Source organism: Hevea brasiliensis, chromosome 3 (assembly GCF_030052815.1).
Source record: "Hevea brasiliensis isolate MT/VB/25A 57/8 chromosome 3, ASM3005281v1, whole genome shotgun sequence".
NCBI classification, from domain to species: Eukaryota; Viridiplantae; Streptophyta; class Magnoliopsida; order Malpighiales; family Euphorbiaceae; genus Hevea; species Hevea brasiliensis.
In genome coordinates, this window is record NC_079495.1 from 51,444,972 (window position 1) to 51,517,060 (window position 72,089).

At 34.6% G+C, this 72,089-nt stretch overlaps 1 protein-coding gene across 1 annotated transcript; it reads right to left on the minus strand.

Annotated features, from left to right (window-relative positions):
• Positions 1–35,545: 35,545 nt before the first annotated feature.
• Positions 35,546–49,638, minus strand: LOC110666121 (heat shock 70 kDa protein 17). The gene is made up of 14 exons (XM_021826500.2): positions 48,485–49,638; positions 47,293–47,525; positions 46,412–46,571; positions 45,154–45,399; positions 44,840–44,976; positions 44,336–44,675; positions 44,048–44,209; positions 43,611–43,685; positions 43,182–43,282; positions 42,973–43,042; positions 39,817–39,873; positions 39,600–39,661; positions 36,308–36,380; positions 35,546–36,173 (listed from the first exon to the last, which is right to left on the minus strand). The coding sequence occupies exons 1-14, from the start codon at positions 49,244–49,246 to the stop codon at positions 35,949–35,951; spliced, it is 2,703 nt and encodes a 900-aa protein (XP_021682192.1). The 5' UTR covers positions 49,247–49,638; the 3' UTR covers positions 35,546–35,948.
• Positions 49,639–72,089: the final 22,451 nt, after the last annotated feature.

A 72,089-nucleotide genomic window follows, 5' to 3' on the forward strand; every position in this document is an offset into this window, starting at 1 on the left:
TGAGTGAGTTATGGTCATCCTAATGACTACTATTTATATGGTCAAAAATCTGGGTTTGCAAGGTTGCCATTCCGGATTTTGTCATTTTTAAGGTTAGTTTCTAGGCAGAATTTTGTAACATTTCTACATGAAAGTTGGCCTATTTGGTGTCTAGTTTCACCTCCCATTGGCCTCATACCAATTGGGTTCACAGTTTTGCACTTATGACCTAATTTAGGTGCTGCCAACATACACAACCTGCATTTGAACATCACACTTCTAATTTTAACAATCCTCCTCCTCTCAATACTTCAACATTTAATCATGGCACTTCTATATATATCTATTGTACACAATTCCAGCAAGGTATTTTGAACAGAACACTCAAGTGTTCAATGCACACAATACACCATTCAAGTTCAACATTTACTTCCACCAAAATTCAACATACCTCAATATCAATCCTACACATACACTTCCATGGCAATTACACAAACTGCCCACCATTCAATACCATCATATTTCATTAATAAATTTCATAAACTCACACACAAATTCATGATATTTAAGGTTTCCCAACATGGCAGTTTACTAAAGCATCAAAGTCCCACTATTAAACCCTTAATTCAAGCACTAACATGCACATACTTGGATATTAACTTACTACAACTTCCATTTGAGTTAATCAACCTTAATTCCCATCCATATAAATATAAGAATAAGTCACTAACTATGCATTTTCATGGCTTCCAAAACTAAGATTCACCAATACTCAATCATTTCCTCAATTTTTCTTAGCAATTCAACTTACCCAAAGCTCAACACAAGGATTAGTGAAGGAAAATGGGAAGATTAAGCACTAACCTTTATTTGGAGCTTGCTAAACCTCACCAAAACTTCTTCTTTTTGCTTCCTACATGTTGCCCATGATGTGTAGATCAACTTTAGTGAAGGAAGTTTGAAGAATCATGGCTTGAAGATGGGTGGATGAAGCTTGCTTGTGGGACGCCCATGGAAGAAACTTGAAAGCTCCAATTCGGCCATGGGAGAGGAGCTTGATGAAAGTGATGAAGTGAGTGGGAAAATTATGCTCCTTAGGTGTCTTTACATAGTGCCACTTAGTGCCCACTAAGTAAAGTTTACTAATATAATAATTAAACTATGTAATATTTAAATTAAACCCCATAATTTCTTTAATTGCATTTCAATTTCATTTCATTTTTTTTTTCATGGGAATTTCTAAATTTAATACCACTTATTTTTCATGGACATTTAAGTGAAAAGTCTACTCTAGGTGTCAAATGACCAAAATGCCCTTCTTCGGGTTAATTTCGGACTTTTTCGATAATACCGATTTAATCCTAGACCCGCCGATTTCTTTAATTTTCGTTTTTCGTTTATACTGACTTACTAATTTTTCTTTAACATTTCCAATGTCAATTATACCTTAGTAAATCTTTAATTATGTCCCAAAAATATTTTTCCTAGTTCCCCGCTGTCCAGGGCTAGTCAACGGTCATCACCGTAACTTTCCGGTGCGGTCACCCATCGCTACGGGTTTGGCTCGTTTAACTTAGTCACCTTTTATCTCTTTTATTTTTTCTTAATTTTTCTCATCACATATTTCATTATTTTATAGTTTCTCACTATCATTACAGTGTAGTTCTAGACATTCTGACTTTCTGAGACAAACGTTAGCTGTCGAAATAGTAGTACGTACGGACTACGAAAATGAGGATGTTACATTGAATCAGGGCATTTCTAGGTGTATTTTATTCATTCATTTTACAAGAGTTGCTGAAGGAGTACATAATCAACCCTTGATCTTGATTTCCTCCCACTAGTCCCACTAATGCTCTTGACCTCTTTGTTCTTCTTGCAATCCAATTACATTGTAATCCTTGGTATACCAAGGCTAGTTTACGAGAATATGGACTTTGAAGTCCTCAAATAAATGAAATTACACAACATTTATAATATATGCCACTAAAATAAAATTAATTATTTTACATCCCAAAGAAAAATAAAAGAAATAAATCCAATCACATTGGTCTTCTATTGTCCATGATCATCCATCATGCATATTAAAATTTAACAATTAAATAAAATATACGTACTAAAAAATTAAATTGAATATCACATATTCAACCAAAATTAAATTTGAATCTCATTCAAATAATTTTAAATTTAGAAACCTTTTTTCAAATTTAATACCTTGAAAACAATTTTCAAAAAATTAATTGTGTGATTAAATTCCTAATTAAACAATTTAATTAGGTATGGGCTTAATTATAGGCCTTAAGATATACAACAATTGCATAAAGGGCCCAAAAATCAAGCCCACAAACCAAACACACCCTTAGGGCGTGTATCTTGCCCAAGCCGGCCCTCTTGAGCACCCAAACAGCTTCAAATCAATCCAAATTTGATCCAATCACACAATTAAGCCTCATAAACAATCTTAATGGTAAATATAGTGGCTCTAATACCAATTGAAAGAGTGGAAGCGTGGATTAATGGGCATTAGAACCTTAAATTTCAAAAATTATTTATAAGGTTACATGCACCATACCAAGTGTCTTATGATCCTAATCAATTTCCAATGCCCAATTGCATACCAAAACATAATTTAGCATGCATTAAAAATTTTATTTGCCATTAAAGATTGTGAATTAACATTTAATTCAATTAAACCCTAACTAAAAGAGGAGTTTTTAGGTACTAACCTCTTGATGCACAATTGAAGCAAATCCATGATGTTCTTAGGACCCCCAATATTGTCCCTCTAGTTTGTCCACCACAAGTACACACCAAAGTTGCAATGGCAGCGCCTAGATTGGCTTCTCAAGTCTTGTAAACCAATTTTGAGATGGGGTTTATGCTTTGTGAAGGTTGTATAAATGTATTGAGAGTTCGAAACACTTTCTAATAATTTTAATTCAAAAGGAAATCAAAGTTTTTCCCTTGAATCAATTGAGAAATTAAAGAGGAGAGGAAGAGAGCATGTTGTCATCCAATATAAGAGAAAAGAGAGAGGTGGCTGATTTTTCTTTTTAACTTTTCTTTATATACTTAGGTTAAACCCTAACTCCCTTGCCACATGTCATCACAAGATTCCATCTTGTTTTTATTTGATTTAATCCTATGAAGCCAAGTGTCAAGCTTCATTTAAATAATGACATGTGGTCTTCCATCATAGGAAGACAAGTGGCAAGATCATATGGTGCCATGTGTCACCATCTCATGGTGCCACATGTCACCATGTGAAAACACCAATTTACCCTTACTTTCTAATTTGAGTTTTAAACCCAAAATTATAATTTCTTCTCTTTAAATCAATTTATACCAAATATAAATTAATTAATTAATCTTCATTAATTAATTTCTCATAATTAAATTCATATTTAATCAAATTAAATATAAATTTAATTTATACTATACATCCAATAACCTAGATTTGGTTTCAAGACATGCTAGGGATTTTGCAATCTTATTGCAAACCAAACCTTTTTAATTAATTAATTAATTAAACTCTTTAATTAAATAATTAAATCACATTTTAAATGGTGATTAGCTTGTGTAGATGTGTGACTTACTAGGCTCATTACTTATTGGCAATGAGAAATGATATTAACTCTTAATATCATTAGAACTCTTTCTTACCGTAAATGATTTCTCTAAATCATTTCAGGCATCTCATATACCATGGTTGACACCTAGCATAGTATGCCATGGCCACCCAATTAGTAATAAGAAATACCTTAAATGAACCTTTAATCATATGTTACCATGCACTAGAATCTCTCTGTTATAAAATCTCAATTCGAGCTGGAGTCATAGTTAATGTCAAACCTCATTTGCTATGAACATTATGTTCTCTTTTAATTCCAATTCTTGATTAATTAGATTTTCTTGTCGAAAACTCTCTTCTGACTAAATCTGTCTATCCTAGCCAGGAACTTGAAACATCAAGAACAATTAAATGAACATAGGATTTTATCCCTATTTACTTAGGGTAACGAATTCCATCTTGATCAACACCTATCTCCATATGTAACTAGTATGAGCCAACACATGCCCATATGCCCATACACAGTACAAGTATGAAAGCAGTATCAAACTCAAACTACCTATATACAAGATAACTATGTTATCTCAGGTCTAAAGATTATATGCACTAATATGATATATGACAATGCATTAACAAGAGTAAACTCCATGTGTTTGTCATATGCGTCACTGGTTCGGCCTACTTATCATGTATAACTACCTATCATATATATTATGTGGCATGAGACTCACCACTCCACCTTATTTATATCTCATATAAATACCTTGGAAACAAACATGATTACAATCTTTCTGGATAAGTCATGTCCTTTGTGAAGTATCCTCGATTGTGAACCGGTTTATGATACTTTATGCTAGAAATACTGTCACTCATATTCTTAACAACTTAAGAATAGGATTTCTAACAAAATATCAATGGACCTTTTCAATTACATATAAATAGTTTATGTAAACCAAAAAGTGAAAATGCCTTTTTATTAATAAAATATGTACAAGATAGATACAAAATGATATGCTCTAGGGCATACTACCAACAACACATTTCTCTACAATCGTAACATCCCCCCCCCCCCCCTCTACTTCCATTGACGACTTTAAGTGTAACACTCGTCACTCGGTCCACAGTGTAGCTGAGCAAGGGTTGTCACATTCTATGCCGGAGCATCTTATCTTATCTTGTCTTGTTCATTATTTGTTTTAATATCATTATATTTTAAATCACCATATTTTTATGCAGAAACTAACAGATTTTCCCCTGTTTTATTAACATTTGACCTGTTAATCAATTAACTGTTTATAAATCTCTTCATAATTTCAATCATTTCAATTCATATCTCATCATATCCAATAACATCGTGTCTTCATCCACTTATAAAATTTCTCATAATCATTCATATAAATTCATCTCATTTCATTTATAAAGTTCATGTACATAATTTACATAATTTACAAAACTTATACAATCCCAAAATTTAATTACAACTTTTCCCATTTACAATTATCAAAATGAATATAAATCTGGTATCCATGGGCCCTACCAATATGAAGGCTGAGGTGACCACTCTCCTACTGCAGATCTGATCACTACTGGGGCTCCGTCTCAGGTACTTATACGTGGACAAATCAACACGCTAAGCATATTGCTTAGTGGTGCAATAATATATAATGAAAATAAACTAAATAAATAGAAGTACATATTTCATATGTATAATACCACAATATAAATGCATTTCATGATTTATTAGTGTTTTACAGTTTATTGGTCTTTTCCACTTATTTATATGATATTCAATCACATTAATTCATTTCATTGCCCAAGCAACCTATAACAGACTGTTTAAATTGGATACACGGAAGTATACTAGTTAGACACTCATGTGCCTATCATGTATACATCTGTCAGGCATAAAGCCAGCAGGCAGGCATGAAGCCAATAAAATCATATAGGGCATAAAGCCAACAGGTAAGCATAAAGCTAGAAAAATAATCATATCAGACATACATTGTCTATCAATGATTATCCATAAAGTAGGCTTAAAAGCCATGGGCAGTATTGCATCTGTGGTCCCTAATTGACATGTCAATCAATCCAACTCATACACATGTGTCTAGGCATACAAGGGCAATTTTAACATCTTTATACTTATTATTTCATTTCACTTGTTATTCATGCTCATACAATTAGTACATTATTCATGGTGGGAACATAAGTTCCAATTTCATGTTCATGCCTTACATGTAGTCATCAAACCATTTATGTTAAGCACTTATCACATTTCAAGTCATTTGTGAAAGTTCATGAATTTTCAGAATTGATATTTTAGCTTTTCCTAACAATTTGGCCATGATGTAAATTTAGTTTAACCTCACTTTCTTCATGAAAGTTGTTCTCCTATGTTTAAACTTTAATTCCCTTTCTGAATCATTCAATTTGAAGTTTTATAGCTTTAGTTATAGTCAAATTATCAAATACTATTTTAGGGTACTAAACCCTGCACTTTCCATGTTTCCAGGAATTTTACCAAGTATTGTAACTAGTATCCGAGCACCTTAGGCTTAGAACTGGTTTCCAGTCCCCAAAACAAGGTTTTAGGCCTTTGTCTTAGGTTTCCAAATCTTTTTGAATCACTTTATTTGGAATTTTCTAGGGAAAGTTATGACCTGATAACCAATTGGAGGTCATAAGGCAAATTTGCTAGATTGCAGGAATTCCAGCATTTTCATTTCTAAATTGTTCTAATAATTTCCCTAAGTTACCTTAAGCTTTGAGTTCTAGTCAAAACATAAAAGTTGTAGTTCTATGTGTTATGAGCATTTTGGCTTTGGAATCACTACATTTACAGTTTTGTAGCTCAAGTTATGACATTTTTTCCATAACTAGTTGGATAGCTCAATGTCCAAGATTTCAGGTTTTGGTCCAGAATCAGGATAAGTTTTATATACTAAATTTGTCTAGCAATTTGATTGAGTTAAGGTCATAATTTGGCTCTAAGTTCTTCATACGAAGTATTCTCCTATGTATCAGGTTTCTATAAGTTCAAGAATCATGTCAATTAGAGTTTTCTACAGTAAGTTATGCCCAATTTACTAAAAACTATTCATATGGTCATTTCTACAGGTCTAGAATGTGTCATTCCGGATTCAAGCCTAATTTAGGGTAACTTGTGGTCATTTTTTAGGCAACCTTCCCCAATAACATTTGTAGCATTATGTCTTAGGTTTCATCTCCAATTAGCCTCACACTAATTGGAGCTATGTAACTCTACTTATAGCCATGTAAAACTATAGGACTCAAGGGTCCAGAATTCCTGCACATCAAATCACACTTCCAAATCATAACTCATCTCACCAACCAACTTCAAATCACATTCATTTCTCATCAATTGGTCAATAATTGACCTCAAACACATCAATTATACATCATATCACAAAACCCTAATTTGGTTCAAAACCCTAATTCTCCAATCTCTTCAATCATGCAACACATGAAATTCAATTTACCAATCATGTATATCACCATGCCTAAGCTAGATTTCAAGTGTAAGTTCATTTAAAACAAATCAAACACCACATGTACATAGGCTGGCTGAAAATTGATCTCATCAATCCATGCATTATTTCTTCATTTCATAATCAATGCACATTAATTTGTCAATATTTGACCTCAAACACATGAATTATACATCATACCATCAAAACCTCTAATTTCTCCAAACTCTAATTGGTCATCTTTCCTAATTCATGCAAATCATTTGCCATTCAACATACTAATCATATAATTCATCTTATCTAAGCTAGGATTCAAGTTTAAATTCAATTAATCACATCAAATCCTCCTCCTACCATGGCTGTCAAAATTTCTATCCCTCCATTCATACATGATTTCTTTAATTTCTCATGCAATCCTTTCATACTTAAACTAAATTTAAGGGAAAGAAGAAATAAGGTTAGAATTAGCACTAACCTCTAGTAGCACAATTCCAAGCTAGCCAAAACTTCAATTTCTTCACTCCTTTTAGCCACTAATCACTTCTCCAAGGTCAATTAACAAGTTTTAGTGTTTTGGGGTTTAGGAAAATATGGAAGAAATCTAAGGGAGATGGAGCTTTGGAAGAGAAGAAATGGAGGAAAACAAAGGGGGAGAGTGGGCCGGCACATGTGAAGAGGAAGAAGAAGAAGTTGCTTTTTATTTTAGGGTTTTGTCTCTTACTTATATGCTTATCCTCTTTTTAAATTTTATTTTTAATTTGATCATGCTTATGTCATAATTTTAATTAAGTTTTTATTTCTTTTTTTTCTTCTTTTAATTACACATTTCTATTTAAATTTTCATCAAAATTTCTTCATATTTTATTACATTAATTTCACTTAATTTAATTGACATTTTGGTCAAAAATCAACTCTAGGGGTGAATTGACCAAAATACCTTTCATCGGGTTATAGTCCATTTCTTTCATTAATACTGATATTTTCCATAACCTAAAGGTTACTTGATTTTTATTCTACTTATTTCCAATTATTTGCTATCTTATTTTTAGTCTTCAAACTGACTTTGAATTGTACTATTCACTGACTGAAAATGGTACTATTCAGAGTTCAAGAATTTCGAGGTGTTACATTAAGGACTTGTAGATCTATTAGAGTTTGATCTTTACTCACATTCTTATTTCGATTGTTTTGGGTAAAAGGCTATTACCTTATATTGTGTACTTGATCTTTGGAATTGGAAACATTTAGGTTCATATTGTTATTGTTAAATCACTACTTTCGATTGCTCCTTACCTTTGTGAGATTTTTTGTTTGATTTCCCTAAAATCCTTTTATTTGTTAAACGATGGTTTTAGGCTCACCCTCCCCGCTTCAATACCAAATCTTATGCTTTTGTTTAAATTGGCTTGTGATGATGGGGTAAAATCTAAGTGAGTTCTCATTAACCTTCGGCTGTGTTGCTATGACATATACGAAAGCGGATTTTATTTTCATCCCATGAACACCTCTCTTAAATAATTCCCCATATTGTTCATTATGCTTCATGTTTTGTCGCGAAAATGCCTTGAGTTTGTGTTCGACAATACAAGGTTGAAATTTTATTTCTCACAAGTATTTCCCCTTTGACTTTGCAATCAAATTCATTTGGGGATTTCTAAAGCCTCATATCTAAACAAATTGTCACCCTATATTGATTGTCATTCCTTTCAAAATCTATTTGTTGGGATATAATATGTTATTACTCTGATTTTAGTTTGATATTGGTTATTCTGTCAACATAAATTGCATCTTATAAGCCACAACATTGCCTTATTTGTTGGGTCTTTAGTTAGGCTCTTCATATTTTGTTATCGAGTGGAAAGATTTTTTTTTTATTTTGTAAACTTGGCTTTAATAGGTTCAAATTATATTCTTAGTTGGTGAGGTTATTCTGCTTAATTGATTAATTTGTTGAAAGTGCTTCCCATTCATATTAAAATGAAGCTTTGTTTGGCAATTGTTTAGAGCAACTTCTTACTACCAGGCCATATTTGTATAGCTTGAGAGATTGTAATATATATATATATATATATATATATATATATATATATATATATATATATATATATATATATATATATTAAATTGGATTTTAAGTATTCGTTGGTTATCATTAATGATGGGACTCCAATGGGTTAAAGGGGCCACCCATTAATCACTTAGACTTTGTAGACAGTAATTGATGGTATATCTTAAATTAGGCCACTAATTGAGGATGGATTAAATTGAGATCCATATAAATTTAATTTATCAATTTAATTATTTTGTTTTATTTTGATTACCAATAAATTCTTTTTCTTTCAATAAATTAAATTAAAATAAATTTTAATTGTTCATTGGTCACCGTTAATGGTGAGATTCTGAGTGGTTATAAGCCCTTAACTACTTAAATGGGAAGCACTGCTTGAATTCTCCAATTTAATTAATTATTTATTTATTTTTAAAATTAACAAAGATTTATATTTATATGTGGTTATAGAGGACACCCTTAACTACTTAAATAGGAGTACCCTTATTTTTCTCAAATTTATTAAAATTAATTATATTTAATAAAAATCTTTTTTCTATAGTGGTTCAGGGGTACCTTCAACTAAAATTTGGGGATACCCCTTGTTTTCTCTAAATTCTTAAGAATAATTAAATTTGATAAAAATCTTTTTATAAATGATATATAGGTATCTTTTTAGTGGTTGAGTATCCCTTAAACCAATTTACTTAAATAGGGGGATGCACCTTGAATTTTGCAAATTATTAAAATTAATTAAGTCAAACAAAAACTTTTTATGAAAATATCAATTTTTTTTAGTAGTCAAGGGGGTACTCTTTAACTACTTAAATAGGGGGTACCCTTAAAGTTTGATTTATTAAAATTAATTGAATTCTTTTATTTCAAAAAAAAAAACTTCTGCAAAATCCACTTTCATCTTAGTAGTTTTAGAGTTTTTCCTCGAGTCATCCAATAGAATAACTTTCATAAAAATTAATTTTGCCTTTTCTTTTTAGCATTTAATTTCAGCAAAGCAAAATAAATTAAAATAGTTTGCTAGGTAGAATAGAAACTAGGTGCACTTTAAATTCAGTCCAGTTTCAGTTAAGGCCTTACTTGAAACTTATGTCAGCCTCTAGTTGAACCTCTTTAATTGTTATAAGATGTTTGTGTTGAGAGAGAATATACATGAATAAATGTGCAAGCCAAGATGGCAACTTTGTGTAGGTTGTATTTTGTTAAATATTTGGAAATATCCAATTTTTAAGGAAAACTTTGCTGAATTTTTTGTAAATTTGTAAGTAACTATATATTTGATGAAATGAGTTGTATTAAGTCTTCTTATTATTAAATTATGCTTAACTTATAAATGATGAAATGAGCACATTTTTTTTTTTGGGATAATTGCCAAAAAAAACCCCTAAAGTTTGTCAATTTTTATAATTAAATCATGAAGTTTAAATAATTGCTAATTAAACTCTGACGGTTGATTGATGTCTCAAAATGACCTAACCGTTAATAAACCATTAGTATAATTAACAGGAATTCTATGTCAGCTGTCATATCATCATTGGAGAAGCCATATGAGAAACCCTAAATTAGAGTTAATTGTCAAAAGAAAAAATCATGAAATTTGCTAATTTTTACAATTAAATCCTAAAGTTTGCATAATTACCAATTAAGCCCTCATGTTTGATTGAGTTTCAAATTGACCTAACTGTCAATAAACCGTTAGCATATGGTTCATGAGAGGTCATTGTAATAGCTTTTGTTCTAGCTATTTTGGTTGGGGCTACATTCTATAAGTTTGTTGATAGTCGATATCAGTGCATAATTGTTTCAGGGAAATTATCGTTCTTTCTTTCAGTAATTGATCCACCTTGCAATGGCAGGGAGAAGGAGCGACTAACACATTTACTTTAGCAAATAAATGCTCTAAAGGAGAAAGTTATAGATTTTGAGGAGATTAGCAATAAAATCACTGAGAAATAGATGCAGCTCAGTGAAAAGTGTAATTAAAATAATACAATAATTAATGATTTGCAAAGATGGCAACTTTGTGTAGGTTGTATTTTGTTAAATATTTGGAAATATCCAATTTCTAAGGAAAACTTTGCTGAATTTTTTGCAAATTTGTAAGTAACAATATATTTGTTGAAATGAGCTGTATTAAGTCTTCTTATTATTAAATTATGCTTAACTTATAAATGATGAAATGTGCACATTTGTTTTTTTTTTTTTTTTTGGATAATTGCCAAAAAAAAAAACCTAAAGTTTGTCAATTTTTATAATTAAATCATGAAGTTTACATAATTGCTAATTAAACTCTCACGTTTAATTAATGTCTCAAAATGACATAACTGTTAATAAACCATTAGTATAATTAACGAAAATTCTATGTCAGCTGTCATATCATCATTGGAGAAGCCACATAAGAAACCCCGAATTAGAGTTAATTGTTAAAAAAAAATCATGAAGTTTGCCAATTTTTACAATTAAATCCTAAAGTTTGCATAATTACCAATTAAGCTCTCATGTTTGATTAAGTTTCAAATTGACCTAACTGTCAATAAACCGTTAGCATATGGTGCTTGAGAGGTCATTGTAATAGCTTTTGTTCTAGCTATTTTGGTTGGGGCTACACTCTATAAGTTTGTCGATAGTCGATATCAGTGCATAATTGTTTCAGGGAAATTACCGTTCTTTCTTTCAGTAATTGATCCACCTTGCAATGGCAGGGAAAAGGAGCTACTAACACATTTACTTTAGCAAATAAATGCTCTAAAGGAGAAAGTTACGGATTTTGAGGAGATTAGCAATAAAATCACTGAAGAAATAGATGCAGCTCAGTGAAAAGTGTAATTAAAATAATACAATAATTAATGATTTGCAAAGCAAAGCTGAAGTGTTAATAAAGACAAAAAAAAAATTGAAAGATAAAATGGTTTATTTAGAGAAAGAGTTGACTGTGCAAAGGAGAAAAAATTTAATTTTGTTTCACTTGCTTTGCTTCTAAGGTTGTATTATGTTTTTATGCATATATATAGTAACAGTGAACAAGTTTTGTTAATATTAGCTTAAATGTGTAGGCTGCTTAAAATAGGATAGTATAATTGCATCTGTAAAATAAAATTTGACTTGTAATTTCTCATTTGTTTAATGTTATTTTTGTGGCTTTGAATTTTGGGATATTTTTTTCATGGATAGGGTGTGGGGGCAACGCCCCTGCGGTATGGACCAGTATAAATATTGTAATATTCTACTCTTTACGGTAGAGTTGTGAGATATTCAAAAAACACACTAGGGTTACGGTTTGAGAGTTCTAATTGATTGTATTTTACTCTTTTCATCATATTGGAACTTTTTTTCTCTTGTCTTGCCCATGGACGTAGACCTTACGGTTGAATCACGTTAAATCCTGTGTTATTCTTTTTCTCTTTTCAATACTGAGTGATTGTGTGATTTGTGTGTGTGCCTTAGATTTGCGTGCTTATTATAACAAACTGGTATCAGAGCTTTGTGCAAAAAACCTAGGATTTACAGATGGTGTCGTCTTTAACGAAGTATGAGATGAAGAAGTTTGATGGTGGATCGAGTTTTAGTTTGTGGAAGATTAAAATTAAATCTTCCTTGATCCTACAAGGTCTATGGAAGGCAATCAAGGATAACTTTTTAGAAGGTATGAAAGAGGCGAAGAAGGCTGATCTAAAGGAGAGAGCGTTGAGTGTTATTTTCATGAGCGTAACTAATAATGTCCTACGCGAGATTGCTGGTGAAAGCTCAGCATCTGTAGCATGGAAGAAATTAGAGGAGTTGTACTCTGCCAAATCGCTGACCAATCGCCTGTATCTAAATAAAGGTTTTATAATTTGAGAATGAGCAAAGGTATGCCCATTAAAGAACATCTGGATGAATTCAATTCAATTATTATGGAACTGAAGATTATTGATATTGAGATTGATAGTGAGGATCAGGCCCTTATTGTGTTATGTTCTTTACCACCTTTCTCTAAAACTTTTGTTGATACTCTATTGTATGGGAAAGACAGTATTTCATTAGACGATGTTAGTAATTCTCTAAAATCGAATAAGTTGAAAAAGAAATTTCTAAATAATAGAGAAAGATTTTAGGGGGAAGGTTTAGTGAGTAGGGAAAGAACACATTCAAGGAAGGATTCTTCCAGCAGGAAGAAATCTAAGGCCAGATCTAAGTCAAGAATGAAAAAGGCCTACTATTTTGACTACGAGGAGCAAGGTCACTATAGGAGAAATTGTCCCAAGTTAAAAATTAAAAAGGGAAAGCAACCAGAAAGTTCTGTGAATGTGGTTGATAGTTTTATTAATTCTGATGGTGATGACAGTGCTGGAGAAATTTTATCCGTGAATTCAAATCATGGACAAAATTCCTGGATTCTTGATACTAGTGCTACTTATAATATGTGTCCACACAGAAACTGGTTTGTCACTTACAAACAGATGTGGCAAGGTGTTTCTAGGCAATGATCATGCATTATCTGTTAAAGGAATTGGTAACATCAAATTGAGGATGTTTAATGGCATTGTCAGAACTATAGAGTGTTGGCATGTTCCAGGACTAAAGAGGAACCTGATTTCTCTTGGGATACTTGACTCTCATGGATTCAGATACCATGCAGAGAATGGAGTTCTCAGAGTGTGCAAGGGCTCTATGGTACTCATGAAGAGCAGTTTGGTTTCAGGATTGTATTTTCTTTAGGGCAGTATAATTTCAGGGGAAGCTGCAGTAGCATCCGGAAACAATAATCAAAATCAGACTCAATTGTGGCATATGCATCTTGGTCATATAAGTGAAAGAGGATTATCTATGTTAAGCAAGCAGGATTTGTTGGATAGGCAGAAAACAGAATCTATGGACTTTTGTGAACACTGTGTATTTGGCAAACAGACCAGGGTGAAGTTCGATAAAAAGGCAGTGCACAAGACTAAAGGAACGGTGGATTATATCCACTCAGATCTATGGGGTCCTAACAGAATCCCTTCCAAGAGTGGTTCCAGGTACATCATGACTTTGATTGATGATTACTCTCGGATGGTGTGGGTGTATTTTTTTAAAACAAAAGATGAGGCATTTTGAATCTTTGTAAAGTGGAAGAGGATGATTGAGAAGCAGACAGAAAAGAAGGTCAAGCGTCTTATAACTGATAACGAGTTGGAATTTTGCAATCATAAGTTTGATGCATTCTACAGCAATGAAGGTATAGTGAGACATCGCACTTATACAAGGACAACACAATATTGCAAAATGCATGAATAGAACGCTTTGTGACAAAGCACGAAGCATGCTCTCACATTCAGGATTGGGAAAGGATTTATGGGCTGAAGCAATTAATGCAGCCTGTTTCTTGGTTAATAGATCTCCATCTACAGCTATTGAGTGCAAAACTCTTTTTGAGATCTAGTCCGGTTCACCTGCTAATTGCTCTCAGCTGAGAGTATTTGGTTACCCTGCTTATGCTCATGTGAGAGATGGTAAGCTTGAGCCAAGGGCAAGAAAATACATATTTCTAGGGTATGCATCTAGAGTGAAAGGCTACAGGTTGTGGTGCAATGATCCAAAGTCTCCAAGATTAATTATTAGCAGGGATGTGACAATTAATGAGTCTGCTTCATTAGATAGTCAGAGGGAGAAATCAATAGCATAATTAGATCACGATGTCAGAGAATAGGTGGAGCTTGATATTGGTACTTCAACAATTTAGTCCAGTGATTTAGAAGATGAGGTGCAAGATCCTGATTAACAAAAGGATGCATTTAAGCAACAGCAACAAGAACCATATAGCATTACAACTGGTAGAGAGAGAAGACAGATTAGACCACAGCAGAGATATGCATATGTCGATCTAGTTGCGTTTACCTTGTTAGTTGCTAAAACAGTTGATGTGCATGAACCCAGCAATTATAGAGAAGCTATTTCTTGTTCAAATAAAGATTAGTGGGTCGGTGCTATGAGTGAAGAAATTGAATCTCTTCACAAGAATCAGGCTTGGGAGCTTGTAACATTGCCTAAGGGACAAAAAGTGATAGGTTGCAAATAGGTGTTCAAGAAAAAGGAAGGCACTCCAGGGGTTGAAGCACCTTGATATAAGGCATGATTGGTAGTAAAAAGGCTTTACTCAGAGGAAGGGGATTGACTTTAATAAAGTATTTTCTCCAGTTGTGAAGCATAATTCTATCAGAGTCTTACTTGCTATGATTGCTCTTTATGATCTAGAACTTGAGCAACTAGATGTGAAGATAACATTTTTGCATGGTGAGTTGGATGAGCAAATTTATATGAGTCAGCCTGAGATATTTGTCATTCCAGGTATGGAAAACTGTGTTTGCTTGCTTAAGAAACTTTATATGGTCTGAAACAGTCTCCTAAGCAGTGGTACAAAAGATTTGATACATTCATGGTTCATAATGGCTTTATCATAATTCATATGATAGTTGTGTGTATCATAAGAAGCTTTTAGATGATTACTTTATTTATTTGCTATTGTATGTGGATGACATACTTATTGCTGCTAAAAGCATGTCACAAATTAACATTCTGAAAAAACAATTGAGTGATGAGTTTGAGATGAAGGATTTGGGTGCTGCAAAAAAGATATTGGGAATGGAAATTACCAGGGATAGAAGTGTTGGGAAGCTTTTCTTGTCTCAACAGGCCTATGTTGAGAAAGTGCTTAAGCGTTTCAACATGAATAATGCTAAGCCTGTGGCTATTCCATTTGCTACCCATTTCAAGCTATCTGTAGACATGTCACCAAAAACAGATAAGGAGATAGAGCACATGTCTAGTGTTTCCTATTCGAGTGCTGTTGGTAGCATCATGTATGCTATGGTATGCAATCGACCTGACATTTTACATGCAGTTAGTGTTGTGAGTAGATACATGGAGTGTCCTGGGAAAGAGCATTAGTAGGCAGCGAAATGGATTTTGAGGAATTTAAAGGGTACTACAGATGTTGATCTGACATTTGATAGGGCCAAGATGAGTAATTCAGTTGTTGGCTATGTGGATTTAGATTTTTCAGGGGACTTAGAAAAGAGGAGATCTTTGACAGGTTATGTGACACCCCTTACCCGACTACAGTGTAGCCGAACAAGCTATGCCACACGGTGTACCGGCACACTCTATTTTATCTTAATTAATTTTCATCATAATTTTGAATATAACTTGTGAAATATAATTTATTTAAGTCATTTATTGAAATTATAATTTATTTGAGGTTCCGAAAATTTTATAGAAAATCCGGCAGAGTACCGGCTAAAAATGGAGAAAACCGTTCTTCGGAACCTGTTAAAAACACTTCCAATAATTGTATTCAATCATCTCAAACTCCAATATCAAAATCTCATCAATATTTCTCAATTTCAGTTCTCAACATTTGTCAACCATTCATTTCTCAATCATTCATCCATCTCATATAATACCATGCATATATGATAGATAAACATTCACTTTTCCATTTACAACCACACTTTTCATTATTTACATGAATATCAAAATATATTACATAAGTTCAAATACATATGAAAAAATAAAATTCAATTACAAAATACCAAAATGACATCTAGCGTCCTACCAATGCATCAGCGGTGAGGTGACATGCACACTATGCGTAATCGTGAACCGCCTTACCAATCTGTGGTCTATCTGGCGCTCTGTCAATCTTCGTACTCACGCGTTGCAAAAGCGACGCGCTAAGCATAAAGCTTAGTGGTGCAAATAATAAAATAGAAAGAAATAATATGCAATATAAAAATCATAATTTCTTAGCCATTGTGTTCATAAGAACTGAATAATTACCAACTTAATGTTTAGTCGAGGGCTAATTACGTTTTATGATATTAACTTCTTCATGCATTTTGTTTATTTATTTTCTTCATGATCTTAAGTTTCTTTGTATTCTATCGTAATCATTTCTAATATTTAATTTTCGTATTTTCTTTAACAATCAGTTCAATTACAGTTATACTTTTCCATGCCCAAGTAACCTATACAAATTGACCGGACTGGATAAACGGGTAAACTAGCACTGGGTACCAGGTACCTCGGGTCGTCACACCATCGGTCACAATGTGTCTCCCGGTGTGCAAACAGAATGGCTAATAAGCCATATAAGCAATAAGGCATAAAGCCAAGTAAAACATCATAATCAGTATAGCCATAGGCTATCACATCACAGAATGGAAATGAAGCCATATATCATACGCAGTACTGCTATCAGAACCCTATTGGCATGCCAACCTATCCAAACCAATCACATTAGGCCTACTAGGGCATTTGATACTTTTGAATTCTTCAATTAATTTGAATTTCAAGTTTTTATGTCACTATTCATTTCAATAGTCAACAAAAAGTTGACTTTTGCATAGAACATAGGTGCATTGGTTTTAACACTCCCAATGTACCCCATTTTGCATTTAAAACTTGTTAGTTTTGGTCACTTTCTCAAAGCTTAGGTCATTTTGGCAAAATTGCCAATTTTTGGTTTTGGTGTCACTATTCACCTCATTGGTCAACAAAAATGTTGACTTTTGGATAGAAAATATGTACATTGACTTTGGCACTCCCAATATACCACATTTGGCATTCAAAACTTGTTGGCATTAAGTGTTAATACCATTTCTAAGTTTAAACCAACACAAGCAGAATTTTCAGTTTTGGTGAGTCAACTTCACTGTTCCATTGGACACTGTTACTGTTGGAATTTGAAGAAATGTAAAGCATAAAAGTTGTTCCATATTTTGTCTAGTTGAATTTCCTTTTTTGAATCACTCCATTTGGAGTTTTGTAGCTCCAGATATGGCCAAAATAAGTTTACTGTTTACGTGCACTGTTCATGCTGAGATTTTGGGTCTAGCAGATTTTTGGTCCAAGTTTGGTCAGTAATTTGACCAAGTTAAGTTCATAATTTGGTCTAACTTTCTTCATATGAAATGTTCTACTATGCCTTAGGTTTCCATCGGTTCAAGAATCGCCTAAATCTGAGTTTTCTAGAGAGAGTTATAGCCATCCAAACATTACTGCTCAAATCAAAATCTGCAGAGTTGCAGGTTTGAACAGTAACTGTGACTGCCATTTGGGTTAGGTTCTGGTCATAATTTGGGGTAGGTTTCTTCATGAAAGTTGTTTGTCTATGTCTTAACTTGTTTCTGTAAAAATTTCAGGTCAATTAACCAAATCTACAGTGAGTTATGGCCAAATGAATAGTTACTGTTCATTTGGCAAATTCTGCAGAATCAGTGCAGGGTATCCGGATTTGGGGCCAAGTTTTGGTCCTCTTGCTTTGGTCTTTTGGGCATGGTTTCTTCAGTAAAAATGTGCCATTATAAGCCTAGTTTCATGTCCAATTGGCCAAACACCAATTGGACTAACACAGCCCAAGTTATGGCAGTGCAAAGGGACTGAATTTTCAGTCCCTATCTTTGCCCTAGGGCAGCCTGCAATCCTCACTTTGCAATCTCATTTTTCTGTCCATTTGTTGTTCAAATTACCTAAAATGGTCACTAATTGACCATTAAAATGCTCTCTAATAATTTCCTAAGCCAAGTCACATTTTCACCTTTCCAAACCCTAATTCAAATTCATGGTTTATGCCATGTATCTTAGTAACTACCAATGCATTGCTTATATGTTTATAACTTCAACATGGTTTCTATTTCACTCTAAGCTCATCAAATACTCCTACATATTCCTTTTCTAGGGCAGCCAACATTCAAGAGCTCATACACATAGGTTTTTGTTCATTTAAATTACAAGTCTTACTAAATTTCAAGTCCAAAATCATGAAATTTAAGAGTTTTATGTTTATAGTTGCACTAACCTCAACTTGAAGAATCTTCAAGCTTGCCAACTTTAATTTCTCTTCTCCCTTTTGCTCCCAAACACCTTAGCAAGCTTCTAGAATAAATTTTTGTGTTGAGAACTTGAGGAAATATGGTGGGAGTTTAGGGCTTCATGAGCTTGCCAAGCTCATCAATGGAGGGAGGGGAAAGTCACGTTTTGGTGAAGAAGAAGAAGAATGGCTGCTGCTCACGTTTTTCTTTTCCTTTAGTCCATTTTTTAGTCTCTTTTAAGTGTTTTAAAAATTCTTGTTTGAATGCAATTGGTGGGGACTTGTAAGTGACATCATAAAGATGTCATAAATTGCTTTTTATGGATTTTTCTTTCCTTTTCTTTTCTAATCATTTTCAATTCAATTTTCAACAATATTTATTCACATTTTAGATCATAATAATTATTTACTTAACTGGACAAGTCGGCCAAAAATCACCTCTGAAGGCGAAATGACCAAAATGCCCTCCGTTTGGCTTAACGGGTCAAAATTGTCTGTACCGATTGAAAATTTTTTCTAAGTATTTTCTTGGCATTCTAATGCCATGGGAACCTCAATAACCCTTCTCTGGAGTCTCAAAAATTATTTTATAATTTTTCCCCCGAGTCTGGGGCTCCTCGTTGCGAGAACCGCAACTTCCCTCTGGTTACCCATCGCTAGGGCACCGGCTCGTTTAACTTGGTTGTATTTTATTTCAAAAATTTTTACTAAATTTTTCTTATTAATATTTGAGTTAATTATGATTCCCGACTTTAGTTTAAATATTTTTCCGGACGTTCTAGCTATCCGGACCGACACCGGTCACCGGAATAGTAGAATGTACGGAGTTACTACGGGGAGGGTGTTACAGGTTATTTGTTTACTCTTTCTGGAAGTGCTACCAGTTGGAAGGCAACATTGCAAGCTATGGTTACTTTGTCTACCACAGAGGCTGAATATATGACCTTAGTAGAGGCAGTAAAGGAAGTTTTATGGTTATAAGGTTTGGTGGGTGATCTTGGGTTGATACAGAATAAGGCAACAGTGTTTTGTGACAGCCAGAGTGCAATATATCTTACAAAGAATCAGATATACCATCAGCGAACTAAGCACATTGATGTCAGATATCACTTCATTCAGGACATTGTATCTCAGAGGACTGTAGTTGTGCAAAAATTCTCTACACATGATAATCCAACAGATATGATGACCAAGAGAGTCCTAGTCAGCAAGTTTAGGCATTGCCTAGACTTGGTTGGTGTTTATAGTGCTCAGTAATACCCTTGCGAGGGCATATGGCAAGACAGAGTGTTTGTGGTTATTTTGTTGATGATAGAAGAAATTCAAGCCAAGGGGAAGAATTGTTATTTTTATGGTTTTGAATTTTGGGATATGTTTTTGCATGCCCATGGTATGGACCAGTATAAATATTGTAATATTCTACGCTTTGCGGCAGAGTTGTGAGATATTCGGGAAACATACTGGGGTTAGGGTTTGAGAGTTCTGATTGATTGTATCTTACTCTTTTCATCATAATGCAACTTTTTTTCTCTTATCTTGCCCGTGGACGTATACCTTATGGTTAAACCACGTTAAATCTTGTGTTATTCTTCTTCTCTTTTCAATACTGTGTGATTGTGTAATTTGTGTGTGTGCCTTAGATTTGCATACTTGTTATAACATTTAAGTATATTAATGGTTCATTAACAGTCAAGTCAATTTGATTAATCAAACGTGAGAGTTTAATTAGCAATTATGTAAACTTCAACGTTTAATTGCAGAAATTAACAAATTTCAAGATTTTTTTTTTTGGGCAATTAACCCTAACTTGGGGTTTCTGATGTGGCTTCTTCAATGATGATATGGTAGCTGACGTGGAAATTCCGTTAAGTATACTAATGGTTTTTTTATGGTTAGGTCAATTTGAGACATCAATCAAACATGAGGGTTTAATTGGCAATCATGCAAACCCTGGGGTTTAATTGCAAAAATTATCAAACTTCAGGGATTTTTTTTTATAATTAGCCCTTTTTTTTAGTTTAATTGAATGAATGAAGGTTAAGATTATGGTTGATTCATGCTAATGACTAGACTTTGATCTTATTAAGTGGAGTACCCACTAATAGGCCAAACTCTTTAGGCATACAATTAACACATTCTTTTAATCAAGGTACTGGTTAAAAAGAATGGAATTCTTGGCCTATATTAATTTAATTTATTTCCTATAATTGTTAAATGATGTTTAATTTATGGATGATAAAGTGTATGATTGCAAAATAATTGAATTAACAAAAGTGTTTTTTTTATTATTATAATTATGTTTAGCAAAATTTAGCCGACCCCAAATTTTTGGGATAAAGGCTTAGTTGAGTTGAGTTGAGTTATGTTTAGCAAAATTAGTGAATAATAAATATGTGATTAACATGTTGATTAATTGAATTAATAAATATTGAGATTATGGTCAATTAATACTGATGATGAGACTTTGATCTTGTTAAGTGGGGTACTCACTAATGGGTCAAACTCTTTAGGCATTAATTGACACATTTTTTTTAATCGGAATACTGGTTAAAAAGAACGGAAGTCTTGGCTTATACTAATTCAACTTCTTTTCTATAATTATTAAATTATATTTAACTTATTCATAATAAAATGAACATTTTTTTAGTTTGATTGAATTAATAAGGGTTAAGATTATGGTTGATTAATGCTGATGATAAGACTTTGATCTTGTTAAGTAGGATACCACTAATGGATCAAATTCTTTAGGTATTAATTGATACATTTTTTTTAATTGAGGTACTAGTTAAAAAAAGAATTGAAGTCTTGGTTTGTATTAATTTGATTTCTTTTCTATAATTATTAAATTATGTTTAACTTATTGATAATAAAATAGACATTTTTTTATTGAATTATTAAAGGCTAAGATTTTGGTTAATTAGTATTAATGATGAGGCTTTGATCTTGTTAAGTGGAGTACCTGCTAATGAGTCAAACTCTTAAGGCATTAATTAGCAAGTATCTTTCAATCAGAATACTGATTAAAATGAATGAAAGTCTCGGTCCAAATTAATTCATTGTATTATTTATGATACTTAAATTTAACAAAATCAAATTTTCATATTTTTATTCTTCTAAAATGGCTTTCATTTTTGACATAACGGTTCAACCTTCAAAATTTTATTCCTTTTAATTTCTATCAAAATTTAATTTTACTTTGTAAAGGACTCAATGTCCATTTTTATTTTTCTACACCCCCATCTTTTAAATTTAATTGAATTTAATTTTAATAAGAAATATTAGATCCAACTTTGTTTTCATGCAAAATTACCTCTTAGGTTTTTTTTTTTTTTTAATTTTGTCTCCCCTCAAAGGCCACCAATTATCAAACTTGAAAGCCCTTTTTTTAAACCATCCTATTTCAATTATTTGCTTACACTTTTTAAAGAATCAATATTTAAAAAATCGGTAACTTTTTTTCAAAAATTAATAATGAATAAAATAAAATAAATATAATCAAAATTCACTTTTAGGTAGCTTGATTTACTTTTGTATTTGACTTACCCTAATAGTGAGACATGTATTCTTACATTGATACATTTTTTTTTTCTTTTTTGAACAAACACAAGGAACTAATATCATAATTTAAACTCCATTTAATAATTATCAACATTAAATTTTCTAAATTTAAATTTTCTAAATTTTTCAAAATTAAAAGGTTTTCTTTAATTTTTCCTCAAAATTAAGGTGGTGATGAGTCATTTCTTGGTTGATGAATATTAAGTGCGTGCATCATTTGTCCAAAGGATGTTATAATGCAATTTTTAATTTCATTAGTGAAGTCTTACCAAATAATAATAAGTTTATTGATAGTTTTTATAAGACAACAAAAAAAAAATGTGTATATGGGTTAGGTCTAACTATTGAGCATGATTTATTAGGGAGAAGATAGTTGTTTGACAAAATGTAAATTTTGTGGGTAGGTAAGATACAAGCCTCTTAATTGGTTAAGAAAGGCAAATGTATCATTTAAGAGGTTGTATTATTTTCCTTTGATACTACTTAATGCTTCAGAGGCAACAGTTGCCCACATGCTAAGGCATGATGAGCATAACATGGAAAATGATATTATGTGTCATCCATTTGATTATGAGGCTTGGAAGCACTTTAATTGTACCCATATAATGTTTATAATAAAAAGTTAGAATGTTAACTTGCAATAGAAAGTTAGATGTTAACCTAGGATTGTATACTGATGGATTTCAACCATTTAGACAATCAAGAAAATAATACTCATGATGATTGGTAATAATCACATCTTACAATTTGCCTCCTAGGACATGTATGAAAGAGCCATTTATGTTTTTAATTGTAATCATTTCAAGACTGCAAAATCTGAAGTAATGGTTAGATGTCTATTTACAAACACTAATTATTAAACTCAATTGTGAAATGTGGGGGTGCAAACATATGATGTGTCTAAGAAGCAAAATTTTCAAATGAGAACTACTCTAATGTGGACAATTAGTGATTTTCATGTGTATTCAACATTGTCTAGGGAGAGCACTATAGGGAAATTAGCGTGTCTCTACTATGTGGAACACTCAGAGGCATTTTCACTTAGTTATAGTGGGAGGATTAGCTAGTTTGACAATCACCACAGGTTTCTTCCTAAGGACCATCCAATCAGACGAATTAGGATATATATGGCTAAACACATATTTACACCCTTTGTACTATTTGGGAATAATCCATTGAAAAACTAAACTAAAATCATAACCTATTGAACTCTTAAACTTATAAAAATCATAACCATTAAACACGAATTAATTAACTACGTCATTGATAACTTATCAAAAAAGTCTGAAATGGTCCCACTTATTGTTGATTGTAACTCTAAATTTTGCTAGCTACGCCTTAAGTAGGATTATTGTTAAAATTTTAAAGGGTGAATTTATCTTTTTTTATTAAAAAAATTAAAGCATAGTAATTTAGAGTACAATAAGCGATAAGTAGGATTATTTTTTACTTTCTTTGACAAGTCACTAATGACATGGCTAATTTGTGTTTAATTATTATAATTATTATAAGTTCAAGTGTCCAATAGTTTACGATTTTAGTTCAGGTATTCAATGGTTTAATCCTAAATAATACAGGGGTGCAAGTATGCATTTGACCAGTTAAATTTCCTTAAGGGAAAAGTATGCAAATCCGAATCTCCTTCTATTGTGAGTAATGAAGACACATTTTTACAGATTGATGACTTAGGGATGAGGAAAGTTATAGAACTTGATGGTGAAGCGGTGAATGCAACCATAGCTAAAAAAACTGGTTGGTGAAAAAGGAGCATATTTTAGGATTTACCGTATTGGTCTTCAAATCTTATTCAGCATAACTTAGATGTCATGCACATCGAGAAAAATTTCTTTGAGAATACTTTCAATATGGTGATGAATACTGAAAGGAAAATGATGGATAATGCCAAAGTTATATGGCACAATTATGTCACATAAAGGAATTTGCATACGGGTAAATATCCCAAGGCTCGTTATGTTCTTGATAAACAACTAAAACATATTTTATGTGAGTGGGTCAAAAGCCTTAATCTTCCCAATAGTTACGTATCAAACATGGGTAGATGTGTTGATATGCGAAAGAACAAGCTTTTGGAATGAAGATTCATGATTTTCAAGGGTTTATGCACAAGTTATTACCCATTGCATTCCATGAGCTACTTTCGAATATAGTTTGGCAAGCGTTAACTGAATTGAGATTATTTTTTAAACACCTTACTTTTGTAAATGTTCAAGTCCAAGATAAAAGCATTTAGAAATACTTGTCATTATTTACAAATTGGAGCTCATATTCCCCCCTTCCTTATATGATTCGATTGAACATCTTCTCTTCCATTTGCCATATGAAGCCAAAATCATGAGTCCAGTATACTAATGGATGTATCCTTTTGAGAGGTAATAAATTCTGCCATCATTTTTTTTCTCAAATTTTTCATTAGCATTTTTAACAATTGTTAGCCACTTGGAAATTGTGTGTTCAATTTTCAAATTTCTAGACAACCTAAAGCAAAATTTAAAGAATAAAGCGAAAGTAGAGGGTTTAATATGTAGAAGAAGAAGCATCCAATTTTTGTGCAAATTATTTTGAGCCTCATGTGGTAACACGAGATCAACAACTAACCTATAATGATGATGGTAGGGATGATACTGAACTCGAAGGAAATTTATCCATATTCAAGTATCCCAATCTTTCTATGGGAAAGCAAAATCAATGATGTTGTCTGATGAAAAATATAAAGCCACCCAAATGTATTTCCTATTAAATTGCCATAAAGTTGACACATATGCCAAGTAAGTTTAACATATAAAATATCAATTTAACTAATCAAATGTCATTTCATTGAATTTTCCTTTCCATCCAATAACTGTAATTTAATTGTATGTTTAGTTTGTTCCTGAATGAGTTGCAACAAACGTCGCAAAGTATCAGTGAGGTGAAAATTGATGAATCTCTAGAAAAAAAATTTTCCAACTTGGTTCAAATCTTATGTAAGTACGAATGAACTTTTCATGCCATTGTCAGTGGCCAATTAGTCTAATGTGCAATAATCACATAAAATATTATTATTATTATTATTATTATTATTATTATTATTATTATTATTATTATTATTATTATTATTATCAGGCAAGACCTTCAAACATGGATAACAAGTTCATCAAGGATTTAGCAAAAGGACTATTGAAAAGTGTAAAATCATATTCTTTTTATTTCATAAATGGTTATAGGCTTCACATTGTTAGTCATGGTGCTAGTTGATCCATGATGAATAGCGAAGTTTGCATTATGGGTTCAATATATAGATATTATTCCAATGGCTACTATAGTATTTTTTATGAAGGTAGCTCAATTATCTTGCATTACCAACAAACAAAACTGTTCTTTTCAAGTGTGAATCATTTGATCTAACTCTAAGTGTCGATATTAAGGTTCACAAACAAAATAATCTAATGGAAATCAATAACTAACGAAGATTAAATAAATGTGAACCATTGATATTCCTTACATCCCATGCTGAACAAGTGGTTTACTTCCCTTATCCTAGCATAAGATAAGACAAGGCATACTGGTATGTAGTATGCAAAGTGAAGCCTAGGTCCATAGTCACCATGCCTGAGTCAAATTTGACGAACCATGTGCTGAACCAAGCATTTTAAGAGGAAAAAAGCAGAAGTGCTTCAAATTGATACAAACGTACAAGAAGAACAAATTGAACATTTAGATGATCCCAATGGTGAACCTCTAGATCTTCAAGCTATTGAAGAAGAGGATCAACTGGCAAGCCAGATCTAAATTCTCCAACAGTAAGCAAATAAGAAGATGAAGACGAACTTGGGGAATATGATGATGATAGTGATAATGAATAAATGCTATTGTAATATATATTCAGTAAAATGTTGATGTACTTCTTTTATGAAATATGCTACTTTTAACCTTTTGTAATGGAAAATGTCATTATTTTGGAATTCATTCAAATGCAATTGTCGATTTGATTTTTGTTTACATTGTTATACTAGATGGCAATTAAATATGAATTGATTAAGGAACAATTTTGATATTTGATATGAGTTAGTTAACTTTAATTAACATGATGATGTGAGTTTTTTAAAAGTAGAGACTTAGAATAAATGCAGGCCAAGATGGTCATGTTTTTATGCAGGTTGTGTTATTGAAATTTTGGGCATGTCCAAGTTTTAGGAGAGATTCTGCCAGATTTCTAATAGATCTGGGAGTGTCTTGTCTTTTAATTTACAGATATAGTTTTAGGAGAAGGCACACTTTAAGTGATTCTTGTAATGTGAATACGATAACTCTTTCAATATTTGAACATGGTGAGTCTTGGATGCCACAATCACATCTGATGAGTAACTCTGACGCTTAGGAGGCCGACACAGGCGTTAGTGATGCAAGCTCACATGAATCCCAGCCATTCACTTCGACTGGGAATGACCTTGCAAAGCAACAACCACTTTGGCTATGTGGAGGAGAGCTATGAGTTTATTAATAATATTTTCATTATTTCATCAACTTATTTGTAACATATATAACGTCTAATGATATTATATTTTCTTCTATGTGTTTAGGTTCTCACTTGGTTCCACATGCGCGTGCCATCTCTGGCATTTTTAAAAAGTGAATATATATTGATTGTATTAATTATATTGGGAAGAATTTTAAGGTTATATATATATATAGAGAGACACATGATGTTGAATTTTAAGACAAATAGAGAAAAGCCTACTTTCATTAATGACAAAACCTGGAGAAGATGGGAGCAACACTGGAATGACCACATGGTCATTCAGCGGTCAGAGCAAAACTTGAGGAGCCGACGTGGTGCTGTAGATGCTCCCGGGCCATCAACCTACACAAGTGGATCGATTTCTTTTAGTTGAGATATTTGATAAAATGGTGAGTATCATGAAAAAAAAATAAATAAAATAAAATTTGATTACTACTTTTATATCATAATACAATCTTCTTGTTATTATATATATATATATATATATATATATATATATATATATATATATGACATGGGTAGTTAATATCCAAAATACATTATATTAAATTTATAATAATTGTCAATACTTTATTATTATATATTTAATATCATGACATTTTTTCTGGAGAAAGAACTTGGCCGACCACTAACTGCTACGCAGTTATTTGTATACACTTATACAGACAATTATATCATGACAGCGAGAGTTTTATCAATCAGAGGTCAAGACAGTTTCGTGTACATTTATTTTATTATATATTATCACAAATTGTTTTCAATTGATACAAATTATTAATAATTTAATTTCATTCTTCTTTTTTTTTATTTACATTTAGGATACTATTGTTGCCAGAAAAGATGACATAGTCATTTGAAAATGAAAATTTATTAGGTGTACTAAATGTACATATATAATTTCTCACAATCACATGAGATTCACTCTCCATAATAAAAGGAGGGTCTACTTTTTTTTTAGAGATGAAGCACTATTTTTAGTACTTCCGATGTATATAATAATTAGCCATTGAAAACATAAACAAGAACCAGCTATATTTAGATATCCTCAGAGCTGGCAAGAAACAGAGGTGTGCGATCTTAGCTCTCTATCATCAATTGTTTATCTTCTTATATATTCATCTTATATGACGATGGCAGTATCTTTATCAGCAGACGTGCAAAATGCTACTTTATTGCAACAAGGTATGGAATTATAGCAATAGATTGAAAAGGAGAGATAAGCAAGGATGGAATGAGGAATGAGATCAATGAACTCAAGACCTCTAGGATGGAGAAGGTGACCAGATTAATAAATTGCCTACCAATTCCTCCATCTCCTCTACCACCACATAGTTTATTTTCTATGTACTTTTATGAGTTCCTAGTACAAGTGATCTTATAACTAGATGTTTAATTTAATATATTTGTAGTACAATGATAGTTTAACTAGATTTTTAATAAAATTTATTTATGTGAATATTCGCGTAACATAATAGAATTAAATTTTTTTTATTATTAATTATATTTTTTAGCCTTTTCTGTTTATACAAATTTAAAATTAAAATAATTTAAATTTAAAAATGAATATTAAGAAATTATAGCCAAATTTATTGATGACATAAAGCGTAGGTATTAATTTTAATAGAAAAAATAAAATTACTAAGACCTAAAGTCGTGGGTAAAAATAAATATATGCTTTCTTAATATAAATTTAATGATGAATTTGTGGCATCAATAATTACTGACACAAATATGTCAATATTTTATTAGATTCCAAATCGAGCTAGCAAAATTAGTGACAGTGAGATAAATGATTTACTAATGATCATGGCATCGGTAAGTTAACAACGAGGTTAAATATGGCATCAACAAATTTTATCGACAAGTCAATACAAGTGCATCGTGAAGGCATCACTATTTTATTGATAAACGAAATTACCAACGACATTAAGTGAATTGCTAATGAAAATTTTCATAGGTAGTCCCCTCTTTTTTTTTTTTTTTTGTAGTGTAAATATTTAGATATTTAAAGAGTAAGGAAACACTGAGAATTGAGGATTTTTTTTTTTTTTTTAAGAATAGAAGTAGATAATTAAGAGCTTAAAATTTGTGGGAGAATTGAAGGAATTGAAAGGATTATTTATTTTAATGTATTAAGGAATTGAGATTTGATTAGCATTTACAAGTATTTTTTTTTTAATTTTTTTATTTTTCTAAAACATTTCAAATTATAGTTTTTATATGCCTGTTACGATGAGAAAAATTATCACTTCGATTTTATGTTTAAAAAAAATGTTGAAAATCATAGCAATTGCATTTTTGTAAGTAAATGAAAGGGTTAATTCTAAAAAAAAAACTGAAATTTGTTAATTTTTACAATTAAACCTTAAAATTTACATAATTGCCAATTAAATTCTTATGTTTGATTGATATTTCAAATTGACTAACCATTAATAAACCGTTAATATACTTAACGGGAATTCTATGTTAGCTCCATATTATCACCGGAGAAGTCACATCAAAAACCCCAAATTAGGGTAAATTGCTAAAAAATCATGAAATTTGCTAATTTTTATAATTAGACCCTAAAGTTTGTATAATTACCAATTAAATCTTTATGTTTGATTAATGTCTCAAATTGACTCGACCATCAATAAACCGTTAGAATATGGTGCTAGGGAGGTAATTGTAATGGCTTTTATTTTGACTATTTTTGTTGGAAGCTATATTTTATAAATTTGTTAATAGCTAATATTAATAGGCAATTAATTCAGGGAAATGACTGTCATTTCTTCTAATGATTTAATTGACATTGCAATAGTCGAAAAAGGAGCTACTGATACATTTGGTTCAACAAAGAAATGCCCTTAAAGATAAAGTTACAAAGTTGAAAGATGTTAACAACAAAATCACTAAAAAAATAGATGTAACTCAGTGAAAAATGTGATTAAAATGACATACTATTAATGATTTGCATAGCAAAGTTGAAGCATTGATAAAGATAAAAAAATTAAAAAAAAAATAAGGGATGAAATAGCTTATTTAAAGAAAAAGTTGACTGTACAGAGAAGGAAGAATTTGATTTTGTCATGTTTCTAGAGTTGTATTATGTTGTTATGTATAAGTATAGTACTAGTGAAAAAGCTTTGATAATGTTGGCTTGAATGTGTAGGTTGATTAGAATGTGATAGAGTAATTGCATATATAGAACAGAATTTAGCTTATAATTTCTTGTTTATTGAAGTATATTAATGATTTATTGATAATCGGGTCAATTTGAGATATCAATCAAACGTGGTGTTTAATTAGAAATTATACAAACTTCAAGGTTTTATTATAAAAATTTACAAATTTCATGATTTTTTTGGTAATTAACCCTAAATGAAAATCAACAACCTTGTGGTTGTTGCAATAATCGACCTCCCTCACCTGTGTGATCCATGTAATATATGCAAGTAATTTCTTTTTTAAAAAAGAGAAATTACAAAAAGCATCACGTTGTTTTGCACATTTGTTAGGTATAGTCTTGAGGTTAACATTTTCACCAAAAAAGAAAGTACTTCGAACTTATGCGCTGTTACCAAACAGGAAAATTTGCTTAGAAGCCATTAAGGTAAATTATAATTTAATTCTTGAGGTTTAGTGAAACATGTATATTAGTCACTGTATTTTTTAAAATCACCTATTTAGTCATTGATATTTAATAAAGGAAAATTACTGCTTAGTCCATGTATTTTATCGAAATTAATTATTTGGTCTATATATTTTGAAAAATATACTATTTAGTCTTATGTTTTGCTTCTGTTAAAATATTTAGCCTCTCTGTCAAATTTTTTATTAGTCAATGCTTGTCAAACTACTATTTAGTCTCTCTATTTTAGAAAAACTAATTAGTTGATTCTTATATTTTAAAAAATAATACTATTTAGTCCTTCTATTTTAGTGAAATTAATTAGTTAGTCCCTATATTTTGAAAACACAATATTTTGAAAATATAATATTTGAAAAAATATTTCTCGATGAAAATAAAAATTTTACTGTGTGGAAACTAAATCTAAATTCTTTTTTTTTTAAGTATTTCCATTCAATTCCTTGGCATTATTGTTGTGCTTTCTATATTGGAAATCAATTTTTCTAGATTAATTTAACTGAAATAGATATACTAAATAGTTTGAATATTAGAAAATTTGATGAAGGGACCAAATAGTTTAATGAAAACAAAATGCATAAATTAAATAGTAGTTTTTCAAAACATGAGGACCAAATAGTAATTTTTTTTCTTTTTAATAAATCTATATATTAGTCCTTGCTTGGATTATGTGGACAAGAAAGTGCCCAAATTATTTTTTATATTTGTTGATTATACAATAATATAATATAATAATAAATTTTCCAATAAAATTCTTTTAATTCAAATATGTAATATATATATATATATATATATATATATATATATATATATATATATATATATATTATTCTCAACTCAACTAAACCTTTATCTCAAAATTTTAAGGTCGGCTATATGGATTCTCTTTCTCCACTCTAAACAATTTTGGGTTAAATCCTCTTAAATGTGTAATGCTTCTAGGTCATGTTGTATTACTCTTCTCCAAGTCTGTTTAGGCTTTTTCCTTCTTTTCTTTCTATCCTCTAATCTAATGTGTTCTATTTGTCTAACTAGAGTTTCCGTATGTCTACGTTTCACATAACCAAACCACCTCAATCTCCCTTCTCTCAACTTATCCTCAATTAGCGCCACTCCTACCTTTCTCCACTCTAAATGATTTTGGATTAAATCCTCATAAATGTGTAATGCTTCTAGGTCATGTTATACTACTATCCTCCAAGTCAGTTTAGGCCTACCACTTCTTTTCTTTTTATCTTCTAACCTAATGTGTTCTACTTGTCTAACTGGAGCTTCCGTATATCTAAGTTTCACATGACCAAACCACCTCAATCTCCCTTCTCTCAACTTATCCTCAATTGGCGCCACTCCTACCTTTCTCCACTCTAAACGATTTTGGGTTAAATCCTCATAAATGTGTAATGCTTCTAGGTCATGTTGTACTACTCTCCTCCAAGTCAGTTTAGGCCTACCCCTTCTTTTTTTTCTATCTTCTAACCTAATGTGTTCTACTTGTCTAACTGGAGCTTCCGTATGTCTATGTTTCACATGATCAGACCACCTCAATCTCTCTTCTCTCAACTTATACTTAATTGGCACCACTCCTACCTTTTCTCTAATACTCTCATTATGAACTTTATCTAGTCTAGTATGGCCACTCATCCACCTTAACATTCTCATTTTTGCAACTCTTAGCTTAGATACATACGACTCCTTCAATACCCAATACTCACTTCCATATAATATGGCCGGTCGTATGGCTGTACGGTAAAATTTCCTTTTAACTTATTGGGAATCTTGCGATCACATAAAACTCTCGTGGTAGGTCTCCACTTCAATCATCTGGCTTTAATCCTATGACTAACATCCTCCTCACATCCCCCATCTACTTGAAGGATTGAGCCAAGATATTTAAAGTGATTACTTTGGGACAGTACCACTCCATCCAAACTAACTCCTTCTCTATCACCAGCATGGCCTTCACTGAACTTGCAATGTATGTATTCTGTCTTCGTTCTACTTAACTTAAATCCCCTTGACTCTAGAGTATTTCTCCAAAGCTCTAACTTTCTATTTACTCCTTCTTGCGTCTCATATATCAGAACTATATCATCCGCAAACATCATGCACCAAGAGATACTTTTTTGCATATGTTTCATTAATTCATCTAAAACTAATGTAAAAAGGTAAGGGCTTACGGCTAAACCTTGGTGTAATCCAACTGAGATAGAAAAATCTCTTGTGTCCCTTCCCACTGTGCGCACAATAGTAGTTAGTTTTTCATACATATCTTTCAACAATTGTATGTACCTAATAGATACCCTCTTTTATTCTAACACTCTCCATAAGACATATCTTAAAACACTATCATAAGTATTTTCCAAATCGATAAAAACCATGTGTAGATCTTTCTTCCCATCTCTATATTTCTCCATCAAATTTCTAATAAGAAAAATCACTTTCATAGTTGAACGATAGGGCATGAAGCCAAATTGATTGGGAGAGATAGAAATATCATGACAAAGTCAATGTTCCACAACTCTCTCCCATAACTTCATAGTATGGCTCATGAGTTTAATTCTCCTATAGTTTGAGCAACTCTGTATGTCTCCCTTATTTTTAAAAATAGGTACTAAAATACTCATCCCCCATTCATTAAGTATTTTCTTTGAGTTTATAATTTTATTAAACAATTTAGTTAACCATGCTACTTCCATATCTCCCAAACACTTCCACACTTCAATTAGTATTCCATCAGGTCCACAGGCTTTACCCACTTTCATTCTCTTAAGTGCTTTCTTTACTTTTAAAAATCTAATCCTTCTAGTATAATTCACATTCTTTTCTATTACTCCATAATTTATATTCATGTTATTACCATTTTGATTATTATTAAAGAGATCATTAAAATAATTTTTCCATCTTTCTTTAATGTCCTCATCTTTTATCAACATTTTTCTTTCTTTATCCTTAATGCACCTAACTTGATTGAGATCTTAACATTTCTTTTCTCTCCTCCTTGCTAATCTATAAATATATTTCTCTCCTTCTTTAATTCCAAATTTCTCATATAACTTTTCAAAGGCCTGCGCTCTTGCTTGACTAACTGCCTTTTTTGCCTCTTTCTTTGCTATCTTATACTGTTCATATGCCTCATTATTAAATAATAAATATTATAACTATAGATACTATTTTATTATAAAATTTATAATATTATCGTATTATAAATAAAATAATAAATTAAATCCAATGAACTATTTTATTATTAAAATAAAATCTCAAAGACTAAATTGTTTCACATTGAAAATAAAATCAAGGGCATTTTTATCATTTTTTATGTAATTAATAGTAAATTGGACAAAGAATTGGATAGAGGGAATAATCTATAGATTTATTAAAATATTAAGCACTAAATAGGTGGATTTTAAAAATGCAGAGACTAATCTATAGGTTTCATTAAACTTCAGTGATTAAATATAATTTATCATAACTTCTTTTATAGCATTTAGGCAGTTTCCTTACTTTGCTAACTACGCATAAGCTTGAGATATCTTTGTTAAAAAGTTAACCTCATGATCTCACTTGACAAATGCACGAAATCACAATGGAATATTTTGTGGAGAAATTACTATTTAATCCTTGCAATTTAATGAACTAATTATTTTGTTCCTACATTAATCCGTATATTCTATTAAACCATTTAAAATTCTTTCGTTAAATTTTCTATTAGTCAAAAGATTTAAATACAAGTCAAACTACTATTTAGTCTTTTCTTTTAGTAAAAGTAATTAGTTGGTCCCTATATTTTGAAAATCACATTAGTTAATCCATGTAATTTGATTCTATTAACTCTTTAGTCTCTCTTATTATTTTTTTATACCTAAACTACCCTGACCCTCTCCTTCTTATTTCTTTTCCCATATTTCTTTCTCTATGCACCCACTCACTTCTCCCCCTCATTCTCTTTATTTTCTATCTTTTGGTAGAAATTGGTACAAACTGTATGCAAAAAAAAGTTAATAAATTTTCTCTATCTCCAAGTAATTAAGATGATGATTAAGGAAAATTGTTTTCAATAGAGAATACACAATAATGACTCCCAGATAATTGAATGTAAATATTTAAACAATTAAAAAAATGTAAATTCATATTTAATCTTCACATGACAAAATCTTCATTTTCTTTTTCATTCAAGAATATATTTCTTAAAATATTATATTTTTAAAATACACGACTAATTAATTAGTTTCACTAAAATAGAAAAACTAAATAGCTATATTTTTTAAAACACATGAATCAAATAATTATTTTCACTAAAATAGAAGAATAAATAGTGCTTTGATAGTCATTGAACAAAAAGTTTGACAGAGGAACTAAATAATTTAAATTAAATAATTTAATGAAAATAAAATGTAAAAACTAAATAATATAGTTTTCAAAATACATAAGCTAAATAGTTAATTTCTTTAAAATACATAGTTTTGTTAAAATACAAGACTAAATAACAAATTTTCTTTTTTCTTTTAATTTACCTTAAAAGAATTAGACTGAATCATTGACATTGGTCTTATTTCATTCACTATCCATGAAGGGAAATAAAAAATAAAAAAATAAAAAAATAATAATAATAATTTGAAGCCTTTGATATTGCCGCTTCCGAATGGAGTTGAAATAAAAAACTCAAACGATTCCGGATCATAATTTGACTGACCCAGTCCCAGTATAGCATGAAGAGTACACATCAGAGTACAAAATGACAGTAAAACGAATTTAACTATCGTAAAATAAGTGGCCAGTTCAGGTCTTGTTTAATCGGCTATATCAATATATCCGAACTCTCAATACGCTGTGTTTTATCCAATCATTCCCAAGCCTGTCTTTTTGCCATCGAATCTGGACAAACTCCAAAGACAAGATTATAAATCTGAAGGATTCAAACAAAATGTATCTACATAACGATAATGATGATGATAATGTATAAAATCTCTTCCTCAATTGAAAAATCCCTATTAAAGATTATCAAAACTCCCAAAGAGGCAAAATGGCCACCATTAAATGCCTCTTCAATGTCGTGGGCATAATTTTATAGGTGTTAAAATTAACAGAAGGGAGGAAAGTTCTACAGAGACCTGATTCTTCAAATAACTAAAAGTAGCTCTAGACCAACAATCAATCGCAACGATAATAAATTAAGCCGTCTAGCTATAAGAGAGGCTCCATGCTATTCTTCTGCAATTTAAATTTGTGAAAAATGCCTCTCCCGTGTCTTTCTTCCACGTCTTTAACTCAGAAGGTAGCCAACCAACATTAATCTTATATGCTCATTCAGTTACATTCACAACTCGTCGTGAACCTCAGGTTCTGTGTTGACTTTTTCTTTGTCCAAGCCACTTGAATCCACCGTTGATTTGTCGCTTGAATCCGCTGTTGGTTTGTCACTTTCAGGATTCTCAGCTGTAGAATTTGAGCTGTTCAAATTCTCCTCATTAGTCTCAGTTTCATTCTTCTTAGGCTTCTCAACCTTCAGCTTTGGCTTGGGAATTTTGTTAACGGCAGCAACCTTTAAACAAATTTAAAAAAAAAAAAAAAAAAAAAAAAAAGTGAGATTGAAACTGCATTTTCAAGAAAAAAAACTTGCAGACACATCCTCTTTTCATTTAATCAAGAAGGAGAATCGCACTAATAATTTAATACCTTATCTTGAAGATTGAACACCTTCATGTAAAGTTCTTCTGACGTGAACGCAGGTGTGCTAAATTCTGACGTCCTATTGAAAAGATGAGGTGGAAAAAGATGGTCAATGAACACATTAAGTAACCAACAATTGGATTCACATTTACATGCACTGAAACATCCGAGACCATGCTGGAAAAGAATAAACAGAACTCCATTATTGTACTCAATTACTCTATCACAAAGTCTTAAAATGCACAAAGAATATGTACATATTTAGGCCACTGGCCATGCTCAATCAAAGCATGAGAAAGTAGGACATTGTTGCTACAAAAACCACCATCAAAATAAATATGCCAATGGGTACAAGAGAAGTAAGATAAAATGAAGCAGCCATTGATGCACAACCAGACCATTCAAATCGTGGAGCTACCAACAAACAAATTCAACTAAAATTTCATGCATTGACAGCCAAGTATGACCTCAAAAAGGCTCCAGGCAAAGACCCCTAGTTAAAAATAATACACAAACAAGTAACTGGACTCTGAAATATTGCAAAATCAGAATGATTTCCTCGTTTGTCTCCACAAGTGTCTGCATTGGCACAATACACCCCCAACTCATGCCCGACTAAAATAGCATCACTCTACTATGAGTCCACAAACTTTTCCCATTCTGAAACACAATTTATCTAAACTTGCGGCAACAGACTCCCTCAAACCATCGACATCAAGAAGAAAATGATACAACCACTACATTTGTTGACTTGAAAATTCCACAAAGTTGTAATTCTTTCGCAGCAATATAGAAACATCAGGAAACAAGTCCTTCAGAACACTCACGTCTGTACACCACAACCTCCCGGACAGCAGCTGACAATGTCCTCCCCCCTCACATATCCCATCTTTCCATGATCATCTAGTAACATGTGCACCAAATACAAAAAGGGCGAAAATTTCTTTAATGAAGGTCCATGGCCAACTTAAGAAAACTGCATTTGCCATACCAACTACAGCACCCACAGCATATAAAGCAACCCATGGATACATCACTTATTGATCTATACTTTTCTTCTTTCCATAATCTGCTAGCTACATCAATTTTGATATAAGAAAGAAAATTCAATCTAATTTGTAATGGCAGCAAAAGCAGAGTTCCTAGGCTTGAATCAAATCAAAATCAGGCCCAAGAAATGCAGGACATGAGAATGATGAAGTTATGCAAGAGGTATGGAACTTGCATAGAAACCATGTGGTAGTCAGAATGGAAATAATAGAAGGCAATTGAGATCCCTTCAGCCAGCCAGGAGGCATTGATGATGAGGATGAATATATGGAGAAGCATATCAACTCAGTTCATAATTCCATGGTTTGCGAACAGACCAAATATGCTAGACAGGAAAAGCAGTTGACAAGAGCTGTTCAAATTCCTGACTTTCATAAGATGCATAGAGGATTTTCTTGACGGTGAATATGGTTTAGACTTTAGAGACTTATTTGAGTGGAAATCAATGCTTGACGAGGGAAAAATCTTATTTACAAAGTTTAAGTTTACAGGAGTTGTGGACTATAAGGGAAGCCGAAGTTAGTATTTGGAAATTGATGAAAGCCAAATTGAGTAAACAATTCCTCCCAAGTAACTATATGAGAGGCTATTCTAGAGAATGGTGGTAGAGAGGCTATTCTAGAGAATGGTGGTAGAGAGGCAAGGATTGATGAGCTGGACTAATCACCAAGTCAAAGTTGCAAATGGATGATGTCATTAGTTTGTTAGTAGTCTATTAGTTGTTAATAGATGCTTTTTGCAAGTGAAATACAGCTGGTATAAATAGGATATCACATGTATAAGAAAACATTGTTGATCAATAACAGAAATTTAAATTTTCCAATGATCTCTCCTCTCCTCTTTCCCTCACTTGCTCATCTTTTCCCTCTCAACAAACATTCTCCTTATTGAATTCAAGTCCTAAAATTTATATGACTCTTTATCCTCTCTCTTTCCCTTACAGCTACGTTATGAGTTTATAACTCTTTCCCTCACTTTCTCATCTTTTCCTTCTAAACATTCTCATTAGAACCAAGCTCTCACTGACAAACTTGTGTCCTAACAAATATGAGTGGTGGTCTTGTTCTTAAAAACACTAAAGTGGGCTTTATTTTAATTTTTTATTTGGCTGCTCCGTCTACGACATTTGTATAATAAGGCATATGTTCAACAATAATAATAATTTCAAAGTTTATTTCTTTTACTTTTTTTCTCTAGACCATTAGACTTTTTTTTTTGTTTAAATAGTTAAATAAAAGTGTTTCGTTCAAATAATTTAAATATTAACAAGAAAATCATAATTTCTTCTACATAAATAGTTTACACGCACACAATTTTAAATTTGGGTTATTTTTGTTAAGAAAATGGGCCGGGCCTAACTCACCCTCAAAAGTTAGCTCAAGTAGCGGTGGTGGTGGTGGTGGTGGTGGTGGTGGGGAGGGGGGGTGTTGAGGGTAGGTGGAGGAGTGTCCAAGGCTTAAGAAGGGACGCATTACCTCTATTCCAAACCAATGTAGGATACTAACACACCCCATCATGCCTACGCCTAGGATTGAACACCTGGAGCGTAAAACACTTATAGGAGGCCTAACATTGGTTGGGGACGCTTTAATACCATCTTAAGAAGATGGGCCAGGCCTGACTCACCCTCAAAAGCTAGTTCAAGGGGGGAGGAGCGCCCAAGACTTAACAAGGGACACATTACCCCAATCCAAAACTAGTGTGGGATATTAAAAATTTTCATTTCTAAAACATTCATGGTACTACCAGTCTATACAATCTGATACTGCAAAATTATGGCCAATACCATTATTTAAAACCTGACTAGGAATCAATATAAGAATTTAAGAAGTAACCCTAAACACATTAAATACAGCCTATTACAGCAAAACTAAAAGGCACATATAAAAGACTGAACCTAAATTAAAAAATGAAAAGGATCTAACAAGTTAAATTCTATGTATGGAAACATATTTTGATATCTAGACCATAATCTAAGAAGCACGACCTTTTTTCCCAAATTTTTTCTAGTCTACACCAAGAAACACATGATTTATACAAGCTAAATATGCAAAGAAACAGTTCATGTATGGAATGTATTTCCTGAGATAAAAATTTATATTCAACAATACAACTGTGTATATACAAGCGTTAATCTAAGATATTCTAGGAAAATTAAACTAAACAACTAAAAAATTTTAGAAACTAATAAAAAAAATATGCTAAAGCCCCAGCAGAAGCAACTACAGCAATGACAGAAACAACTTACTTCTTCTGCTCAGCCTCCTTCTCATCCAGCCAACTTCTTAACTTGTCAGCATCACTTAGAACCTAGAGAAGCAAATAATAAAAACTTTGAGATGTAAAAACCTTGAGATGCAAACAACAAGGACATCTGACATGTAAACATCGTGGACATAATTCCAATCTTAGAAAGATCGAGAAAAAATCATGAAGATGGAGTTAGATTAAATGTGAAAAAGCACCTCATCTATTCCGCTCTTTGGAAGCCATGGTTTTTTTGTCTCCCAGCTCTGTACGATCTGCAACCACAGCCAGATAACAGTCAGAGTCAAATAGTGCAAATTTCTATTTATAAAAGGTTGCAAAATGGATGACACAGGTGGGTGAAATCAATAAGTATCTGCAACTGATTGCAACAAACTACTTGATGCAGAACAAACAAAGAAGAATAAAGAACTAGGAGAAACAGAGACCAATCATTGGAAAAGAGAACTAATTCTCTTAAATATTATTGATTTTATAAGATTGTCATAACCTGTCTAATAACAATAGAAACCCTAAGTCTTATTTATAGAATTATGAATTCCAATCACTATAGAATTTTAGAACCCTAATTCAATCCTAATTAGGAATACTATATTAAACCAAAATAAATTAGGAAATAATAAAATCCCTAAATAATTGACCTAATAAGAATAAAATTCTTAAATAATAAAACTTTTAAATTTTTTAATTTTATAATGAAAATAATTCCTAAATTCTATCTTCTCAAATTGCATTATTCTCTCCTGGTTGGAAAAAAAACTCGTCCTCGAGTTTATCAAGTAAGGAGAACACACAGTACGATCTTCTTGGATGGTAGCAACAAAATTGACTTGAAGAAGTTTGCGCTCTCTTTTGTATTCCTAGAAACATCTGAGTAAATAAAATCAATTAAAACAACAATTGAGACTTGATTGACTTTTTGCCCTAAAATGGACTTTTCAACAGGTAAAGACTCAATAACCACAACTTTGGATTCTTCAATTTCCATTATCTGCTCTGTAACTTGATCATCTTCAATTTTAATTTTTTCTTCTTCAATTTCATCTTCAACTTGCTCTTTTTGTTCTTAAATTTCAAGTTGTTTTTCTTGCTCTTCTTACGTTTCTTTGCTTTTCAAGACTTCGTGCTTTTATATTATCAATACTTTTTCTTGTATCCAATTGCTCTCTCAATTGAAACATATGCTCTTCTTTCCATGCTTCATACTCTTTAAGTTCTTTATCTTTAACTTATTGATAATTTTGTTGAACATGGTATTCATTCTCACACTCTTCAAGTGCTTTCTCCTTATATTATAAGATTATTTGTATATCTTGATACTCATCAAATAAACCACAAGGAGCATAATTAGAATCACCATATAAATCCATCAAATAACATATCTCATCAAGCTGCTCATAATAGTCATCAATTTCAACCGGTTTTATTTGAATTGTATCCCATAACTCATCTGATTGTATATTAGAATAAGTAATTTCATTATGTAGTTCTTCATTATCACTCCGCCACATGGTATTCAAATTAAAGAAGCATACCTCATCCAAAGAAAACTCAAATTTCTCCTTTTAGTTGTGGCACAATCTGGGGAGGGTCAGATGGTTAGAAAATCTAAAACTTCGACGGGTTGAGATTTTGGTCAAGATCTGACCCGAAAGGATCTTTAGTTCCGGGCAATGTATGTCCGACGGCCAGAATGCTTGCTACGGGGTCGCCTCAAGCCAGCGAGGAGATCTGCGGTGGTGGCAAGGAGTTTTGGAAGGCCGGAGGCGGTGGGTGTGTGAAGGGACAGTGGTGTCAACCTTTGGGTCTGTTTCTCAAAAGGCTTTTCTTTTCTTTTTTGTTTTTCAAAAATAAATAGTAAACTAAGGCAATAGAAGTTTTGCAGGATAAGGGTTTACGGTGGGAAATTTCTAAGGAAAAGTTAGAACACAGGTGGGATGTTTTGGGAATTTCGCGGAAGCTATGAAATTTGAATTGAATTTAGTCTCTGATACCAAAATTAATGTAGAACAAACAAAGAAAAATAAAGAACCAAGAGAAACAAGGACCAATCCTTGGAAAAGAGAACTAATTTTCTAAAATATTATTGATCTTATAAAATTATCATAATAAAGCTTGTCTAATAACAATGAAACCCTAGATCTTATTTATAGAACTAGGAATCCCAATCACTATAGGATTTTAGAATCCTAATTCAATCCTAATTAAAAATACTAAATTAAACCAAACTAAATTAAGAAATAATAACATCCCTAAATAATAGACCTAATAAGAATAAAATTCCTAAATAATAAAACTCTTAAATTTACTAATTTTGCAATGAGAATAATTCCTAAATTCTCCCGCACTGCATTCCAACTTTTGAACAACCAACAATGATATACATCTTGTCAACAGTAAGTTGCAGGAAAATACCAAATGGAAAACACAGAAGCAACCAATTATGTTGAAGGAGCAGAAATTTCAACTATGATTTCGGCTGATGGAAAACAGATTATTGGGCTGTTTGCAGAGCAGTTGCATCACTCTGAACAGTAAATAAAAGATTTAGTCTTCACAATTGCAGGAAATTTACATTGACTGAAAAGTGAATAAAAGAATATTCTAGCATGAGTATTTATGGACTCAACCTAAACCTTGAAGACATTGAACTCCTGAAAGTAATCCTAATCCTCTAAGGATTTGGACCCCAATAAAAAACAAAAGAGAACATTTTTTTTTCCTAGACAAATGAGGAATTAAAAACAAATCATAAAGACAAATAGCAAGCCGATTCCAGCAAAGACAGAAGTTTACAGAAATGACATGCTTGCATAGCTCTAAAGAGTAAACAGTATTCAATAATTTCCCAAAGAAGCTCCATTTATCAATTTCGGCCCAAAAAGAACATATTCGTTCCATTTTGATAGACAAAGATTGGAAATGTAATGGCATTATGTTGGTGTTTTATGACTTCTCACTTGAAACACAACTAAACCCAAATGCACAATGTAGGGGAAGGCAGATAAGTAGCTTATTCTAGGATAGTTAAGACTTTTTTTAAAATCTCTATAAGAGTTTGTTATGCTTTTTACAATCTGCAGGCACAGCTAGCTGTAGTTAGAACTCACAATCATGCTTCTTCTTCATCTTCTCTCATCTCCCTTAAGTTTTCAGTCCTAGCACACAAAAATCCAAATGGATCGTTAAATTGCATCATTCTTGTATAGTCATTTATTTTACCCAGCATAATTTGTCTGTTAGCTTCTGCAAAAGCTCTCACAAATAAACACGCACAATCCAAGCACTAGACAGAATAATTTTTTGCATATAGACATTGCAAGATTTTGTTTGGATTGAGCTCTTTGAAGTACCTGTTGCAGCTCACCAAGGTACTTGAGAGCAATCTCAGTCGCTGCTGGCCTTGCAGTAAGCTCTTTATACCTGCAACAAAACACTCATCAGCTGGAACAACTTAATTTGAATTCCCAACTTTGAGACTCATATATTGCAACAGGAAAGAAAAATACATGATCATCTCAGCAGAAGCTCAGTCCCAAGTATAACTAAAATTATGTCTTACCTGAAAAATATAGGGTCGCCAATAGCTTTTAATGAATCTAGACGATCCTGAAACTCAGTAGCAGTAGCATCTTCACCATCAGTATATAGCCATTCTTGGACCTAAAGAATAACAGGATGATCATGTCAGAATAAGAAACAGCTAGACAATAGATCCTTTTAGATTCTCAAGTACTAAATAGGGAAGAAGGGGGGGGGGGTGGGGGGTGTGGGGTGGGGGGGGGGGGGGGGGTTGGAGAGGATGGGATGGTGGGGTGTCGGGTGCGTGGTGTGGGTGTTGTGTGGGTGGGTGGGGGAGGTGGTGTGAGTGCTTGGGGGGAAGCGGGTGTGGTGGGGGAGGGAGTGGAGAGGAAGAGAGGGAAGTAGAACAAAATAAGGGCAAAAAGACAATACAATACAAGAAAGAAAAGAAAAAAAGAGGAAGGCTTACCTCATCAAGCTTTTCAATGAAAGATTTACGTTCTTCATGGGAAGATATTTTCTGAAACTCCTCAGAGATTTCAAGCTAGTATAGCCAATAAAGTTATCAATAAAAAATAAAAAAAAAATTTAAACAAAAAAAAAAACTGAAAGAAGCACAAAGCTAACCATTCATATAATAATAATAATAATAATAATAATAATAATAATAATAATAATAAATAAAACTTTAACGTATAAGAGCATATCAAGATCAATAGATCAAGACCTATTTCAAGCTGTATTACACAAGCCCATAAGTGCATATATGATACGAAGAGAGCAAAACCATCTTAGGTAAATGCGGAGAAATCACCAAGTAAAAGATAACCAAAACTGTGCCAACACCAGAAATGTAAATACTTTCAATATTAATAGATAAAGTTGAATTGTCTCAAAAATTTAAACCTTTTCCTTAGTAGAATATATATATCCTTCCAAGTTATTTTTCAGCTCAGCAGTCCTCCTTCGCTCAGCATCCTTTTTGTCTAATGCTTCTAATTTCCTTTTGGCTTCAGATAAGGATTCTTCAGATAGAGGCATTCCAGGCCCTGCTGTCTTCTCAACAATCTACAAACAATAAAAGATACAAATCAATGGAAGGAAGGAGAATGATACAAAACACAATACTCAATATCAGGAAAATTTCTAGCAGTCAAATTAGAGAAATTCTTAACGATCTCAGCGTATTCTCACCTCAAGTGGAACCCTAAATGTCCTCTTTTTCAGCTTTTTTTCTGTACCCAGCTCAATGGCACTTGGTTCTTCAACATTAGAGTTTGATGCATTGCCAACCCCACCATCAGAATGAAGGTTTTCAATGCTTTCATCCTTAACATTGTTAGCCCCAGATTGAATGGATACATTGGGAGAGGTAGCAGTTGTATTTTCTATTGTCAGATTCTTTTTAGGAACTTCCACCCATTCTGATATTTCAATAACAGCATCTGCTCGATCAAGAGAAAGAATTCCACTTCTACTCAGAGAAAAGTGCAGATTTGTCTTGATGGGAGAGGACAAATTTCGAGCTGAATATCTAGACATCACAAGGAACCAAATAAAATTATACTTGCATAGGGCTGACACACTGAAAAAATTATAATATCCAGAAGTTTTTGCATGGAAACAAATTCTGCAATGACTTAGAAGCATTGAAGCATGTAGATATCCAGATACGATTCAGATAATTTCTATACTTACTTCTCACTAGCATCTGTCACACCAGAAACAGCATACTGAGCAAATATGGGAGAGATAGTGCCAGGTGGTAAAAAATCTTCAGTCTCATATGCAAGCAAAACTTCAAAATCTTTGTCATGGATAATGGATCTGAACATCTGTAAATATAGATTTAGTGAGCACAAAAAGAAAACTTGATGAACGTGAAATAGCAAAATGCTTTTCTTCTTCCTCTTATCAACCATCTAAGAAAACAGATTCACAGTCTGACTTCAAGCACAACAGATTTTATTAACATGTTCAAACACAAAAAATTCATACTAAAATGCTATTACCTTACTGGGGAGCTTTTTCATCCTTGGCACGAGTAACTGCCTAGTGCTCTCATTCTTCAGAAGATCAGGTCCATCTAACTCAACTACAAATCCATAGGAAGAGCCATCAACCATTCCTAGCTTACGATTCAATTTGATCCCATCACTTAGATTTGCAGCATGCAGTGCTGCACCAAGAACTATAGCCTCATCAGCATCCAGATGTTTGTCCAGCTCATTCCTTCCAAGGAATTCCTGGATCTTGGCCTGTAATTAAGAAAAATCAAACTTGTTTAAATGTTTTGATGAACTGAGGAAAGTCAACAATAGAGCTCATATAATTTTCGTAATAACATTATTCATATCGGTAATTATAACATCAACACCAAGAAAATGTATTCCAACTATGCAAAGAGCATATGATATTGCATGTTTATGTCAACAAATCTTTAAGATGACATTGTGCTGAAAACAGCAAGCTTCGGTTTTGCAATTTACACATGGTATGCAATTATCTTGTATTTATTTTTGGAAAAATTTTATAGCATAAATGAAGAAGTTATTGGTAAAATAAAAAATGAGCACCAACTATGGAAAAGCTCATTCAAACTGCACAGGGAAATCATATTTACTAAGAGTTCATTGCCAGAAGAAATCCACGAAAAATTTGCCAGCAAGTTTAGATGAGATGGTCATTTGGTTTAAAGATACAATGATTTATCCTAAGCAGGAGCTTTAAGTTGAAAAATTAAATTAAAATAAAATATTGAAGAAGAGTTCCAGCACATGCAGGATTGCTATATAACAACAAATTAATCATAAAACAACTTCAAAAGGGTTAGTGATGAAATTTTCAACAATAACATCAATGTCAGAGATCAACTACTAAAAACTAAATAAAATTTGAAATGATCCATTATAGCATGAGCTCCAAAGTCTAAACTCTAAACCAAAGTTAGCAACACCATTTCAACAAGCATTTTCTTTTCTTTTCTTTTCTTATCTTTATATGTGTATATATATATATGTACTGATTGTAAGTACTTCCAGAGTGCAGTTTTGGCATTATCACAGACTAACGATATGTTGCCTATGATGAATAATAAATACTCTTCAAATAATTTTACTAAATCATTAGAAAAACCGATTAAATATTTCACAATAATATGTCTGGAAAAATCCAATGCATAGAGGAAATTTGTTATAGAAGTTATGCAATGATTGCATGGGCAATATTTCTTCTGGGTACGGTCTTTAGACAGATAAGGATGGTACCAACCTGCAACTTTGGCACTCTGGTAGCCCCTCCTATAAGCTCAACCGCATATATTTCATCCACCTTCAGCCCCGAATGATTAAGCACTTCTTTGAGAGGGGTAAGAGATCGATCCCACAAATCTTCACACAGCTCTTCAAACTTATCACGTGTTATACTACTCCTGAAATAAATACATAAATACATCAAGATAAAGATTTTAGTTGCATTAAAATAATTATCTAACACAACTACTAGAAACAGCAGATATTTCCACTAAAACCACCTCCTTCCCCGGTTCCACCCCCTCCTGCTTCCACCATAGAGGAAATAGGCAGTCCAATAGAAGAAGTTATGAAAGAAATCCTCAAGTTACAGGAACTTCTAAATGCATCACTTATAACCACACGTATTATGCACCTCAATGGCATTGTTTCTGGTAAAATTCTATTCTTTGCAATGATTGAAAGTTGGAAAATGCAAGTTATCATAGCCAATCTGTTTCTATATCTTTCAACCCAAAAAAAAAAAACTGTTTCTATATCAGAAAACCAAGAAGGTTGTCATGATCCTATAAAGTAAGAAAATATACATCTTCAAGAAAGAACGAAAGAGCACAACACTTCAATGTGTGTGCTTGTTTCATGCTAAACTTCACAAGATCACAAAAACAACTATTAGAATCATGCATGGAATCAACAAGTAAAAGTTATAATAAAAATTGCATCACTCATTTAAAGAACAAAAGTCATACTAACCAAAAAAATTATAGGCAGAAAAAGAACTAAGGAAAGGAGAAAACCCAGTGCTCGAGTGCTGTAGAGGTGGGCATCACAGTTAGTAAATATAAATTTGAACATTTTTGTTGTGCACAGTAAAGTAAATCTGCTGAAGAGTCAAAATACCTGAAGTCTCCATCATCATAGAGAGATTCAACCGATATTGGAGCCATTGTGTTGGCACTCAAGATTTCTTTTGTACGTTTAACCTGTTTCTTTAATTTAGCCATTGCCTTAGGAGACTTTCTCACATCAACACCATTCCCAACTTGTTTATTAAATTCATCTGCAAAGAACTCCAACAACCGCACTTCCATCTTTTGCCCTCCAAGTTCTGGGTCCCATCTAACATCCTTAACCTACAGATAGATTAAGCAAACACAAATGCTATCAGACTGAAAATACACCTGATAAAAAGCAGCTCAAACTGTACAGAATATACGTGAATGTAATGAAGTATTGAAGCTATTTTAAGTTGCAGTCAGAAAAACTAAATACAGTAGAGATACAAATAAGGATAGGCCCACATAATTGCGTATAGAAACAGAATAACAAATACAAAAAAAGAAGGGGGGAAAGAAAATAAAAAAAAAAACCTCCAATGAAGTTGAAAGAAAGTAGCCCAAGAACATTAACCATACATGAACAAAATCAGAATGTGAGAGTAATTTCAAACTAAGAAGAACAACCACAAAATATAACTCCTCTAAGATTAGTGACTTCTTAACCAATCTCCAGCATCTCTTAATGCATAAAAACATACAACTAACAAAGCGCATTGCAATGAAGTCTAAATGAAATTGACCTTCTTCAGAAACTTAATTTTACTCCACTTATACCAAATTTTGTACCACTCACAAGCCACACCCTTAATTTTTGGCAAAGTTTGCCTTCTAGGGAGAATTTTCCACTTTGTCAACTTTATAATATCCACTTTGCGTTTGTGGCTCTTTCTTCCATTCTCTCGCATTTTACTATTCCCACGTGCTATCATATTCTAAATCGAATTAAACACAAAGAAGGGTAAAACTACCCCCCAGCCCTAGGGACAGATCTAAGGGGGCTATGGCCCCCAAGCGTTCCCCAAGAACCGTTAAACACTCTGCAAAAATGTTGAATATGAAAAATCATATATGCTTTTTTCCCCTGTTGAGTTGATCCTCTCAATAACATTGATAAAAGGGTTGGTCCTCCTAGACATCAATAATAGATCCATCGCTGCTATCCAAGGCAATTCATGCTACCATGACCCAAAAAGCCACAAACCAACAAACAAACGCACATTATTGGGTTCAAGATATTCTGAATAGAAAAGTACCTGAAATTGGTTGACGGACACAGCCTTCCCAAACTCCCTGGCACTATAAGCCGAGTAATACACAAGCGCGGCGTAAGTACTACTGGATCCCATATCATAGAATATAACATACCTAGAACCATTAGAAAAATCCTTGTCAATCCCATACTGCAACGCTGCACCGGAATGCTCATTTATCAGAGAAAGCACATTTATCCCAGCCAACTGCGCAGCTTGAACCAATCCCCTCCTCTGCGCCTGCCCAAAATACGGCGGAACGCTGATCACTGCATCCTTCGCCTTCACCTTCGAATGAAACTCCGCCAGATTCGCTGCATAACTCAAAATCATGGCAACCAACTCCTCGACCGAATAAACAGTCACATTATCATCAATTTTCATACCCACAGCGCCCCTAGAATCTTCCACAACATCAAATGGCAAATACATTGAATCTAGAAATTCCTTGACGTGCTTGTACGATTTCCCAATCATATCACGAAGTTGGGAATAGACTTTGTCAGGGTAACGGGCAGTGATTCCAGCGGCTTCTTCACCGAGGAGGCGGGTTTCAGATTGAAATGCAACTAAAGCTGGGGATTTTCGCTTCGACATCTCGTTGATTGCAATCGAAATTGGGCTTTGCCCTGGTTTTAGATTCACAACAGCTACTTTCATCCATTCTGAGCCTAGATCTACGCTGGATACCGCTGATTGAGAAGGGATTAAATTAAGCAAAATAAAAGACAGGAATAACCCTAATTTGAAAAGCAGCGACCTCATCCTCTATCTGCGTACTTCAAAAGAACAATCCTTCTCTGCAAGTGGCAAACAAAGGAACAAAGCCTAAAATGGTAAATGTATGCTCTGTTTGGCTGGCTTGAAAAGAAAAAAAAGGGGGATCGGAGGTGGGAGAAGTGAAATAAGCTATCTATTCAGTTTCAGTACCGTGAACATATAGATACCTCAGCTAAATTATTTCTAGGAAAGAAACTTCTTTTCCTTTTCCACTACTAATACGTAGGAAAACAAACAGGACATTTATACAAACTTCTAAAGTAAAGGAAATCACGAGAGACAGATTTGTAGAGGCAAAGAGGAAGAGCAGAAGTGCAAAAATCGAATTCTCTATCAACCAAGAACTTTCCGTTTGGTTTACGAGAAACCTAGAGAGAACGTTAAAGCCAGAGCCCTTGTGGAATATTTGGGATCTTTACACGTGGACAAGTGCCAACATGGAATGTATGAGAGATGACAGCCAATCAAATGGTACCAGATGGAACAAAGTACACGTGCTAAGATCTGAGACGTAATGTAGTGCTGTGCACGCGACTTTCATTTGTAGCATTCTCGTGGCATCTTGATGCTAGTAATTAAATATGTAATATTTTATCTCCAAATCAATTAAAATTGATTTTTTTATTTTTTATTTTTATTCTATTAGATTCAATTGATTTTTGTATTTTTTTATTAAAAATTCAATAGAATTGTATGAATACATAGGCATCCAAATTCGAAAAAATAAGAAAAGTTACAATAACAAAAAAAAATTAAGATATTACATCATTTTAAAAAATAAATAAATAAATTATATAATTTCACACTAATTTATTAAATAAATCATAAAAATTATAAATTTTATTAATAATTACTAATAAATATCTGAGTTTCTGAATTCTGAACAATACTATTTTCAATTCATAAATAGTATTATTCAATGCCAGTTTGAAGACTAAAAATGAAATGAAAATAAATTGAAATAAATAGTATAAAAATTAAAGTGATCATCGGGTTATAGACTTAAATGTTATTAATAAAAAAAGATTTGTTATAATCCGATGAGAGGCATTTTGGTTAATTCACTCCTAGAGTTGACTTATGACCTCAATGTCCATTAAAATGTGTGATAACAAAATATTGAAATTGAATTAAAACTATGAAGTGTGTATGGAAAATCATATAGGACATGGATTGAATGAATGAAAATGTTATAATTATAGTAATTATAATTAAAATTAAAACAAATTAAATTGAGACACACACACATATATAAGACAAAGATAATAAATTGATGTTTATCAAAAAGCCTTCATCTTCTTCCTTTCTCTCCCATGGCCGAATTCCCTTGCCCATCTCCCTTCACCATTTTTTGCATTTTCAAGCTCCATTTCCTTAGTTTTCTTCCATATTTCCCACAACCACCTTCAATAAAATTTGTCATTTGATCGTGCTAGAGTAATTGGTAGCAAAAAGAAGAAGAGAAAGTGAAGTTTTGGTAAGCTTGGAAACTCATCAAGTGAGGTTAGTGCTAAATTTAATGTTCTTTCTTCTTCTAGTGTTGAAACTAAGTTGAATTATGATGGAATTAAATGAGAAGTAATGAAGATGATGTATGTTTGAAAGACTTGAAATTTGGCCAGCCATGATAGCATGGGAGTTTGATATGATTAATTGAAATTACACTTAAATTATAGCTTAGGTAAGGTGATAGACATGAATTATGTGTTGAATTACAAGTGATTGCATAAAATTGGATTATGTGGAAGTTAGGGTATTGGAAATTTGGGGAATTTTGTTTTATGGTATGAAATTGATGATTTTGTAGTCAAATATTGACCAATTGATGTGTATTGAGCATGAAATGAAGTTAGTAGTTGAGATGAATTAATGAATTGGAAGTGTGGTACATGTGCAGGAATTCTGGACCTTTGAGTCCAGTAGATTTGAATGGCTATAAGTAAAGCTACATAGCTCCCATTGGTGTGAGGCTAATTGGAGATGAAACTTAAGACATAATGCTAGAAATGTCATGAAGGAAACTTACTCAGAAATCGACTACAAGTTGCCCCAAATTAGGCTTGAATCCGGAATTGACATTCTAAACCTGGGCAGAATTGACTATATGAACAGTGTTTAGTAATTTATGTAACACCCTCCCTGTAGTAACTCCGTACATTCTACTGTTACGGTGACCAGTGTCGGTCCAGACAGCTAGAACGTCCAGAAAAATATTTAAACTAAAGTGAGGAACTATAATTAACTCAAATATTAATAAGAAAAATTTAGAAAAAATTTTAGAAATAAAATACAACCAAGTTAAATGAGCCGGTGCCCAAGTGATGGGTAACCTAGTAGGAAGTTGCGGTTCTCGCGACTAGGAGCCCTAGACCTCGGGGAAAATTCATAAAATAATTTTTGGAACTCCAGAGAAGGGTCATTGAGGTTTCTATGGCATTAGAATGCTAAGAAAATACTTAGAAAAATTTTTCAATCGGTACGGATAATTTTGGCCCGTTAAACCAAATGGAGGGCATTTTGGTTATTTCGCCTTCAGAGGTGATTTTTGGCCGACTTGTCCAGTTATGTAAATAATTATTATAATATAAAATATGAATAAATAATGCTAAAAATTAAATTGAAAATGAGTAGAGAAGAGAAGAGAAGAAAAAATAAATGGAAGAAAATACCAATTATGACATCATATGATGTCATTAAACACTTACCCACCAATCATATTTAATCAACACTTAAATTAACTAATAAAATGAGGATAAGAATACATCAAAAACTCATAAAACCCAGCAGCTATCACCTTCACAAAAATTCAACCATATCTCTCAAACTCCATACCCATTTCACCATGGAAAGCTTACCAAAGCTTTATAACCCACCCAAATCTCACTTAAAACCCTAAGTCCACTTCAATAAAATTTGTCTCTACATCTTGAGCAAGTGTTTGGCTGCAAAGAAAGCCAAAGAAAGTGAAGGAATTTTGAGTGGAAAAATTCTGCTCACAAGGTTAGTGTCCAAACTCTTACTATTTTTACTTAATTCATGCTTAATGCCATGAGATAAGTAGAAAATGTAAGAAAAACAAAATAAAAATTATGTGTATTTATTCCCTATAATTTTGGCAGCTTAGGGTTGATTAGGGTTGATGAGTTTGCTTGAAGTAAAGTGGTTCATAGGCTGCCCTTGGTATTAAATGATTAATTGAACCTAATTGTGTAAGTGAAATACAAAGTTTAGGCATGTATGAACATGGAAAATGTGGACAATTAACAACAATGGGGTTTGCTCATGTAATGATGAAAGTGAGTTTTAATGGTCAATTATTGACCATTTGGTTATTGGTAAACAAGAAATAAAGTGTGTTTAGTGATGGGATTTAGGTTTAGTGTGGCTGCCCTAGGTGACCTGCAGATTTGGACATGAGTCCAGCAGGTTTGGGCAGCCATAACTTGAATTGTAGAAGTTCAATTGGTGTTTGGCCAATTGGACATGAAACTAGACACATAATGGCATAACTTTGGTGAAGAAACCATGCCCATAAAACCAAACCAAGTGGACCAAAAGCTAGTCCCAATCCGAGTGACCTGCAGTCTATTTCTGCAGAATGACCAAATGAACAATATTTGGTCATTTGGCCATAACTCAGTGTAGAATGGTCCAATTGACCTGAAATCTTACCCACAACAAGCTGAGATATAGACCAACAACTTTCATGAAGAAACCTAACCCAAATTATGACCAGAACCTATCCAACAAGTGAGTTGAAATCACTGTTCACTGCACTATAGATATGGTCAATCCAGAAAAATTTCAATCCGGCCAGTTGTGGTTTTTGGACCATAACTTGAGCTAAAAAAACTCCAAATGGAGTGATTCAAAAAAGGAAATTGAACTAGACAAAATAAGGAACAACTTTCATATTGATCATTTTGCCAAATTCCCACTACAAATTTGACCAATGGAACAGTAAAAACAAGGCATAAAAACTGAAAATTCTGCCCAACTAACTTTAAGCTTAGAAATGGTATTAGCAACCAATACCAACAAATCTTGAATGCAAAATGTGGTATGTTGATGATATTAAAACCAATGTACCTATTGCCTATGCAAAAGTCAACATTTTTATTGACCAATGAATGGAATAGTAACACTAAAACTTAAATTCCAAAAATTGTGAAACTTAAAAGTGTGAAATGCCCTAGTATACCTAACAAGATTGGTTTGGATAGCTTGGCATGCCAATAGGGTTCAGTTAGCACTACTGCATATGGCATTATGCCATTATGTGATTTCATGGCTTTTAGCCATTCTGACATTGTGTTGATATTTGGCCTTGTGCCTATTGTTATTACAACTTATTAGCTGATCTATTGCACATCGGGAGATGCATATGTGACCGATGATGTGACGATCCGAGGTACTTGATACCCAATGCCAGTTTACCCGTTTATCCAATCCAGTCGTCTAGTATAGGTTACTTGGGCAACCAAAAATGAAAGTGGATAAATTTAATGAAATAATGAATATAACAAGTACAAAATAAGTAAGACTACAAATACTCAACGAAAATTTATTTGCAATGAGACATCAATACATTCATTGCATTTTTATTTCCTGTTATTTCTTTTTATTTTATTATTGGCACCACTAAGCATTATTGCTTAGCGCGTTGCTTTTGCCACACGTAGGTTCTGGAGATACTGATCGAGAGCCCAGTAGACCACAGACTGGGTGAGACCTCCTGCAGCTCTGTATAGTGTCCGTGTCACCTCACCATCTTCAGTGCATTGGTAGGACACTAGGTTTCATTTTGGTATTTTGTAACTAACTTTTATTTTCTCATATGTAATTGAAACTTATGTAATGTATTTTGGTATTAATGTAAATAGTGAAAATTGTGTTTATGAATGAACAAGTGAACATTATTTATGACTTTTACATGATTATCATATGAGATAAATGACTGAGAAATGGAAATGTTGTTGAAAAACATATTGAGATTTTGTTGATGAAATGGAGTTTGGGATTGAATGAAAATATTGAAAGTGTTTTTCACAGGTTCCGAAGAACTGTTTTCTCCATTTTTAGCCGGTACTCTGCCGGATTTTCTATAAAATTTGCGGAACCTCAAATAAATTTATGACTTCAATAAATAACTGAAATGAATTATATTTCACAAATTATACTCCATAACTATAAAAAAAAAATTAGGAAGAATAAAAATGATTGAATTAAAATAGGGTGTTCCGGTACACTGTGTGGCATATCTTGCTAGGCTACACTGTAGACGGGTAAGGGGTGTCACATATAGTGGTATCAGAGCACGGTTTAGGCATTTCTAGGCCTAGATTGAGTCCATACCATGCATTGCATTTGTAAGAGTCGAGGTGACACTAATGCAGATCTGTTTGTCTTTGTTATCTTGAATAGGATATGGACCCCACATCTCAGAGGGCAGTTGAGGAGGAAGTGGAGAGTCATGCTCTACCTGCAGTAGCTGAGACTGGGGGTAGGGGAGAACCTGCTCCACCAGCTCCAGTAGAGCCTGCTCAGCCTCCACAGGTCATGTTCCAGCAAATGGCCAAATTCTTCAAACAAATGGCTGGGGTAATGCCACCACCACCACCACCTCCACAACCAAAATCACACCTGGAAAAGATTGAGAAAATTTGGAGCAGTGGACTTCTTTGGCAAGAGAGAAGATGATTCTGTTGCAGCCGAAAATTGATTGAACAGAACAGGCAGAGTTTTAAAATAACTCCACTGCACTCCTAAACAAAATCTAGAAGCTGTTGTATCTCTGTTGCAAGATGATGCATATGAATGGTGGGATACGGTGTCCAATGAAGTGCAACCAGAAGTAATAACTTGGGACTTCTTCCTCTCCGAATTCAAGAAGAAATATGTGGATAGTGTATACCTGGAAGAGAGAAGAAGGGAATTCATTAACCTGAGGCAGATGTGACAAAGGGCCGAGTATGAAAAGGAATTTGTCAGATTGAGCCGCTACGGAAGGGAGATAGTCCCTAATGATGCCGAAAGGTGTAAGAGATTTGAAGAGGAATTAAATGACAATATAAAGATCATGATCACTGTCTTGGGAATCACAGACTTCACCAAGTTAGTGGAAGCTACAATAAAAGTTGAAAAAGTGAGAATAAGTGAGCAGACCAGAAGAGAGAGACAGCAGAAGAGGGGCACGGGTCAGTCTAGTTCATCTCTTGCACCTTGGAAGAAGTTCAAAGGTCCACCTGCACAGAGTTCAGGTCAACCACAAGGTCAGGGTCACCTCAGGGCCGAGGCCACGATTCACCGTAGGAGAGGTCACCCACACCATCAATGGGCGCTCTCGGGGATGGGGTTCAGGGACCAGCAAAGCATTTTTGCATGTCCACATTGCTGAAGTGGCATAAGGGGAGTGTTGGAGAGTGATCGGTGCTCGCTAAGGTGTGGGTCAACAGAGCATCGCTTGAGGAACCGCCCACACGAACTACTACAATGCTCTAACACAAGGCATGCACCGCCTCCTGCACCACAAAGGGGTAGGAAATCGCAACTGAGGTAGTGGGACCATCACAGAGGCTCAGATCCGAGCCGAGAGAGGCACGAGGCGGACCACTGCGAGCCTATGCCATGAGAGCTCAAGGGGAGCAAGATGCCCCGGACGTCATCAGGGGTACGTTCTCCCTCTACAATACATCTGTGCTTGCATTGGTGGATCCAAGATCCACTCATTCATACATCTGCATCAACTTACCTATAGAAAGGGGGATATTAGTAGGGGAGAGTGACCAAGACATTCTGGTCACTAATCCATTGGGCCACAGTGTAGTGGTGAACAAAGTATACAAGGGTTGCCCGTTAAGTATTCAGGGGTATGAATTCTTGGCAGACCTGATTAAGTTGCCTTTCCATGAGTTTGACGTGATTTTGGGAATGGACTGGCTGTCACGTCATCAGGCAATGGTTGATTGTAAATTGAAGAGAATTTCTTTGAAAACTCCTGAGGGTAATGAGATTACAATTGTGGGGGAAAGGACAGATTTCTTATCCAATGTCATCTCAGCCAAAGTTGTAAGAAAATTGATGAGAAAAGGCTGTGAAGCCTACCTAGCACATGTGGTGGATACTAGGCAGGCTAAACCAGATCTGTGTGATATACCCACAGTAAGAGACTTCACAGATGTGTTCCCTGAAGAATTGCCTGGCTTGCCACCAGAAAGGGAAGTTGAATTTGCTATTGAGATATCGCTGTACAAAGACCAATCTCTATTGCTCCTTATAGGATGGCACCCACAGAATTGAAAGAACTGAAAATCCAGTTACAGGAGTTACTAGATAAGGGGTTCATACGCCCCAGTGTGTCACCATGGGGAGCTCCAGTGCTGTTTGTGAAAAAGAAGGATGGGACTTTGAGGTTGTGCATTGATTACTGGCAGTTGAATAAAGTGACTGTGAAGAATAAGTATCCATTACCTAGAATTGATGATCTGTTTGATCAGTTGAAGGGAACAGGAGTATTTTCTAAAATTGATCTCAGATCAGGGTATCATCAGTTGAGGGTGAAGGATGCAGATGTGCCAAAGACTGCATTCAGGACCCGATATGGGCATTATGAGTTCCTAGTGATGCCCTTTGGCCTAACAAATGCACCAGCAGCATTCATGGACCTTATGAACCGTATCTTCCATCCATACCTAGATCGGTTCGTAGTGGTCTTTATTGATGATATTTTGGTGTATTCCAAGACTAGGGAAGAACATGATGAGCATTTGAGAATTGTTTTGCAAACCTTGAGAGAAAAGAAGCTGTATGCTAAGTTGTCCAAGTGTGACTTCTGGTTGAATGAGATTGCATTCCTTAGACACATAGTGTCAGCTGATGGGATTAGAGTGGATCCCAAGAAAATAGAAGCAGTGATGGAATGGAAGCCTCCCAGGAATATAACTGAGGTCAGAAGTTTCTTGGGGCTAGCTGGGTATTACAGAAGATTTGTGAAGGGATTTTCCTTAATAGCTGCTCCAATGACCAAGTTGTTACACAAGAATGTCATATTTGACTGGAAGGACAAGTGTCAGACCAGTTTTGAGAAGTTGAAGGCTGTGTTGACAGAGGCACCAGTGTTAACACAGCCAGTGTCAGGAAAGGACTTTGTGGTCTACAGTGATGCCTCTCATAATGGGTTAGGGTGTGTATTGATGCAATAGTGGAAGGTGGCAGCTTATTCTTCCAGTCAGGTAAGGCCACATGAACAGAATTACCCTACCCATGATCTAGAGCTTGCAGCAATTATCTTCGCACTGAAGATATGGAGGCACTACTTATATGGTGAAAAGTGCTACATTTACACAGACCACAAAAGTCTAAAATATTTGCCAACTCAGAAGGAGCTCAACCTTAGATAGAGGCGATGGATTGAGTTCCTGCAGGACTATAATTGTGTAATTGACTACCATCCTGGGAAGGCAAATGTAGTTGCTGATGCTTTGAGCAGAAAATCCATCACAGCTTTGAGATCATTGAATGTCCGTCTATCTTTAGTTCGAGATGGAGCTATTTTGGCTGAGTTACAAGTGAGGTCAAACCTGCTACAGCAGATTTTAAATGGGCAGAAGGTAGATGAGAAGCTAAAGGATATTATGAGCAAAATCCTAGAAGGAAAAGAAACTGACTATGAAGTGAAAACATATGGATGTCTATACTACAAAGGAAGACTGTGTGTACCAGATGATGGGGAATTGAAGGCCAGTATTCTAAAAGAGGCACATACCAGTGTTTATGCTATGCACCCAGGAAGTACAAAAATGTATCATGATCTGAAACTTCAGTATTAGTGGCCTGGTATGAAGAAGGACATAGCTGACTATGTGACTAAATGCTTGACATGTCAGCAAGTCAAGGCAGAACATCAAGTTCCATCGGGTTTGCTACAGCCTATACGCATACCTGAATAGAAATGGGATCGGGTCACCATGGATTTTATAACTGGTCTACCTCTCACCCAGAAGAAGCATGATACAGTATGGGTGATAGTAGATAGATTGACGAAGTCAGCACACTTTCTGCCAGTAAGGACTGACTACTCATTGGAGAAGTTAGCAGAATTGTGTATCAGTGAGATAGTTAGACTGCATGGAATTCCACTTTCCATCATATCTAATCGAGACCTAAGGTTTACATCGAGATTTTGGAAGAAGTTGCATGAGTCCTTCGGTACACAACTCCACTTCAACACAGCTTTCCATCCTCAGACGGATGGGCAATCAGAAAGAGTAATCCAGGTACACAATTGAAACCAATTAAACTAATACAAATACTCAACTCAACTCAACTCAACTAAGCATTTATCCCAAAAATTTGGGGTCGGTTATATGGATTCACTTTTTCCACTTTGAACGATTTTGGGTTAAATCCTCAGAAATGTGTAATGCTTCTAAGTCATGTTGTACTACTCTCCTCCAAGTCAATTTAGGTCTACCCCTTTTTTTCTTTCTATCCTCTAACTTAATGTGCTCTACTTGTCTAACTGGAGCCTCCGTATGTCTACGCTTCACATGACCAAACCACCTCAATCTCCCTTCTCTTAACTTATCTTCAATTGGCACCACTCCTACCTTTTCTCTAATACTCTCATTACGGACTTTATCTAGTCTAGTATGGCCACTCATCCACCTTAACATTCTCATCTCTGCAACTCTTATCTTAGATGCATACGACTCTTTCAGTGCCCAACACTCACTACCATATAACATAGCCGGTCGTATGGCTGTACGGTAAAATTTTCCTTTCAATTTATTGGAAATCTTATGATCACATAAAACTCCCGTGGCACGTCTCCACTTCAACCATCCGGCTTTAATCCTATGATTAACATCCTCCTCACATCCCCCATCTGCTTGAAGGACTGAGCCTAGATATTTAAAGTGATTACTTTGTAGCAGTACTACTCCATTCAAACTAACTCCTTCCCTATCACCAGTTTGGCCTTCACTGAACTTGCAATACATGTATTCTGTCTTCGTTCTACTTAACTTAAAACCCTTTGACTCTAGAGTACTTCTCCAAAGTTCTAGCTTTCTATTGACTCCTTCTCGTGTCTCATCTATCAGAACAATATCATCCGCAAACATCATGCACCAAGGAATACTCTCCTGTATATGTTTCGTCAGTTCATCTAAAACTAATGTAAAAAGGTAAGGGCTTATGGCTGATCCTTGGTGTAATCCAATTGAGATCGGAAAATCTCTTGTGTCCCCTCCCACTGTGCGCACAATAGTAGTTGCTCCTTCATACATATCTTTCAATACTTGTATGTACCTAATAGATACCCTCTTTTGTTCTAACACATTCCATAAGACCTCTCTTGGAACACTATCATAAGCCTTCTCCAAATCAATAAAAACCATGTGTAGATCTTTCTTCACATCTCTATATTTCTCCATCAAGCTTCTAATGAGAAAGATCGCTTCCATAGTTGAACGACCGGGCATGAAACCAAATTGATTGAGAGAGATAGAAGTATCATGACGTAGTCGATGCTCCACCACTCTCTCCCACAACTTCATAGTATGGCTCATGAGTTTAATTCCCCTATAGTTTGAGCAACTTTGTATGTCTCCCTTATTTTTAAAAATAGGTACTAAAATACTCTTCCTCCATTCATCAGGCATTTTCTTTGAGTTTAGAATCTTATTAAATAATTTACTTAACCATGCCACTCCCATATCTCCCAAATACTTCCACACTTCAATTGGTATTTCATCGGGTCCACAGGTTTTACCCACTTTCATTCTCTTAAGTGCTTCTTTTACTTCTAAAGATCGAATCCTTCTAGTATAATTTACATTCTTTTCTATTATTCTATAATCTATATTCACGCTATTATCATTTTGACTATTATTAAAGAGATCATTAAAATAATTTCTCCATCTTTCTTTAATGTCCTCATCTTTCACCAACACTTTTCCTTCTTTATCCTTAATGCACCTAACTTGATTGAGATTTTGACATTTCCTTTCTCTGCTCCTTGCTAATCTATAAATATCTTTCTCCCCTTCTTTAGTTCCAAGTTTCTCATATAACTTTTCAAAGGCCTGTGCTCTTGCTTGACTAACTGCCTTTTTTGCCTCTTTCTTTGCTATCTTGTACTGTTCATATACCTCATTATTATCACATTTAGGTAATTTCTTATACCATTTCCTTTTTCTCTTCACTGCCTTTTGTACTTCCTCATTCCACCACCATCTCTCTTTTGAGGGTGGTCCATGTCCTTTAGACTCTCCAAGTACTTTTCTAGCTACTTCTCTAATCTTTGATGCCATCTGTATCCACATATCATTGGCCTCCATATCTAGCTTCCATACTTCGGACTCGAGAAGCTCATTTTTGAACTTCACTTGCTTGACTCCTTTGAACTCCCACCACTTTGTTCAAGCTACACTATTTCTTCTGACCTTACTTGAATTGTTCCTAAACTTGACATCCAAGACCACCAACCTATGTTGACTTGTTAAAGCCTCTCCTGGAATGACCTTGCAATCCTTGCATAGAGCTCTATTTGTCTTCCTGATTAAGAGGAAGTCGATTTGGCTTCTATGTTGCCCACTTTTGAAAGTCACTAAATGTGACTCTCTTTTTATAAAGTAGGTATTTGCTAGTATTAGGTCGTATGCCATAGCAAAATCCAGGATGCTTTTTCCCTCCTCATTTCGACTGCCAAAACCAAAACCTCCATGAACATTCTCATAACCTTGTCTATCACTTCCTACATGTCCATTCAAATCTCCACCAATGAAAACATTCTCTTCATTCGGTATGCTTTGCATTAAATCATCCATATCTTCCCAAAACCTTTGTTTACTCTCACTGTCTAGTCCTATTTGTGGAGCATAAGCACTAACTATATTTATTGTTTCTCCTTCTAGTACTAGCTTTACTAGTATAATTCTATCTCCTACTCTTTTCACAGCTACTACTGCGTCTTTCAATGTTCTGTCTATGATTATACCCACTCCGTTCTTGTTTCTCTCCTTTCCGATAAACCACAGTTTGTACCCTGAATTACCCACTTCCTTACTTTTTTCTCCTACCCATTTAGTCTCCTGCATGCAAGTAATATTCACCCTTCTCCTTTCCAAGGTATCCACAAGCTCCATTAATTTTCCTGTAAGTGATCCAACATTCCAAGTACCAACCCTGATCCTCCTCCTATCCTGCTCCTTCCTAATTGGTCTCCTTCTATGATATCTTCTATTGTTTTCTATGTCTATCTTGTGTTCTATTCCACTGTTTGGACTACTATCTGTCCTATGGACTAACTTCTTTACCCACACCCGTCCATGATGTGGGAACCCTTGCTCACTTAACACCACACCCGGGAGCCGGCATGGCGCGTCGCTTTTGGTGAACGCCCTACACCCTTGCATATTTATCACTACACCCGGGCTCCGATGTAGCGCGTCGTTAGTAGAGGACGCCCCAACGTTTATATCATTTGAATCCATATCATAGGGTGTGACGAAATTTTTATGCTGGTTGTCACCTACCGCAACCCTCCTCCTTTATCCGGGCTTGGGACCGACTAAGCGCAAACTACTTAGGCGGAGTTAATTAAACTAATACAAATATTGAACTGAAATGATAATAATAACATGAAATATATGTCAGGTCCTTGAAGATATGCTGAGGAGTTGTGTCATTGAATTTGAGGGAAGTTGGGATAGATACCTCCCACTGGCAGAATTTGCATACAACAATAGCTACCAAGCTAGCATCCAAATGGCCCCATATGAAGCATTGTGTGGGAGGAAATGTAGAACTCCAGTGTGCTGGACTGAATTGGGCGAAGATAAACTGGTAGGACCAGACCTGGTGAAACAGACTAAGAAAAAGATAAAACTAATCAAAGCCAATCTGAAGGTTGCCTCAGACAGACATAAATCCTATGCCGACTTGAAGAGAAAAGAAATAAAATATGCAGTTAGCGATAAAGTGTTCCTCAAGTTATCACCGTGGAAGAAGGTACTAAGGTTTAGAAGAAAAGGTAAGTTAAGCCCTAGGTTCATTGGCCCATATGAAGTCATTAAACGTGTGGGTCCAGTGGCCTACAGGCTAGCTTTACCACCAGAACTGGACAAGATCCACAATGTGTTCCATGTGTTTATGCTAAGAAGATATCGCTCAGATCCTTCACATGTCATCTCCATGGAAGAAATTGAAGTACAACCGGATTTGACATATGAAGAAGAACCCATACGGATCCTGGCTCGGGAAGTGAAAGAGTTGAGGAATAAGTAGATTCCACTGGTGAAAGTGCTTTGGAGGCACCACAACACCGAGGAGGCAACTTGGGAAAGTAAAGAGATGATGAGGCAATAGTTCCCTCAACTGTTTGCATCAGGTAAATTTCGAGGACGAAATTTAAATTAGAGGGGAAGAGTTGTAACACCCTCCCTGTAGCAACTCCGTACATTCTACTGCCCGGTGACTGTCTGCCTGCATACTAGAACGTCCGGAAAAATATTTAAACTAAAGTGAGGAACTATAATTAACTCAAATATTAATAAGAAAAATTTAGAAAAAATTTTAGAAATAAAATACAACCAAGTTAAAATGAGCCGGTGCCCAAGTGATGGGTAACCTAGTAGGAAGTTGCGGTTCTCGCGACTAGGAGCCCTAGACCTCGGGGAAAATTCATAAAATAATTTTTGGGACTCCAGAGAAGGGTCATTGAGGTTTCTATAGCATTAGAATACCAAGAAAATACTTAGAAAAAATTTTCAATCGGTACAAACAATTTTGGCCCGTTAAGCCAAACGGAGGGCATTTTGGTCATTTTTGTGACACCCCTTACCCGTCTACAGTATATCCGAGTAAGATATGTCACACAGTGTACCGGAACACTCTATTTTATCTCATTCATTTTTATTCTTCTTTAATTTATTTTTATCATAGTTTTGAATATAATTTGTGAAATATAATTCATTTAAGTCATTTAGTGAAATTATAATTTATTTGAGGTTCCGAAAATTTTATAGAAAATCCGACAGAGTACCGGCTAAAAATGGAGAAAACTGTTATTCGGAACTTGTGAAAAACACTTCCAATAATCATTTCCAATCATTCTCAAACTCCAATAATCATCAAAATCTCAATATTTTCAACAACATTTCCATTTCTTAATCATTCATTTCTCATGGTATTCATATATAAGCAATAAATAAATACTCAATTTTCCATTCATAAACACAATTTCCACTATTTACATTAACATCAAAATACATTACATAAGTCTCAATTACACAAGAGAAAATAAAAGTTAGTTACAAAATACCAAAATGAAACCTAGTGTCCTACCAATGCACTGAAGATGGTGAGGTGACACGGACACTATGCAGAGCTGCAGGAGGTCTCACCCAGTCTGTGGTCTACCGGGCTCTCGGTCAGTATCTCCAGAACATACACGTGGCAAAAGCAACGCGCTAAGCAATAATGCTTAGTGGTGCCAATAATAAAATAAAAAGAAATAACAGGAAGTAAATATGTAGTGAATGTATTGATGTCTCATTGCAAATAAATTTTCGATGAGTATTTGTAGTCTTATTTATTTTGTACTTGTTATATTCATTATTTCATTAAATTTATCCACTTTCATTTTTGGTTGCCCAAGTAACCTATACTGGATGATTGGACTGGATAAACAGGTAAACTGGCACTGGGTACCAAGTACCTAGGGCTGTCACACCATCGGTCACATATGTATCTCCCGGTGTGCAACAGAAGAGCTAATGAGCTGTAATAAATATTAGGCACAAGGCCAAGTATTAACACAATATCAGAATGGCTAAAAGCCATAAAATCACAGAATGGCATAATGCCATGTGCAGTACTGCTAACTGAACTCTATTGGCATGCCAAGCTATCCAAACCAATCTTGTTAGGTATACTAGGGCATTTCACACTGTTAAGTTTCACAATTTTTGGAATTTAAGTTTTAGTGTTACTATTCCATTCATTGGTCAACAAAAATGTTGACTTTTGCGTAGGCAATAGGTACATTGGTTTTAATATCATCAACATACCACATTTTGCATTTAAAATTTGTTGGTATTGGTTGCCAATACCATTTCTAAGCTTAAAGTTAGTTGGGCAGAATTTTCAGTTTTTATGCCTTGTCTTTACTGTTCAATTGGTCAATTTTGCAGTCAGAATTTGGCAAAATGATGAACATGAAAGTTGTTCCTTATTTTGTCTAGTTGAATTTCCTTTTTGAATCACTCCATTTGGAGTTTTGTAGCTCAAGTTATGGTCCAAAAACCACAACTGGCCGGATTGAAATTTTTCTGGACTGACCATATCTACAGTGCAGTGAACAGTGACTTCAACTCACTTGTTGGATAGGTTCTGGTCATAATTTGGGTTAGGTTTCTTCATGAAAGTTGTTGGTCTATATCTCAGCTTATTGTGGGTAAACTTTCAGGTCAATTAGACCATTCTACACTGAGTTATGGCCAAATGACCAAATACTGTTCATTTGGTTATTCTGCAGAAACAGAATGCAGGTCACCCGGATTAGGGCAAGCTTTTAGTCCACTTGGTTTGGTCTTAAGGGCATGGTTTCTTCACCAAAGTTGTGCCATTATGTGTCTAGTTTCATGTCTAATTGGCCAAACACCAATTGAACCTACACAGCCCAAGTTATGGCTGCCCAAACAGGCTGGACTCACATCCAAACCTGCAGGTCACACAAGGCAGCCCACCCAAACTCAAATCCCAAGCTACAACTCACTTCATTTCCTCCTCCCACACATTCAAATGGTCACCAATTGACCATTACAAGGTTAATAAACCATCACATGAGCAAACCCTAGAATTGTTCAAGTGTCCAATTTTTCTAGTTCCATATATACATTTCACTTGCACTTAAATGTTTAAACACTCATCTCATGTCAAGGCAGCTCACATACCATTTTGTTTCAAGGAAATTCATGAAACCCTTAACATCCCTAAGCTGCAGAAATTGTATAAATAAATACACATAAATTATATTATGTTTTTATGACAATTTCCACTTGACTCATGCCCTTAAACATGAATTAAGCAAGAAATGGAGGAGATTGGACACTAACCTTGTGAGCAGAATTTTTCCACTCAAAATTCCTTCACTTTCTTTGGCTTTCTTGGCAGCCAAACACTTGCTCAAGATGTAGAGACAAATTTTATTGAAGTAGACTTAGGGTTTTAAGTGAGATTTGGGTGGGTTATAAAGCTTTGGTAAGCTTTCTATGGTGGAATGGGTATGGAGTTTGAGAGCTACGGGCTGAATTTTTGTGAAGGTGATGGCTGCTGGGTTTTATGAGTTTTTGCTGTATTCTTATCCACATTTTATTAGTTAATCGGCATAAGATTTCTGTCTATCTGAGGGAACCTTCAGATTGGCTTTGATTAGTTTTACTTTCTCCTCAGTCTGTTTTACCAGGTCTGGCCCTACTAGTTTGTCTTTGCCCAATTCAGTCCAACACACTGGAGTTCTACATTTCCTCCCATACAGTGCTTCATATGAGGCCATTTGGATGCTAGCTTGGTAGCTATTGTTGTATGCAAATTCTGCTAGTGAAAGATATCTATCCCAACTTCCCTCAAACTCAATGACACAACTCCTCAGCATATCCTCAAGGACCTGACATATATTTCATGTTATTATTATCATTTTAGTTCAATATTCGTATTAATTCAATTGGTTTCAATTGTTTACCTGGATTACTCTTTCTGATTGCCCATCCGTTTGAGGATGGAAAGCTGTGCTGAAGTGGAGTTGTGTACCCAAGGACTCATGCAACTTCTTCCAGAATCTCGATGTAAACCTTGGGTCTCGATCAGATATGATGGAAAGTGGAATTCCATGCAATCTAACTATCTCACTAATATACAATTCTGCTAATTTCTCTAGTGAGTAGTCAGTTCTAACTGGCAGAAAGTGTGCTGACTTCGTCAATCTATCTACTATCACCCATACTGCATCATGTTTCTTCTGGGTGAGAGGTAGACCACTTACAAAATCCATGGTGACCCGATCCCATTTCCATTCAGGTATGCGTATAGGCTGCAGCAAACCCGATGGAACTTGATGTTCTGCCTTAACTTGCTGACACGTCAAGCATTTAGTCACATAGTCAGCTATACTGAAGCTTCAAATCATGATACATTTTTGTACTTCCTGGGTGCACAACATAAACACTAGAATGTGCCTCTTTCAGAATACTGGCTTTCAATTCCCCATTATCTGGTACACATACTCTTCTTTTGTAGTATAGACACCCATCTGCTTTCACCTCATAGTCAGTTGCTTTTCCCCCTGAGATTTTGCTCATAATAGCCATTAACTTTTCATCTGCCTTTTGCCCATCTAAAATCTGCTGCAGTAGGTTTGGCCTCACTTGCAACTCAGCCAAAATAGCTCCATCTCGAATCAAAGATAGACGGGCATTCAATGATCTCAAAGCTGTGATGGATTTTCTGCTCAAAGCATCAGCAACTACATTTGTCTTTCCAGGATGGTAGTCAATCACACAATCATAGTCCTTTAGGAACTCAATCCATCGCCTCTGTCTAAGGTTGAGCTCCTTTTGAGTTGGCAAATATTTTAGACTTTTGTGGTCTGTGTAAATGTAGCACTTTTCACCATATAAGTAGTGCCTCCATATCTTCAGTACGAAGATAATTGCTGTAAGCTCTAGATCATGGGTAGGGTAATTCTGTTCATGTGGCCTTAGCTGCCTGAAAGCATAAGCGACCACCTTCCCCTCTTGCATCAATACACACCCTAACCCATTATGAGAGGCATCACTGTAGACCACAAAGTCCTTTCCCGACATTGGCTGTGTTAATACTGGTGCCTCTGTCAACATAGCCTTCAATTTCTCAAAACTGGTCTGACACTTGTCGTTCCAGTCAAATATGACATTCTTGTGTAACAACTTGGTCATTGGAGCAGCTATTAAGGAAAATCCCTTCACAAATCTTCTGTAATACCCAGCTAGCCCCAAGAAACTTCTGACCTCAGTTGTATTCCTGGGAGGCTTCCATTCCATCACTGCTTCTATTTTCTTGGGATCCACTCTAATCCCATCAGCTGACACTATGTGTCCAAGGAATGCAATTTCATTTAACCAGAAGTCACACTTTGACAACTTAGCATACAGCTTCTTTTCTCTCGTGGTTTGCGTAACAATCCTCAAATGTTCATCATGTTCTTCCCTGGTCTTGGAATACACCAAAATATCATCAATAAAGACCACTACGAACCGATCTAGGTATGGATGGAAGATACGGTTCATAAGGTCCATGAATGCTGCTGGTGCATTTGTTAGGCCAAAGGGCATCACCAAAAACTCATAATGCCCATACCGAGTCCTAACTGCAGTCTTTGGCACATCTGCATCTTTCACCCTCAACTGATGATACCCTGATCTAAGATCAATTTTGGAAAATACTCCTGCTCCCTTCATCTAATCAAACAGATCATCAATTCTAGGTAATGGATACTTATTCTTCACAGTCACTTTATTCAACTGCCCGTAATCAATGCATAACCTCAAAGTCCCATCCTTCTTTTTCACAAACAGCACTGGAGCTCCCCATGGTGACACACTGGGGTGTATGAACCCCTTATCCAGCAACTCTTGTAACTGGATTTTCAGTTCCTTTAATTCTGTGGGTGCCATCCTATAAGGAGCAATAGAGATTGGTCTTTGTGCAGCGATATCTCAATAGCAAATTCAACTTCCCTTTCTGGTGGCAAACCAGGCAATTCTTCAGGGAACACATCTAGGAAGTCTTTTACTATGGGTATGTCACACAGATCTGGCTTAGCCTGCCTAGTATCCACCACATGTGCTAGGTAGGCTTCACAGCCTTTTCTCATCAGTTTTCTTACAACTGTGGCTGAGATGACATTGGACAAAAAATCAGTCCTTTCCCCCGCAACTGTAATCTCATTACCCTAAGGAGTTTTCAAGGAAATTCTCTTCAATTTACAATCAACTATTGCCTGATGACGTGATAACCAGTCCATTCCCAAAATCACATCAAACTCATGGAAAGGCAACTCAATCAGGTCTGCCAAGAATTCATACCCCTGAATCCTTAACGGGCAACCCTTGTATACTTTGTTCACCACTACACTGTGGCCCAATGGATTAGTGACCAGAATGTCTTGGTCACTCTCCCCTACTAATATCCCCTTTTCTATAGGTAAGTTGATGCAGATGTATGAATGAGTGGATCCTGGATCCACCAATGCATGCACAAATGTATTGTAGAGGGAGAACATACCCCTGATGACGTTCGGGGCATCTTGCTCCTCCTGAGCTCTCATGGCATAGGCTCTGGCAGGTGGTCTGCCCTCAGGCCTCTCTACTGGCTCAGATGCAGGCCTCTGTGATGGTCCCACTGCCTCAGATTTACCAAATTTCCTACCCCTTTGTGGTATAGGAGCAGGTCTGTCTGCTTGTGTTGGAGCAGCTGTAGTAGTTCTGCGTGGACAGTTCCTCAACTGATGCTCTGTTGACCCACACCTTAAGCAGGCACCAGTCACTCTCCAACACTCCCCCTTATGCCACTTCAGGCAATGTGGACATGTAGAAGATGCTGGGGCTGGTCCCCTAAACCCCATCCCTGGAGAGCTGCCCACTGATGGTGTGGACTGACCTCTCCTAGGGGTAAACTGTGGCCTGGGCCCCTAAGACTGACCCTGACCTTGTGGTTAACCTGAACTCTATGCTGGTGGACCTTTGAACTTCTTCCCAGGTGGAGGAGATGAACTAGACTGACCCGGGCCCCTCTTCTGCTATCTCTCTCTTCTAGTCTGCTGACTTATTCTTACTTTTTCAACTTTTATTACAGCTTCCACTAACTTGGTGAAGTTTGCGATTCCCAAAGCAGTGATCATGATCTTTATGTTGTCATTTAATCCCTCTTTAAATCTCTTACACCTTTCAGCCTCATTAGGGACTATCTCCCTTCTGTAGTGGCTCAATCTGACAAATTCCTTTTCATACTCGGCCACTGTCAACTGTCTCTGCCTCAGGTTAATGAACTCTCTTCTTCTCTCTTCCAGGTATACACTACCCACATATTTCTTCTTGAATTTTGAGAGGAAGAAGTCCCAAGTTATTACTTCTGGTTGCACTTCACTAGACACCGTATCCCACCATTCATATGCATCGTCTTGCAACAGAGATATGGCAGCTTCTAGGTTTTGCTCTGGAGTGCAATGGAGTTGTTTTAAAACTCTGCCTGTTCTATTCAACCAATTTTCGGCTGCAACAGAATCATCTTCTCTCTTGCCAAAGAAGTCCACTGCTCCAAATTTTCTTAGTCTTTCAGTGTGATTTACTGTGGAGGTGGTGGTGGTGGTGGCATTACCCCAGCCATTTGTCTGAAGAATTCGGCCATTTGCTGAAACATGGCCTGTGGAGGCTGAGCAGGCTCTGATGGAGCTGGTGGAGCAGGTTCTCCCCTACCCCCAGTCTCAGCTACTGCAGGTGGAGCATGACTCTCCACTTCCTCCTCAACGGCCCTCTGAGATGTGGGGTCCATATCCTAATCAAAATAACAAAGACAAACAGATCTACATTAGTGTCACATCGACTCTTACAAATGCAATGCATGGTATGGACTCAATCTAGGCCCAGAAACGCCTAAACCAGGCTCTGATACCACTAAATGTGACACCCCTTACCCGTCTACATTATATCCGAGTAAGATATGTCACACAGTGTACCGGAACACTCTATTTTATCTCAACCATTTTTATTCTTCCTTAATTTATTTTTATCATAGTTTTGAATATAATTTGTGAAATATAATTCATTTAATTCATTTAGTGAAATTATAATTTATTGAGGTTCTGAAAATTTTATAGAAAATCCGGCAGAGTACCGGCTAAAAATGGAAAAAACAGTTCTTCGGAACCTGTGAAAAACAATTCCAATAATCACTTCCAATCATTCTCAAACTCCAATAATCATCAAAATCTCAATATTTTTCAACAACATTTCCATTTCTCAATCATTCATTTCTCATAGTATTCATATATAAGCAATAAATAAATACTCAATTTTCCATTTATAAACACAATTTCCACTATTAACATTAACATCAAAATACATTACATAAGTCTCAATTATACAAGAGAAAATAAAAGTTAGTTGCAAAATACCAAAATGAAACCTAGTGTCCTACCAATGCACTGAAGATGGTGAGGTGACACGGACACTATGCAGAGCTGCAGGAGGTCTCACCCAGTCTGTGGTCTCTCGATCGGTATCTCGGAACCTCTGCGTGGCAAAAGCAACGCGCTAAGCAATAATGCTTAGTGGTGCCAATAATAAAATAAAAAGAAATAACAGGAAGTAAATATGTAGTGAATGTATTGATGTCTCATTGCAAATAAATTTTTGATGAGTATTTATAGTCTTATTTATTTTGTACTTGTTATATTCATTATTTCATTAAATTTATCCACTTTCATTTTTGGTTACCCAAGTAACCTACACTGGATGACTGGACTGGATAAACGGGTAAACTGGTACTGGGTACCAAGTACCTCGGGCCGTCACACCATCGGTCACATATGTATCTCCCGGTGTGCAACAGAAGAGCTAATGAGCTGTAATAAATATTAGGCACGAGGCTAAGTATCAACACAATGTCAGAATGGCTAAAAGTCAAAAAATCACAGAATGGCATAATGCCATGTGCAGTACTGCTAACTGAACCCTATTGGCATGCCAAGCTATCCAAACCAATCTTGTTAGGTATACTAGGGCATTTCACACTTTTAAGTTTCACAATTTTTGGAATTTAAGTTTTAGTGTTACTATTCCATTCATTGGTCAACAAAAATGTTGACTTTTACGTAGGCAATAGGTACATTGGTTTTAATATCATCAACATACCACATTTTGCATTTAAAATTTGTTGGTATTGGTTGCCAATACCATTTCTAAGCTTAAAGTTAGTTGGGCAGAATTTTCAGTTTTTATGCCTTGTATTTACTGTTCCATTGGTCAATATTGCAGTGGGAATTTGGCAAAATGATCAACATGAAAGTTGTTCCTTATTTTGTCTAGTTGAATTTCCTTTTTTGAATCACTCCATTTGGAGTTTTGTAGCTCAAGTTATGATCCAAAAACCACAACTGGCCGGATTAGAATTTTTTTGGACTGACCATATCTATAGTGCAGTGAACAGTAACTTCAACTCACTTGTTGGATAGGTTCTGGTCATAATTTGGGTTAGGTTTCTTCATGAAAGTTGTTGGTCTATATCTCAGCTTGTCGTGGGTAAATTTTTAGGTCAATTGGATTATTCTACACTGAGTTATGGCCAAATGACCAAATACTGTTCATTTGGTCATTCTGCAGAAACAGATTGCAGGTCACCCGGATTGGGGCAAGCTTTTGGTCCACTTGGTTTGGTCTTAAGGGCATGGTTTCTTCACCAAAGTTGTGCCATTATGTGTCTAGTTTCATACCCAATTAGCCAAACACCAATTGAACCTACACAGCCTAAGTTATGGCTGCCCAAACAGGCTGGACTCACATCCAAACCTGCAGGTCACACAAGGCAGCCCACCCAAACTCAAATCCCAAGCTACAACTCACTTCATTTCCTCCTCCCACACATTCAAATGGTCACCAATTGACCATTACAAGGTTAATAAACCATCACATGAGCAAACCCTAGAATTGTTCAAGTGTCCAATTTTTCTAGTTCCATATATACATTTCACTTGCACTTAAATGTTTAAACACTCATCTCATGTCAAGGC

Coding starts and splice junctions, on each gene's coding strand:
- LOC110666121 (XM_021826500.2), bottom strand. CDS start 49,246: ATGAGGTCGCTGCTTTTCAAATTAGGGTTATTCCTGTCTTTTATTTTG. Junction 45,400..46,411: donor CCAGAGTGCCAAAGTTGCAG/GTTGGTACCATC, acceptor TCTTAATTACAG/GCCAAGATCCAGGAATTCCT. Junction 39,874..42,972: donor ACCTTGGTGAGCTGCAACAG/GTACTTCAAAGA, acceptor CTGTGGTTGCAG/ATCGTACAGAGCTGGGAGAC.